Source organism: Erigeron canadensis, chromosome 3 (assembly GCF_010389155.1).
Source record: "Erigeron canadensis isolate Cc75 chromosome 3, C_canadensis_v1, whole genome shotgun sequence".
NCBI lineage: Eukaryota > Viridiplantae > Streptophyta > Magnoliopsida > Asterales > Asteraceae > Erigeron > Erigeron canadensis.
Window position 1 is genome coordinate 1,820,497 of NC_057763.1, and position 66,652 is coordinate 1,887,148.

The following is a 66,652-nucleotide window of genomic DNA, read 5'->3' on the forward strand; positions in this document are numbered from 1 at the left end:
CTTGAGCCTGCCAATGTGGGGTTAGCCCACTTGGTTGCACTCTTGCCTCTTGGGGTGGTTTAGGATTTGCCGGAAAATATATATATATATATATATATATATATATATATATATATAAACAAATTGAGCCTGAGCCTGAGCCATACTAATACTAGCCATTAATGGCTTCCACAGACCACTAATGAATATGCAAACTATAAACAAGATTATATATAAAGAGTAGAGAAAGACCTTCAGCTGGGTCTGTAGTATTTTGAGCTTGAGCCATACTAATACTAGCCATGATCATTAACAAAAAACACGAGCACCACAACGGTGATCCCATCGTGCACCCACCTGCTCTGCCAACGCCTCTGTTTTACACTATTAATTATTAACTGTTCCTTAACTTGTTTATAAGAAAAACACAAGAAAATGAATTTACTTAGTAAGATAGGATAGGATCTTGTTTGTCAAATTATATATATGTATGCATTAGTATGTAAAACTAGACTTTTTATCTTCCAATCGCAAGTTGACACTTACATATAATATACTCCTATCTTCTTCTGTGTTTACATTGACATAATGACATTAGTATTATCTGTATTATTATATGCATTAGGATCTGTTTAGCTAAAAACTATTATTTATTACATTTGAGCTTATATTTATATCAATCTGACAATTACATTTTTATAGCTGATCATTTTAACATTTCTTGGTATAAAATATTAAATCTCATACTACTACACCAGATGCATTTTTGATATCATTTTGTATATGTTTGGTAAAAATAGCTTAAAAAGGTGTTTGTAATACAGCTTTTTTAGATATCGATTTAACTAAGTCGCATTATAGGAGTACCATTTGACTTTTGTGGCAGAATCTAACTAATTACGTATGCATAAGTGGTTACTCAAACTCTATATACTTATCATTGTACTACAAATCATTATAATTAGGTATATCGAATATATAATCTATTATAATATAACTAGGTATACTCACTTTCAAAACACATTTCCCTATACCCCAATAATGTTACAATTGTGTAAGTGGGAGATGTTTATCTTATCTTAAAATATACGAGAGTAAGTACCTGTGCATTGTGGCGGTGTAATGGTGGGGTGATAGCTAGGTCATAGAGTATGATAGTCAAATGCCTTAGCTGTACGGCCTCCGTTCTCAGATTTAAAAATTCGTCGAAAGTATATCGAATGACATCTCTATTGAAAGAGCATAAAATTTTATGAACACTCATACAATTTTTATGACTTATTGATTTACGGTTTTTGAGATAAAAAATTTTGAATTTTAATTGGAGAAATAAATGATTTATGGATGAGAGAGAAAAATATGATTGGTTGAGATTTGAGGAGAGAAAAAATGTATTATCGCTATTTTAGGTAAATATAAAATAGATAAGAGGGGCATTTTAGGGAAATATAAAATAGATTAGAAGGGCATTTTAGGGAAATACTTAAAATTAATATTGAAAATTTATGTTCAATGTTGAAAATCTAGAGTAAAACTGCTTTATAATATAGTATAGAATTCATAAAAAAAAAAATCAAAAAGTAATCCAACTTGATCCTTTATCTAAGCCATGCTAATAAAAATTGATATCTTTTGACTACAACGCGCCTCTGAAGCACTACCAACATGAAAGATTGAAAGATATATAAATGCAAGTCAAAATCTTAAAAAGGCAAAAGGTTAAAGCTACCTATAATTGACCTAATGATTTGAATCCTTAGCCAATATATTTGAAGTCTTAAAAGAACAAAGTAGTGCACGTCTACATTTCTATACCTCTGTAACCTATGTTATCATTAGAATGGTACCCGTAAGATGCGGTGTAATGGTGGCGGCGGCCATAGCGGTGACGGGTGGTGGTGGCATGCGACAGTGGTGGCGATGTAATTATGGTGGTGGTGGTGACGGGTGGTGGTGGCGCGCGACGGCGACGACAGCGATTGGTAGTGGTAGCAATGGCGACGATTAGTTTTAGTTATGGATATAGTTGTTTAAATGAATTGTTGAAACTTAACTTTAAACAAAATGTAATTTGCTTTATCATATAACAAGAAAAATGTCTACACGATGCGGCGGTGTGGCGACGACGGCAACATGTGGTGATGGCGGTGACGGGTGGTGGTGGTGGTGGTGAAGGTAGCGGTGGGTATTAATGTAAAAGTAATTGATGTGAAATCGATTGATATAGTTATTTTAGATGTTGAATGATGTACGATGTAAATAATTTCATTAACATTATTATAGATATCTTATTGTGTAAGTGTAGATGTATAAAGTTAATGAATAAATGAAAGAGGAATTATAATTGAAAAAATTGTAAATTCCTAATAATATGAAGATGATGGCAAAGGTAACATATATGTCGTTAACATCATATAATATTTTCTCATAATAGTTATGTAGTAGAAATAATAAATACTAATAATAATTATAGATATAGATACAAAGCATTTATACGACATGTGGTTAAATCTTACCCTTTATAACCTAAAAATCTTTCTAATAAATTGGATGGTGACATGTGAAAATTCAATGAAACGGATGAAGTGGGAATAGAAGTGATTAATTCTCCTAACTAAATAGCCTAAAAATCCTCCTAATTATTGGATAATGTCATGTGGAAAAATCAGGGGGTAAGATTCGGAAAAATAATTAGTGGATACCACATGTCACCTTCTTAAAGTGTTAATAGGATTTTTAGGCTATTTAGTTAGAAGGATTTATCATTTTCCTAAGTGGAATCCTAATTTAATAGCCTAAAATCCTTCTAATTAACTGGATGGTGACATGTGGAAGTTCAAGGGAAGATTAGGAAAGAGATTAAGTGAAATTCCTTTGTCACATTTATAAAGTTTTAAGAAAATTTTTAAGCTAATGTTTAGGATGATCGATCATTTTCTTTTCTATAAATCTACAATAAGCATTATAACTAGATCTATACCCGGTCGTTGACCGAGTTATTAACAACAAATATATATATATATATATATATATATATATATTCTTAAAAGTACTCGAAACATGTTCACCTATATATATAAAGATACAACAAGTTAATAAAAATGCAAATATCTAACGTTTATTAGTAAGACGTAATATAAACATTGCAAACCTAAACATAAGGTAGTATCACTTTTGTTAACTCATTATATATATTATTTATAAAGTTAAACATGTTATATATATATATATATATATAATATTGTTTGTAACTCGATCAACGATCCGGTATAGATTTATTTCATTTGTGGGGAAGTTTATTTGTTGTGTACATTTAGCATATGCACGGGTCAAACCCTGACGCGACCCGTGCAGACCGTGACCCGACAAAGCAACAAAACAAACCCGTGACCCGGTTCTTTAAGCGTCGAACGAGTCAATTGGGTAAGGTTCGGTCGGGTTCAATTCAATTCTCGGGTTTAAGATACTTTTGTTCTTCATATTCATAAACCGTCCCGGCCTGACTAAAACCCGACATAGCAACACAATCAAACCCGTGAGCCGGCTCATTAACCTATCGGGCGGGTCGATTTGTGTCGGGTTTGGGTTGTATTGGGCCGAGTCGTGAATTTTCGGGTCATATGCTCATCTGGGGTGTACACTAATTTATTAGCTATATCTTTAGATTTTTTAGAATAATCTTTTAAAGATGTAGATATTGAATACATTTCTCAAAGCTAAGAGGCATTGATTTAATTAGCTACCGATTTTTCTATCTATCTATATCTATACTATATTATAAAAAAGCAGCATTTTAATTTTGGAAGTGCTTGAAAATATGTAATATCACTTAACACCCTTTACAATATTTTCACATACACTACCCCCTTAACATTGATGGTTAATTTTTTTTAACGACATTTTATTCTACTCCTACTCCTAAACTACATGTATGCCTGAAACCAGGACTCTCGAAAAATCCCGTGTTAATTAATCCACCCGCAAAAATGTGAGAAGTAAGACTCGAATCCATATGGATCCTCTCAAGATCAAAGACCTTATCAATGGGCCATCAACCCATTGACATTGATGATTAAATTATACTATCAACTATTTATCTTTTGAAATATCTCTATTAACCCTTTACATCATTTTTAATCACATTATTAAATGTTTTTTCTAACATCAAACGCTTGGTATATGGAATATCATTTGTTGCACTATTGCTTAATTGATCTCATCTTTAACTTTCTTTTGACATGTTACGATTTTTCTTTTTTTCTTGAATGTTCTCCTACTCATCGAACATATTATTACTACATAGTGACAATAGTAAAAGACTAAATCTAATTTTACTCTAAATGACAATAGTATTAAAATAAGTATATTAAATATCATAAAAAATTACCATAATTAAATATCAAAGTTTGACTTTTAATTTTGATGGTTGAGATTAATTTGTTGATTTATTTTCAATGGTGAAGATCAAAAGACAATTCATATTTTTTTCTCTTTGTAGTGGTAGCCATATATATATATATATATATATATATATATATATATATATATATATATAATTAACTAATATAGTCCTTACACTTAGATCAGTGGTAAACACCCTCGCCTCTAGAGACAGAGATCATGGGTTCGATCCCCATCCCATGCAAAGGTTGGAGGGCCTTTTCTACCATTTAGGTAGAAACTGGAAGCAGCCTCTCTACTTAGGTAGAAGTAAGGTTTGTCTACATCTTAACCTCCCCCATACACCGTCGAGGTATTGGGGCTCAAAACTCGCAGAAGGCGGCACTGAGCAGTTAAATACTTTTCTAGTCCTTACACTTGGAGCGTAGTGATTGGACACAAGGCAAAGTCTTCCTGTGATGGAATGGACACAAGTTCGAACAAGAAGAAGCAAGTGTTTTACTCTTAATTGATCTTGTGCATTCAGGCACTAAATTAGAGGGGTTTTTCTTTTTACCGAGTATTAAAAGGTAAAAAAGTATGTAAAAGTAGCGTATACTCAACCTTTACTGTGATGATTGCTCCACACATTTCAATATATATATATATATATAGATATTTTCTTATTCATTTAACCAAACTACTTTTCTTATACAATTACTTTTTTAATTTAGCAATTTAATTTATTATAAATTTATAATCTATAGTTATGAATACTAATTATAATACTTTTTTAATTCATCAAAACATCAAGGGGTGATGCTATCACTTTGTTACACACAAATGTTTGGGTTTTTCTATAAAAACAATAGAGATAATCATCGTACTGAAATTTGATCTTGTATGCATCTAAGTGAAAAAATAAATATACATGCTAGTAGTTCTTGTTAAATCCAGCAATATTTTTTAAGAATAAACCAGTAATCCCATATGTACTCATTGTGCAATCCATAAGTTCCATTGTGAAAATGCATGTTTGGTTTACATTCTTTTCTAGTTTTCTATACATTAATACATACACATATGGCCATATCCTAGGTCATATGTGACGATAATATTAAGCAGTCATTTTGGGCTTATGGGCTTATGACTCCGTCAAGTCGTAGTACAATTGTACAAATGTTAAAATGGTCAAAAGGCATCAGAAAAATTTACATATATTAGAAAATTTTAGTAGTGTTTACACAAGATTTTGTAATGAAAATTCTGTTAATGCAAAAGTCAACTACAATCAATATCGAAAGCTCAAATTTTGAAAATATCAAATCATATATCATGTTTTTCTATGCATATTAGAATAGTAAACTTTCGATAGCTAGTCTTGGATCATGTCGAAATTACTCTGGTATTGATATTATGAGAAAGATATTGTCAAAATAAATCTATTTGTTACAAAATCAAAGTATATATTAAAGAGTTTAGGAGAGCAAATTATATCTTTTTTTCTTCGAAATTTGAAATTTTAAGAAGTATAAAAAAGTAACTTTTTGGCTAAATAATCACGTATATGATAAGTTCATTAATTATTAATACATAATAAATCAACATTTTTGATTTATCAACATTAAAAACACAATAATAATTTTAGGGTGGTTTACACCTCCGCAACTACTAGCCAAACCCGGTGAGTTGGCAAAGTCAGAAGCCATTACTCTTAGCCTCATTTCTTCACTTAATATTTTAGATATATTTTAATTTTAAATATTCAGATTTACACATTGTGTGGTGACAATTTTTTTCTTAGAATTTGTGTGGACAATTTGTCTCTAAAATAAACATAAAATGTTCTACATACTCATTATTTGCTTCCTGATGATCGACCTTCTATTTTGAAACATGGTCCTTAAAAGTATGCTCGGATCCAATCATGACCCGTACATTGTCAAGTTTAGGAAGCATGGTGTGCCCAAACAATCAAATTTGACTCGTCTTATATTAAACTGATAAGAATATAAAACAATATTTATGAAAATGACATGAGTACCCTGCAAACCTCAACTTTGAATTCTTGAGCATATAATATGTCAAATTGTCTATTGGGCATGTTAGGCTATTGATATTTAAACTATATATATAAGTGATCTTCGATGTTAATTTATATGATAAACTAATGCAACCGCATCTAGAAATCATAAATAATCAAAGAATAATAATACAAATAGATGCGTCAAGTTGTGGGCACAATGGCTGGTGATAGATGATCCGTAATGTATCACACTCGCTTGCAATTTTTGATGACATTATTCAAATTCCAATAATGATATAAATAAATATAGCTTATACCTCGTGGGCTGAAGCCCATTGTCTCACGAGACCCAAAACGAAATAAGCCCATTAAGAATCGATACTTCCTTTAAACTGAAGTTGGGTTTAATTCTCGTTCACCCAGCATCCTTTTCATTTTCTCGAGCACATGCACATCTAGCTTCATTAACGTCAACCGAACCTCACCATCATTGACCGGTTCCTTTAAATAATTGCAAATGCACATCGATATGTTTTGTATGCCTATGCATCACCACGGGGTGTTTTAATAACATAATTGTTCAGAAACATACATGTAACCCTTGAAAAAAAAAAATTTAAAAGTTTGACCGGATTTTGTCCGAGTCACTGGAGATTTGAGCGATTCATCCGAGTTTTGACCGAGTCTCCTGGGTTTTGACCAATGTTGACCCGCGTCTAATCCGACCGAGTTTTAGGCCGAGTCGGCCTGACTCGATCCGTTTAACCCCCGATTCTGAGTTTTCGGCCGAGTTTTACAACTTTGATAACTATGATCACACTGATCTCCACTAACCCTAAAGCAGACATAACTTGATTTAGGATGTTACACTTACACACTTGCACCCATTCGACCCGTTGTAGCTTTAATAAAAAAAATAACACCAAACTTAGGCCCATACCAATCCATTGATAGGTAAATGGGTTGAAAGTTCCATTAATAACCTCAACTAATGCTCTATGTTTTTCGGGAAAGGATTTCCTCAAGTCAAGTTAGGTAAATTTTGACCTTTGATTTATAATCAAAGGTTAAGATTAAAAAATCGATTAAAAAGAATTGCTTTGAAGTTTATTTGTCAAACACGTTTGTCGAGAGATTCTATCTATAATACCTTATAAAGCAAACTGGATTCCTCCCTTAACTTAATTAAGAATCTGATAAGACAAAAATGCTGTTAAATAATCTTCCATGCTAAGCACCCTCTCACGTGATATACAAACTATGCCCTTCAACCATTTCGTCTCTAGCAAAGTAAAACCCTATCAACGCCACCACCAGATTGTCTTCCCACCACCGCCGCATTGCGCGGGTACTATGCTCGTATTTCTATACAAGTAGTTCATAAATAACCCAACATGTCAACACATAATTAATGCAGAATTAATGCTCATACAAATAATAATAAGTTTGCTAAACAACAACAATCTTTCACCGGGAAAGTTAACGAAAGATTTAGCTAGACATTATCATCTCCATATCACCAATATTTGATAAAGAACATCCTTGCATGGATCGACTGATGATATTTTTTTTAAGACAATAATTATGTTGTGCATTTATTCAATTGCAAATTACCAATATTTCAGTCACATAGGATGTTTTTAGCTTTGCAGAATAACAATTAAACACACACACAAAAAAAAGGAAAAATAAAAATAATCAAGCAGTAGCTGAAGCTCCTTGATCAGATGGCCAGAACTCGTTTTTCCTTCAAGGTCTTTGGGCTTCTTTCTTCTTACGGCCACAAGCCCACCACCTCTCTTGGACTTCTATTCTTTTCTTTGTTCGAATAGCTAGCTTACGTGAACTAATTTCATTCTTTGTAGCAAATGTAATTTTATATCGTTTGTTCTTAGAAGATCAGACTTGGTTGCAATATATTCATTAACTTGTACGTTGATGATCCACTTGATTCAATGATTTGTAATATTGCAATTCCATCTTGCATAAATTTTGATCCATTTCTCATCTTTGTTTGGTGTTTTCCTTCATGTCAACTATATATGAATTATTCTAAACCATTTTTCATCTATTTTGTTCCAGCTTAAAATGCGTAAGCCATACATTAAAATAGGTCTATTCATATAAAAAAATTAATCTATCTAATTATTTTTAGACCATTTAATTTATATACAATAATGACTTATCAGGCCTTGATAAAAACTATATAAAATGATTAGATGTGTCTTGGTTGGTATACTTTTTATTAAACATTATTACTTTTTTCTGAAAAAAATAAAAAAAGTTAAGATGAAATGAGTTGAAAACCTAGACTTTGAAAATTCAAAATACCACAACTCTAATGGGACGGATAGAGTATAACTATTTTGATAGTCAAAAATAAAGTGTGAGACTTCTAATACATCACCTACCGATCACACGCAGTCGGTGGATTCGAACATCGTCATCTTTAGTTTAATCTTCACGTTAAAACTGTACTACTAAGTATTGCGTGAGTATAATTCTAATATATATTAAAAAAACGGTAGATTGATAGGAACCATTTAATCCCATATATCGAATTGGTACCCACATAACCCCCAGCAGGGATAGTGTCAAGGTAATTCAACCACTTAAATTCAATTCTGTCACTGGCAAGATTCGAACCCAGGTTGCTCCTTATATATGGGTTTTCCTAGAGTTAAAATATATATATATATATATATATATATATATATATATATATATATATATAAGATATCTAATTATAGTTTACAACTAATTATTGTGTTCGTGCATTGCCGCGGAATACGTTTTTTACATGATAATATTTTAGACCCAATTTTATGTTAAATATTCTAACCCAAATTTTTTAAAAACTAAATAAATATGTAGTAATGATAATAATAATATAATAATAAAATATAAAAGAATAATAAGATGCAAACTAGTTAGATCAATACAAAAGTCCAAGACGAAATCAATGCAAAGAGCAACCAAACGAGGGGCATGATGTTGATAAAACTATCAAATATTCACCATCATTACAAAAACACTTCCATCATCAAAAGTTGTATGATAGGTTATGATCACCAATGTTGGTCCTAAATCGTTTAATGGTCACTAAGAACTAACACAGAAATATTTTGCGTAAACAAGACACAAAGTTAAATTTCAGTGCTAAATTCTTTATAATTTGTATTAACTCAATAACCCAACAAATCAATCGTCACTCGTCATTCTCTAGTTTCGACACAAACACCAGCAATAGACCATCAACTAAATAAGGGCATTTCCATCATTTGGAAGTATTTACAAATCTTAACAATTGCTTCTAACACAAGAAGAAGATATATTTCAACGCTAAATATTCATTTGCACATGCTTAACTTATATGTTATTAGGACTCATCATGAATTTCGAGATCATTTTTAAACTAGCATGCACATATACTAGTTGCATTAGTATACTTACACGAAAAATACTAATCAATATTTTATTAGATAAACAAGAATCTATTTTATTATTTATCTCACGTATAAATTTCAGATATGACATTCCCTAAGTATATATAACTTATAAGTACTACATAAAATGAATACAATTTATTAGATGATAGCATAAAGCGACAACGACAACGATACCCAATCCCGGCAAAAGCCGGGGTACGGGGGAGGTATGATGTAAACAGACCTTACCCCTATTCAAAGGTAGAAAGACTGCTTCCAGATCCACCGGATGGAAGGGACCTCCGACCCAAAAGTGAAAAATAGGGTTAGATCCACCGTAGTGGAAGCCTTAACCGGATCTCGATCTCAAACTCTCAATCTCAAACTCGATCCCACTCTCCGGATCATAGATTCAGATCTTAGATCTGAAAATTTGTTACCGTTAGGGAGAGGATAGAAAGAGAGAGAAGAGAGAGATAAAAATCTATACAGATTAACCTAAAGAGAGAGATGATGGTATAAAGCCTTAGAAATAAAAATCTATACAGATTAACCCAAAGACCTTTGAGTTTCGGCACTACCATCAAAGTACAACCCCACCAACAATGGATAAATAAATATTTTAAGAAAACTAAAATTAAAAATCCTTTATAACCCTTATAGTCCCCCATTACCCACTTCACCTCTCACATTTCACAAACAATCAAAGCAAACAGACAAAACACACCCTCTCTCTCCCCACTTGAAGATTTTGGCCGCCCCTCCTCCTGTCGCCGCCGGACTGCCATCGTCGGCCACCGTCAACCTCGCCGGAAAATCTCAAAAACACATCCTCATCATCCACAACTCATCCTAAACTCACCCAACTCCTCCTTTCACCCTCAAATCAACTCGCCACCACCCACCACCTTCTCACAGCCGCGCCACCACCACACCAAAGGTACTAGCCGCCGCCGGAGCTCCACCACTACACCACCTTGAATCAACAACATCACTTTTCATCATCTAAACTCAAGACCCACTTCTGTTTCTCCAATTTCAGGTAAATACAAAACCCACCAACAACAAAACACCACTTTCATTTAACAAGTTTTAATCATCTTTTGTTATTTGAGTGTTTAACCAATGGGTATTAAACACTTGGATCTTGATAAAGATGAACATGATTACATTTTGTACTTTTGTGTTTCTTTTCTTTGGAAGCACTTGTGTTATATCATTTTTTTCTATTACTTATTTATTTTACTTAATCTAATCTTGTTTAAGGTTCACCAGTCACCACCACCCAAAAAGCTTTTATAAAAATGTTGTTCAAAACACTAATGTGAGTTTTGATAGGTATTATAAAACAAGTATTAAAATAAAGAAATAAGACAAGATCTTGATCCTTGAATTATGATTAAATTGATGCGCGAACATTCACGAAACAATTGATTCACGATGATTTTCATGATGCACGTGGATCTTCAGTAAAGAGAAACCTATTGTTTTTATTTGTTTTACTTTAATATTTGTTTTATTTTACCTAAAACATATATATATATATATATATATATATATATATATATATAGGATGGGATACTTTGAGTACCAGAGGAAAAAGGTTATAAAAAGTATCGCCTTCTTCCTTCTTCTTCTGCGGCAACCGCTACACTCCTCCTTCTTCTTTCTTCTCCGGCGAACAACCACCACCACCACCACCGACGACATCTCCGACGACTTTCAGGCAAAAATCAGGTTCGTTTTCGGATGGATACGGTACGGGCCAGTGGCCCTCATCTGTTCTAAGCTGACCGTCAACGAACGCATATGAGAATTGTATGGATTTGATGGGCGGCGATCCAAGAGATGGTGACAGTTTGCTACGGTACGGGTGAAGCCCTTGCTGCCAACGTCGGCGCCGTGGTTGGGGTGGTAGGAGATGATGGTGGCTGGTGGTGGTTGTCTCGCCGAAGAAGAAGGTGGTGGCTGGCGGCGGCAGTCTCGCCAGAGAAGAAGAAAGTGCCGCAACAGTCGGAGTAGAAGGAAAGAGGAGAAAGACTTGATCTGATCCGTCCAAAGCTTTGATCAGATGGAGTCTACTTTTGTACTTTTTTCCTCCTTGTACTCAAATTAACTTTCCTTTATATATATATACGTGTATATATATATATATATGGGGACCCTTAATTTGAGAACCCATTTTTTTGTTAGAACCTTGAGAACTCTTAAATTATGTATTGGATCACATATATTTTTTGTTCATTTACATGTGAAAGTTTTTTTGTTCATATACACCCATTTGTTAACATGCGAACGAAAACGTGGACATATTCATTCACAAGTTCACAAAAGACAATTTTGAAGGTTTTTTGAAAAAGTTTTTTCTACAACATACCTTTTTTTATATCATTTCACATGTGAATGAACAAAAATAGCATGTGATCCTATACTTAATTTGAGATTTCTCATGGTTCTTAAAAAAAATGGTTCTCATAATAAGGAAAGTATATATATATATATAAGGGAAAGGTTAGGTAAAACATGCAATACCTATCTTAAATAAAGCAGGGGAAATTATGTAAAATTTAAGGGGGGATTATGTAAAATTTAGGGGGGGGGGGGTTATATGTTTATCAAATTCAAAGGTTTAATTTATAACTTTTTTTAACATGACAGTAGGTAAAACGATGCAGTATAAATTATTTTCTCATATATATATATATATATATATATATATACTTTTGGGTTAAATGGTATAGTACTCTAGTTACATTTGAAGAAGTCAACTTGACTCCCTGATGTCTATGAAATGGATATATGAAAGTCCATGACACTGATTTGTACCGTACCATCATTCATCAAGTTATTAATTTTATTCGTATATATATATATATATTTGAGTTAAATATTGATGAAGATTTTAGGTAAAATAAAACAAGTATTAAAATAAAACAAATAAAACAATATGTTTCCCTTCACTGAACATCACCGTGCATCATGAAAATCATCGTGAATCAATTGCTTTGTGAATGTTCGTGCATCAATTTAACCATGATCTAAAGGTCAAGATCTTGTCTTATTTATTTTACTTTAATACTTGTTTTACAATACTCAACCCCCATCGATGAAAGTAAGTTTGAAAAGTCAAATTTGTTTCTTTTTAAGTCACATGGTGGAAATGGAAAATGACACTAGTATAAGGGAAACCTTATCAGTTTATTTGTCTTCAAAAGTTGAGATTTTCACAAAGTACAACGGATTTCATAATGATTTTTTTTATGCTTTTTACTTGGAAAGTACCTCAACTTGTCATCTTTTACTTTATTGGGGTCTCAACAAAAAGTGTCCTATCTTGGGGGGAAAAACCCGGCTAAAACATCTTTGTTGGGTCTACCATCAGGTAACCAGTCATTTTTTTATTTTTTTTCATTTTAATTTATTTTAAAATTTATAAGTCTCTCTCCTGCTTCTCTCTCTCTCTCTCTTTGGCTCTTTGCAGAACACAACACGTCGTCTTCTTCATGTTGTTAAGATTTCGAACATATTCAATTTTCACCGGAAAACTTAAAATCAAGATTACACCTTCAATTCTTCGAACTAAGTCACGAAAATGGTACCAAAACACTCACAAAAGAATTCCGAACAAACCTTGAACAACAATTAAACCGATCTATGGTACCAAAACACTCGCCGTAAAATGTGAAACCCTCGACGGAAAAATTAAAATGCCGATAACTCACTTGTATCCTCGAATTAATGCATGAAACCACCACCAAACTGTTCAAAACATGATTCCGTACAAACCCTAAGTGAAAGAAATCTGAAATAAGTTTGCCGGAAAACAAGACACCTCGTCGGAAATTCAACTGTCAACAAAATCAATAAATCGGAAAACTGGATACATCAAACTGATCAGCTTTTCACCGTGAGTAAATTTCTGATTGATTCGATCAACAACAAAGAGGAATATGAAATTGTGGGGGGAAGGAATGGTACGACACAAATTGTGTATCTTAAATATATAAACTTCATATGATTCTGATACGATTTCTTGCTCTACCAGTGGTTCAAATCGATCTTGTTGCTCAACAACAGTAAGTTTTACTAACAATTTTTGGATTAGGGGTGCGTATATTATTTGGATATTAATATAATGTTTATGATGAATCATGTGTTTAGGCATGAGCAAGAGCTTGCACAAGCTACATACCAACCCCTTCCAGATGACGATGATGATGCTTTTGATTAGAGAAAAGATGTCGAGTCCCATTTGACATGGATGAAGGATTTGAAGTCTATTTGTGATGGTGTTCTATTTTACCTTTTTTTTTTTACTCATTTCCAAGATTTGTTTGAAATGGATCTGTTTTATTCTGAAAAAGTGGGGTTCACATGAATATTAAAATGTATAACCAGGTAAAAATGTCACTTAGTCGGTTAAAACCCAACAAAGATGTTTTAGTCGGGCTTTTCCCCCCAAGATAGGACACTTTTTGTTGAGACCCCAATAAAGTAAAAGGTGACAAGTTGAGGTACTTTCCAAGTTAAAATCCCTATTTTTTTGTTGCTATTTCATTACTATTAGAGGTGGGAAGTCATCACATTCAACCCTCTCATCTCCTTTCAACTATCCAATCAAATTACTTCACCTCATTTTAACCTTTCAACCTTTTTTTCAACCCTTTTTTAGTGGCAACCATCACTCTCAACCTTTTCTCCACATTTTAATAATTCATCCTTAACATTATAAAGTATACATAACTAACCCTTTTTTTAATTTATATGTTTTATTAATAACAAAACACATTACATAATACTTAAAACACATTACATTTTAAAAGTAAAAAACAATACATAGTTAAACTTCACCGTACATAATAAAAACACACAATGCATAACTTTAAATAACACACAATACATAACTACTGAGGACGATCCTCTAGTGACATACTTCCGATGCCATGGTGAATAACTTTAAATAACACACCAATGTTTCTAAATTATATTCTAATGTTTTTAAATTAAGTTTTAATGTTAAGTAATTTTAATTATGTTGTAATGCACTTTTTTAACCAATAAAATGGTATTTTAGGAATTAAGATGTTTTAATTGTGCTTTTGGAAGTTTAAATGAGTATATATATATATATATATATATATATATATATATATATATATATATATATATAGGGTGGCAATCAAATGAGAACCAACTTAAAATAAGAACAAATGAGAACACTTAAAAACTACATTTTGATGCATTAAAAGTTCATAAAACTAACATAGTGCATAACTAATTATCATTATTTAAGTGTTTAACAACACATTGATCCTTTAAAATCGAAAAAATCACGTTTTTTGTTTTCTGCATCCATCTTGGATGAATATTATCAAAATGATGCATCCAACAAAAAACGTGATTTTTTTCAATTTTGACGGATCTATGTGTTGTTAAACACTTAAATAATGATAATTAGTTATGCACTATGTTAGTTTTGTGGACTTTTAATGCATCAAAATGTAGTTTTTAAGTGTTCTCATTTGTTCTCATTTTAAGCTGATTCTCATTTGATTGCCACCCTATATATATATATGTGTGTGTGTGTGTGTGTGTGTGTGTGGGTAAGATAAAATGAGTTCACCAAAAAAAAGTCCAAAAAAAGTCCATTGATTTTCGTAACTTACACACCACCATCATCTACTATGATATACAAGACTTTTTTGTAAAAACACTAAGACTTTCCGGCGACGGGCTCACTAGAAAATCATGTGTAAGTAACTTACACATGATTTTCCAACGACGCGGTGGCCGGAAAATCATGGTGGTGGTCAGAGTTAACTTACACATGTGTAATTTACATGGACTTTTTTTAGGTGGACTCATTTTATCTTTCCCCTATATATATATATATATATATGGGAAAAGGGAATATAAGGTTGTCCGACACCTAATCTTAGATGTGGAACCCCTCACATACTAATATTTTATTATTTATTGTTTAATGAATAAATGTCTGGGCCCTCATGATTTTTATGGTTTAAAAAACTAATATGCAAGTGTCCGATATCTAAGCTTAGGTACCTAACAACCTTATATTCTCATCCCCCTATATATATATAAGAAAATAAAAAAATAAAAACTTTCACCACAATTACACCTTTGGTCTGTGGCGCCTCTTTTCTTCCACCTTTGGTCCCTGTAACGGTCACTTCAAGTTTCCAAAGATGTCACCTTTAGCACTTGTAGGCCCAACCTTTCTTCAACCTTGAAAGAGTTCAAAGCTCGCTCCGTCCATCTCGCACGCAGCTCGCTCAGCCGGCACTCGAATCTCACTCAGCATCCCCAGCTCGCACCCATCTCGCCCCCTCCCCCCTTCGACTCCCTCCACCCTTATTATTATTACTTTCTTTTTTTTATAAAAAGGAACAAATTATTTTGGTAACTCAAAGGATGGTTCATCAAAGGTTTGGATACTAACAGAGAAAAGTAGTGTCAAAAACTTTTTAATCATTACACTTTTTGGAAACACGGGATTTTAAGTTTTATGTCTACGTACATTAAATATTTTTGAGACATGAACCATCAGTTCATTTAAAACTATGGAGCATCTATTATTTGAGCTCCCGTATATATATATATAGATATATATATGGGCTTAGCATACGTACAACGGCTGTACTTATGCTTGGGTACAACATAGCTTAAAATCAAGGGGCATTTTTGAATATGTAAAAAGGTTAAGGTGCCAAAATGTAATTATTTTAATTTTTTTTGCCTTTGTTGTGCATATGCTTGGGTACAATTGAAATACCCATCATTTTCCCTATATATATATATATATATTATACATAGATATTTTTTATTAATAGAAATATTCACCATACAACGTTGAATTCTGATTTTGGGATATTAATATTTGTATATATATATATATATATCATAACAATACACTAATGCATTGGAGATATATCCGGCAAACCAGCTTTAAGCACTCGTTCAATTCCACGTGCATTAGAGTGTTTTTACAACAAAATACCTACTCCGTACGTGGCCATCAACATACGTCCATGTATGGTCTCATCGTTTTGAATACTTAGTTATGAATATGTATATGTGTACAAATGATAAACTCCTAAAAGTCTTATTTCATAAAGTTGTATAAGTTTAATTTTTCATCACTTTTGAAAAATGCAAATTTCTAATGAGAGTGTCTATTGTTATTATTATTATTATTATAAAAATTTACAAAACCCAACAAAGTATCATACATATAAAAGTAAATTTATTGGTGTATTTATTTATTCATTTTACATCTTTCTAGTTAACTTTATTTTTATTCTTATTTTGAAAAAGGAATATTTATTCTAATAATATTTCAAGAAAACTTTTATTAAATATAAGATACATTTACTAGCAAAAATATTTATTTATTTATATAATATTGAGGTGGTAAAAAACCTTAAAAATCTATTTAATATTTACTTAGTTATTTGTTTAAGTATTATCACTTAAGCACAATATTAAGAGAGCTATATATATTTCTTACACTAGGTTAATATCACAATCACTTGAAAATTATTTGCATCATTACCTTCATGAATCCACTACTAAGGTGAGTCTTCATAGCCCACTTTGTTTTATATATTTTTAGGGTGAGATACATGCCCTATGTTTTACGTGTGAACACAAGTACTTAAAAACTAGTATACATTATTTGTCTAAGTTATATTGCTCAACTATAAGCCCTCCTAATCGTGAAACGTTAGATATGGATTTAAGCGTAAGTATGTTGGATAGTACTATTTGGGTTGACACCCCCGTCCGGGTTGGTAGCGTCAACTTGACCCGTGGAGGTCGAACGGATGCATGCATACTTCATGCATACTTGTAAACTATTAAGTACTCTGAGCAAGACACTTGTTGAGGCAAACTATATTAACTTGTCGAGTTTCGTTTCATGAACTTAGTACAAATTGTATACATTATTTCTATAGCATTGTTGTAGGACAATGACTACTTAAATCTTGTGGTTCACAGATAACTATTTATTATTAAACCTGTGAAACTCACCAACTTTATGTTGACATTTTAACATGTAATCTCAAGTAACTAGATGCTCTGCTTTGGACAACTTGATGACATAAGCAACCTGATGGCCTTGCCCTACTACCATGATTTTAGGAATGACTCGTCAATTTACTATTATTTATGCCAATTGAATAAACGTTTTTACAACAATCCACTCTTTCACGTATTGTATTTGAATTTCGAAAACAATGTTATTTTTGATAAAGTTCTAAAACGACAACGTTTAGTAGTCGTTCATTATATTTTGTGTTATGATATTATTGAATTCACACCCATGTGCTAGTCCCTATTTTTGAGGGTGTGACAAAACAAAATACATACAAGACTCGGAGATTATCTTTAAAGAAAGTGCAAGAACAACAAAAATGTAATCATCATCTGTATCACCTACCTTCTCCGATGAGATCATGAAGCATCGGTCTGGAAACATTATCAGGTGTGTGTGGTGTACCACTGGAATAACTTGTGCTTGCAGTCGAGTCGGTACCTGAAACTGAAACTGGTAGAGCACTTTTGAAGGTAGTGACATCATTAAAATTAAAACCATTGAGATACTCAGGCCGAGTAATAACACCACTAGCTTCTATGTCTCCTGAAAGCATTGCCACCACTCGGGACATTAATGGTCGTTGCATTGGTGCAGTCTGCGTGCATAAGAGAGCTACTTTCATCATTCTTCTTACTTCATTTTCATCATATTCAGATAACTTTTCGTCTATTAACTCAAGTTCCCTATCAGCTTCATGCAAGTTCCAAGCCTAAAAGCATACAAAATAAATCAGAATTAACGAAATAGACGGGTTTTGCAACATGTGAAAATGGGATCGGGTCAAAAGAAAACAGGTTAGATTGACCCATCAATATATTATGTCCCCTTTTCTAAAATTTTTATTAAAAAAAAAATATTCAATGGGTTAAAGATGATAAGAAGAATACATATATGACAATGAAGCATACCAATTCCAGAAGATATATTTTCTCATCTTCTAAAGTTGTATCAGAATTAGGCCTTCCACTGATAATCTCTAAAGCTACAACTCCAAAACCGAACACATCAGCCTTTTCTGTAAGGTGTCCACGCATTGCATACTCTGGTGCGAGATAACCACTACATAGGGAATCATTAAGATCATGTCAACTTATTATTACTCATATCAAAACTAGTTTAAAGCTGTCACATAGGGACTAAAAAGTGGGCGGGCCAATCTGGTATGGTAATGGGTCCAAAAGTGGTAGCATATAATTCTAGTTGAAATGGGTCCGGTTGGGTTGACGTAGAAACATCTCCGTACTTTTTCTAATGGTTAGATAAAGAGATATATAAGATTTTAAAATCTATGTCATCATAAAGTTTGTATGCGTTTGAATATACACTTTGGCCATCTTTCTGACCCATCCGAATCGCTTCAGTTTCAGCTAAACGGTATACTTGAGCCATTTAAGATTTAATATAACCAAGATCAACCCAACAATAAGTAACTGGCCTGAAAGTTCCACTACTAAGATTAAATACTAATACTTTATGTTTTTACAAGTAAAAGTAATACAGATTTTATCTTACATTGTGCCAGCAACGCGTGTACTCATGTGTGTTTGTTTGTCATCATAGAGTTTGGCCAAACCAAAATCGGAGATCTTGGGGATCAGTTCAGAATCAAGTAGAACGTTGCTAGCTTTAACATCTCGGTGTACAACCCTAATTCGAGATTCCTCGTGCAGATATGCAAGACCACGTGCTACCCCGAGGCATATTTCAAACCGGGTGGACCAACTAAGAGACAAGCTATTTTTTCCTGCAGAAGAACCCATATTTGAGAGTAGTAATATAATCTACAGCTCATTTTAAAACCATACTTTTGAACGTACAATATAGATATAGCATTGTTGACCCATATACATACAAATGGGTCAATTTGGGTTTTATTTTCAATAGGTCAAATGGTTTATGTAAAAAAAAAAAGTAGAACGGGGCGAACTGGGAAAGGCAACCCGAAGTGTTTTTAAATGCATAAACCTTCCTATGTTTCTTTATTGCTAAAGAAGTGTAAAATGCCTAGATTATATAGTGTGTAATCATATCTACCACATCACATATGGATAATATTTTAATAATAGATAAATAAGAGTTTGCAGGCCAGCCTAACGCGTTGTGGCCTGTTACCCAACCTGCCCAATTTGCCAACTTTAGAATGCAAAATGCAACTCCTCACCAAATAATGCTTGATCAAGACTTTTGTTCTCAAGATACTCGTACACAAGAAGTCGTTTCACTCCATCAATGCAGCATCCGAACAACTTCACTAGGTTGCGGTGTTGGACAGCAGATATAGTTGCAATTTCAGCGATAAACTGACTCTTCCCCTGATGGGAAGCAATGGAGAGTTGCTTAACAGCTATTAGTCTCCCATCATCTAGTGTTCCCTATTCACCATCCACGAGAATTTAGGGGGTTTAAAATTAGGAAGCGAATATGTATTCTTGATATAATGCATGAACTACCTTATAAACAGGTCCAAAACCTCCCTCACCAAGCTTATTTTCAGGACTAAAATCACCTGTTGCATCTCTAAGTTCTCCATAACTAAAGGTATACGGTTTAGCATCAATCCCCAAAAAATCTGCAAATCGGTGAAGCATGTTAGTGCCTAAAACTTGCATTTATTCAAATAAGTAAAGATCCAGTAAACTACCTTCATAGTTGTCAGTGGTATCTTGCTTTTTCCTACGCTGACGAATAATATACGAGGCTAAAAATGACAGGAAGCACACAACCACAATCGGGATCAAAATCCCAACAATCAAACCAGTCTTATTCGTTTTCCTTGTGGAAGGTGGTTTGTTGCTCACTGTGGGGAAGAAATCTGTACATAAAATAAACAATAAAGAGCATTAGTTGAGTCAAGTGTCGAGAGCTCAATGTTAGCAACTACTATCAAAAACAAATTTTACTTGGGGTGGCACTAATTGCTGAGATAAGAGGTCCAAAAGTTCCTTGCTTAGGCACACAACAAGTTCCTTTCCCAGACCAGAACAAGTGTATCTCAAGGTAGTTATTTGAAACCAGGACATTTGCTTCCCTTGTAACAGGACTAAAAGAGGCTCCTCTTGCTTCCTGTTTTATGTTGAAATCTTGGAACACCAAGTTTCCCTGGAGGAAAGAAAATTGAAAATATCAAACAAGGCAAACAATACTAATACTAGATGCTCGGAACTAGTTAGTACATACTAAGGTGACGTAGGCTGCTGTGGCTAATTAGTTTCGTCCTCAAATATGATATGATAAATATTAAAACAAAGACCTGTAGATAAATGTCAAAGACACGCCTTCCACTGCTTTCCCAAATTTGGCCATCTTGTATTTGTAGTTCTGCAAACTGGAGGTTCACGGTGTAGTTTCCGTTCTCTAGGCCTAAACCATAGTATCTTAAAGATCCGGCCGATATTCGCGCTGTTTGAAACAATTCTGAATCTAAAGTGTTTGTAAATTGGCGTGAAGTGGAGGCGGTATATTCCGGGTTGTCCCTTGATCCAACATTACTGACACCCCACCTCCTTTCAGAAGTCAAATAGTATGTTGCTGATCCAAGAGGTTCATTTTCCCGCTCATGAACGATTTGACTAGAAGATGTAATTTGAGGACCACCACAGTTAATTCCAAAGCTACTATCTGTTAACAGAAAGAAAAGCACGGCGAATCAAATGGATTCTAGTAAGTGTTAGAACTTCTAAAATAACAAAGGAAACTTCAAGTCCTTGCGTACATCTTGGTGTATCACGATTACATGGAAAATCCCTTTGCAGACAATTCAATCCTGATGGAAGACCACTGAACCAGAAGTACATTATGATTAGAAAAGGCGTTAGCAGGGTATCAGTTTACATAAATATCAAATGTAATTAAAGGTATGTGGTGGCTAAATATCATTACCTGATTGCTGAGCCTTCTAACGTGAAGTTGTTTACAACTAAGTTACTGCACATTGCATAGATAAACATGATTTTTAGTTCCATATGCTATAATAAAAGCTGATAAAATATTTTCTTGTTTTTAAAGTCAGATGAGACTACTGCCTCTAAAAGATAAGTCACAAATCATAATTTAAACATAATATTTAAAATTATCTACATACAGTTGTAAGCTTGACTCATTGACCCAAGAAGGAAGTGTCCCGGATAGTTCATTGTATGATAAATCGCTGCATCAGGAAAAGAAGAGAATTTTCAAATATGAAATTAGAAGGAGAGACAAAGAGCACTTTCAAATATGAAACCATAAATGCAGCCATGCATTTAACTTACATATTGATGAGAGATCTGCTCTTTACATTGGGAAGGGTACCATTTAAGCTATTGTTTCCAAGAAACCTGAGAATGATGACATCTTAATTTAGCGTTAGGATATCAAAGGGAGTACCGATTAATTCATTTCAACTTTAAATTTTATTGTCCTTATTAGAAGGAAACTACAAATTTATTTACAAGAAAATGATTCGACTCATGTTGAACAAGTCTCTTGGAATCTGCCCCGTCAAATTGTTGAAACTCAAATCCCTGTGTATTAAACACATAAGTTAGTAAATGAGATGAGGCCAAATAGTAAGTTTGGCATTAGGAGTACATATGAACATCTAACATCTTTTCTTAAATAGTTACTCACAGGCGTGTCAAGTTTTGATATTCACCGATGTCAGTTGGAATAGAGCCAGTAATTTTGCTATTCCTTAAAACACTGCAAGGGAGGCATCTTGTTATAAGTAACCTAAGAAAGGAAAAGTTGGTTGGTTACCTTGACATATTTACAAAATATTTGCTCACAGAACAGTCAGGGACTTCATGTTTGCAATAAAATCCAAAGTACCATTAGTTAAACTAGTTATTCTCCTGTAACAATATTAAACAAGATCAGCTAGACATTTGTGGATTTAAAAACTAATTCCGGAAAAAAAGAAGAGAGGAAGACTTACAGATCCTGCAAAGAGGTCAGTTGAGAAAAAGATGGTGGTATTGAACCTTCAAAAGAGTTCCCCTCAAACCTCCTATAGAAAAACGAACTATGTAATTAAGTAATTATATAGTTTCATCTCATATATATTATAAAAGCCAATGGGTTGATGGCCCATTGGTAACGTCTTGACCTTGGGAGGATCCACTTGGATTCAAGTCCCACTTCCCACATTTGTGGGGTGGATTAATAAGGGGTTTTTCGAGAAAGTCCTGGGTTCCATCTCAGACATTCGTGTAACTTAGGAGTAGAGTAGGATAGTATGCCGTTCTACAAAAAAAAAAAAAAAAATTTAAGAAAAGAGGTTAACTTACAATGCCTGTAACTGTGTCCAATTTCCTATGAAGCTGGGTATTCTTCCGGTGAATTCATTATCGGAAGCCCATCTGAGATGCCGACAAATTAGTTTTTATGATAAATGATGCAGATGAAAAAGTGCTAATGTAGAAGCATAAACATATGATTCTCATCCAGTCCAACAAAACTTAATGTTTAAATCAGGTCCTAGGGTAATCGATTGAGTGATCTATGAAAAAACCTAGAATGATCATTGTAAAATAAAATGTTCCTATAAAAGGAAATTTCACAGTTTTGGCATTCAGAACAGAAGTGTTTAAACCTGAGACCTATTGTGAGGACATTATGATGTCTGACCAGTAGACCAGCTTTGTTGGTCAAATAATGCAAATTATGAAATGCTAAATTTAAAGAAAGTGTTGCAATATTACTTGGATGGATGGGGTGGTACTTTGAAATGTCGATAAGAGTTAATGTGCTTACACTGTGACCAGGTTCTGCAAATTTGCAAATGAAGAAGGTATTTCGCCACTAACTCCAGCACTATCAATGTAACTGGAAAAACGAACATAAATAAAGATAATATTGGATGATTTGATTGAGAAAACATGAAGATTATTAACCAACAAAAGTTTAAAGTCCTATAAGTTGTTACAGCTGTTGTAATTTACGCAGATTTCCAAGTTCAGATGGCAGGGAACCACTGAAGTTGTTTGTGCCAAATCCCCTGCAAAATTTATTAATAAATTAAATCAATAAAAAAATCAAAAAGAAGTTTCTGCTTCATAACAGAAAGGCGAACAAAGAGGAAAAAAAACACACAATGATCTAAGATCAGTAAGGAGCCCCAGCTCTGGAGGAATTTCCCCTGATAATGCATTGATGCCGATAGTCCTATAGAAACGTTAAAGTTAAGCATCATAAATTTGAGATGTATTCTTAAAGATGTAAAGTTTGAAAAGGTATACTCAGTATAGCCAAATCCAGAGTAACAAAAAAGGATGGCTTACATCCACTGCATCTGAACTAAATTTCCAACCAAAGGTGACAAAGGGCCAGTCAAGTAATTCTGGTCCACCTTACTGTAACAAAAACTAGATCGTTTAGCAGAATACAAGCGTACAGATGTATATATACATAAAGACATTGGTACTCATACATACAGATTAGTGAGGTAAGTCAAATTCCAGAGTCCTTCTGGGATCGGGCCAACAGCATTCAAAGCATAAACTTTTCTGAAGATTTGCAGTAAAGCAATGGTTATTAAAAGATACATAGCATACAAATAGTTACGGACGAAATGTCCAAAAAATTATATATTTATAGGATTGAAGACTTTTACAAGTATGTCGCATAAATATATAAAACAGAACAGTTGTAAAAGTATTTTAGTTATCATCATCATTATTCCTTAATAAAGCAAACTCACCACATTCTCTTTCAACTTTTTACCTTTGAAATACCCAACATACTCTTACCAATATATTACTCCCTCCGTCCCATATTAAGCGTCCAATATTGATTTGGAAGTCTTATTCTTTCAACTTTGACCATAAATATCTTTGTTTGTGTTATATAATAGTCGATGAAAGTTAGACCAATGAAAAGTATATTTAAAACTCAATCCGTCCATATATTTTATATGAAGTGTTAAATGTTACAAACAAAAACTTTTACGGTCAAAGTTGAAAACAGGAGACTTGTCAACAAGTCAAAACTGGATAATTAATATTGGACGGAGGGGAGTAATACTATCTATTAGTCTATTTAATACTCAATATACCTTTAATAAAATTAATGTATAATATCCATCTCTTAATTCCTAAAATAACTATCCTTTTTTACATCATAACCTAACTACTCGCGAGGTCGCCACCACCACTAACCCTTGCTGCCACCATCACATTGACGCTACCATTGCCGTTGATCGCACGGGCATTCATCTAGCATATTTATATGTCGCTATGTCTGTAGTCCTATCCCTATAACATTCATTCATGCATCACAAAGTTCCATAGGGAATATGAATATAACGGGAACTAAATTTTTTTTAGAAAAGGAACTTACAATCGAGTAATGTGACAAATAGAATCAGGGAATTTACAGTCACATTTGATGGCAGGATTATAAGCGTTTGAATCAAAGTCTGTTGAGTCGACTGCAGCGCCGCTGCATACTTCTCCACTTATGTTCCATCTCATGTCTCTTACAAGACTCGGTGCTATCCCCCATCCACTGAACATTGCATTTATAATACGAGCTGCAACAACCAATTTTCTTCAGTAAAATAAAATTTAACATCATTAATTCATAATCATACTGTTCACATATTCTTATGCAGTTTGTAAATAATTGTAAATCAAAAATTTTATAACACTATATATTAAACTCGCTTACACCTTTTCAATTACTTTACTAACCATATCTAGAACATACAAGACAAATTACAAAATAAACATTTTATACCTTTGCATTTAATACCTTTGGGTTTCTTGCACTAGAGGTAGTCAAGCTATTTGGAAGGGTACAAGAGGTCATGCATTGTAATGTTATAACGTCACGATTGATAATTGTAGTTTTGCTATACAAATGTTTTTTTTTTTCTATGTAAATTACTATATCTATTTTAATAAAAACACTTTATATGATTGTGTTCATAATAAATAATAAAATATCACTTCAAAATTTTTTTTAATTATTAGCATTACACATTTACTCTTAAAACCATGATTAATTAGTCATAATATGCAACACCGACCATCATCTACCATTGTGCAGTTAAAATGTTGTTAATATCATAAGCCCAAGATCAAAAGGATGGCAGGCCCCTTCTTAAAATAAAAATTGTAAATAATGAAAATGTTAAAGGTAAAATACAACTAAACTAAATGGATCAACAAAATATAGTGTATATGAACCAACGTTACTAAAAACCAATCAATTAGTGTTGAAAACATAAAATCAAAAATGTTACTTGTGAGCAAAAAATTTCCATTCAAAGTGTAAATTGAAAGACATTGATATTATATGTTGACATGTTGTCATGAAAGATTCTCAAATATACAAGTCAATATAAATGAAAAAAAATATAAATGATGGTCTGACTTCTCCGAAGAGATATTTGGTGGCGGGGCTGAAGAAAGTGAGTTGATTGACCTCGCACTCATTTTTTATATTTGGTGGTGGGGCTAAAGAGTTTTATTAGATCGTCTTCCTTACTTTTTTATATTATTTTCTTTCTTTTTTTTTTTCAAAGTATTTATGTTTGTTTTAGTCGAATATATAAAGTAGAAAATAGAAAGCCCACTCACTTAATATTTAAATAAAATTTTAAAGTTAATAGAAAAATTCCACTAATAAAACAAGGTTGATTATGATGACCAGCGACAAGCAAAGCCAGGAATTTACGTTAAGGGAGCTCAATTGTATTTTTTTTCCGGCCATTGTATACAATATAATGTGAAAGATATAACTATTTAATAAATGTTAGTAAAATAGAGTTTTATTACGATGATTTACTTTTATGGGCTCAATGTAAATGCTTTGCTTGCACTGTCATGGCTAAAAATCAAACATATATAGATTGGGACTTGGGAGTGGCTCGGTTCGAAAAAACTTTTGTACTAGTCAGTTATGAGCTAGCCTTGCAATAGAAAACATGGATGATTGGTAGAGATTAAACACTCGCCAGTCCCCCTACTAGCTCCGCCCCTGTGACCACCATCATAGTATTGTAGATCCGCTAATGACTCCACCACTTGATCCAAACTGCTTAATTTTCCTTCATTTATCTAATAGAGATATTAATATATAGTCTACACATTACATATAATTAGACACATGTCCATGCGAGTGGGGGTGTGACGACGGCGGCGACGGCTAAAGGCGGACCAATAAGCAATTTGGGTTAAGCAGTTATTTTAGGCCCTAAAGTTTATTTAAGTTGTGCGCTATTTTATTTTATATTGTTGGGCTTTATATAATGGGCTTTTTGTTTTTAGTTTCTAACATTGGGTAGTTTGTGTATGTGTGACGATTTCCCATTCCTTCCCTGGCGAGCCGCCTCTCTTCGCCATTAGATGTTGAGCCTGAAACGTTGGGATGAAGTCAATGTGGTCTTCCCAAAACTAGGATTCCAAACCTTTAGCTAATGGGACCTCTTGCTTAGGGCTTTAGAAGCAAGCATTTAACTTAGGGCAGCCAGTCTCACTTCAGACAATATAGGATTTACCAATTGGATCAGAGTCGAAGCTTTGAGGGCCGACCGATTTGACCGACTTTTGCTTTTGGTGCCTTTGTGTGCGTCTGTGTGGTGTACAGGAAAGTGGAAACAAGTTCACGCCAAAAATCTTCCTATATTTTATATCTTTCTCTTTAAACATGTACTTTTTTCCTTATACATATATACACACTACTTTATGATTCTGTTTTTACATATAAATTAACATAGCTTTTAATTACTTATTTATTTACCATAGAAAAGGCCTCCAAATTTAGGTCGCATAAAGCGGAAAAAAAATGGGTCGCACAAAGCTAAAAAAAAAAAGTTAAGCTGGCACTGGCGATGACAATGGTGGCGGAGACGTATGGTGGTGGCGGTAGTAATGGCGGTGGTGACGACGTGATTAGTAATGTAAAAGTAATTAATGTAAAAAGGGGTAATGTATTTATTATAAAAGTTGAAAAAGAAGAGTATTTTGGGTTTAAAATTTTTAAGAAACTTAGAGGGGGTAAATGGCTTATAAGGTTGTATAGATAGTAAAAATTCATATAGATATCGATGAATTATGTTAAGTTTTAAAATCCAAAGACATTTCTATTTATAAAAATAAACACGAACCATTGTGACTCTTCATGAAAAGTTACGACTTTCTGTAAATAACTATCATTAATGTGACTTTTTTTCAAAAATCACGACTCTTCATAACTAAATTCCTATAACCATTATTCGGTTATTAACTTTAATATTGTTAACACATAAAACCCCTCAACTTATATACTTTATCTAAACACTCTAAATATACAAGTAATTAATTGCATAACAACCCTTCAACATGGATTAATGAATTAACATCCAAATACCTCTACCATTTAAACATTAATGATTAGGTAATCGAACATAAACAACAACAATATACCTCCTACAGGGTGGATACATGATTTCATGACATGTGAACTAACTCCATGAGCTTGACCCGAGTTCATACTAAATTTTCTTTGGGTAAAAAAGTTTTCGGAAAAAATAAGCTAACTCATTAGCAAGTGAACTCGTTTGCATAAATCAATAGCCACAAATGATTAAATGAATATAGCAAAATATTACGTATATATATGCAGAGAGAGAGAAAGAGAGAGATAGACACCTTCAGCTGGGTCTGTAATGTTTTGAGCATAAGCCACAGTAGCCATGATCATGAATATAAACAACAACAAACACAAGTACCAAAACAACCGAGACACCATTGCGCAAGTCCTTAACAACTTTGCTTCTGTTTTAGAATATCAACTAGTGTTCCTGAGATATTATAGAAATAAAAAAACAATAAAATGAAGTATGTATATAGGATTCCTTAATTTTGCCAAATGATAAATATATACATGCATTTTATATATGCATTTAGGATGTAGTACGGATGGAAGAGTAGACTTTTATCTTCTAGTCTTGCTTCCTATTGCAAGTTGATGACACTTGACACATCTCCATCTCACAAGTCACAAACCCTTTTAATTATAGCTTTATATTATTAGTATTACCATTATATACTACATTTAGATCTGTTTAGCTAACAAATTACTGCATTAGGGTGCAAAGCCCATGCTTGGTTCTTTAGCTTGGTTTTAGCTCTTTTTCGACCAATTATAGGCTACCACGTGTTTTTACCAAAAAGTAGCCAAAAGTTGCCAAAATCGAGTCAAAGGTAATGGTGTAGTGCAAAAAAGTTAGCCAAAACTCGCCGAAATACCAATGCCGAAAAAATTAAAGGTTGCCGGAAAATATATAAAAGTGACCTTCTTTTATAAAATATATGCTTGGGCTCAGAAATTGGGGGTCGGGCATTCGGAAGTCGAAGAAGCCATGGTTGCCAACCCGAAGTTTTACCCTGCCAATATACGCCCCGGATCATCAAGTCCCATTTTTACCATTTTGTATCATCATCGCCCATATAAACTTAACACCGGAAACCTAATTGTTCAACGATATCATCACCGGCATAATACTACTTTTCCGGCTACCTATTGCTTTAATGGAACAAAAGACGACAACTAACACTACCAAGGAAAAATTTTTGAAACGCTACCGTTAAGTTAATACTACCAAGCTAATCATAAACATGCAATTAATGACAATCTAAATAAGATAAATATACATATAATCAAGCATAAGGAACAGTTAAGGAAAACCCAAAAAGGGCTCACCGAAAAACCGATTAAACAGAAACCCCAAAAAGGAGTCACTGGAACACATGCAACAACCGATTAAACCAGAATCCCCAAAAAGGGGTCATCGAAAAAACGTGTACCAACCAGGAAACCTCAAAAAAGGGGGTCACCAGAAAAGTAGCCAAGGAGCCAATGAAGAACCAGTGAAAACTGTTAACTGCACCCTTGCCAAACAACTATTTGGCTGTAAAAAGTGAACGTTTTTGACCGGCGACCACCGAAAATCCCAAAAAAGGGTTTCAAATCTCACCGGAAAAAGGTATTGTACGTTAGGAGCATGAACAAGTCGTTTCCAGCATATATTCCAGCAATAGAAGCTGAAAAAAACATAATGCCTTAAAATCAAAAACCCCCAAATAAAAAAATTAGGTTTTCGGTGGGATTGGTTTGGCACAATAACTAAAAAAATAAACAGTCACATATCACTCTCCCAACGTTCACAAGGATCGGCCAAATGTGACCGATTTATATAGCCGATAGAACATGCCGAATTTTGCCAATACATATGCATGGTACAATGTTGCCAAAGAGTCGATGCAATCCAAAGAAAAGAACCGATGTTTTTTACCGACTGCACTCTTGCCCCTTAGTTTTACATTTTGTATATGATATACGATATCTTTTTATCAATTTCTAATCAATTACTCAGTATATTTTTATAGCTCAAGAGATAAATATTTGAATCTCATACAGGATGTATGGTTGTGATATCACTTGGTACGGACTACGGAGTATTGTTTGGGAACCGGTAGCTATGCCTATTAGTTGAAACTTGAAAGCTGTTGCCCGAAACTGAAACTAAGGTGCATGTGCAGAATTACATAAATAGACATAAATAAAATATGTTCACAAAAGAATGCAATTATTTTTAAATTTTTTATTTCCAGTTATAGAGAACGTTGTTACTTTTACACGCATAAACTCGTACGTTGTCTTAGAAAGCATGCATGATGTCCCCAAATCATCGATATCGACTCGTCTTATATTAAACTCGTAACAATACAAAAGGTATGTATGAAAATGATACGAGTATATATCCAACTAAACAAACCTCAACCTTGAATTCTTAAGCATACAATATATCAGATTTCTATTGAGCTTGTTAGGTGAGATTAAAACTAATAAGTAATCTTCCATGTTAATTTATAAAAATTAAGGAACGCAACTGTATCTAAAAATCTAAATAGTTGACCTAGAAATTTTAAATAGTCAAGAATAATAATGCAAATAGATGCATCAAGTTGTGGGCACGAATGAAATGGCTGGTGAGTGGTAGTGATAAATAATAGGCCGGTGAATGCTTTCACAACTTGCATATATGTGGACTATATGTCTATATGTCCCTACACACATCAATTTAATTTGGTAAATTTGGTAATAAATCAATTGATCAAGTGTTCTGATCAATATATAAAAAAAGACACACAAGCTTTGAGCGGTTTTTAATGTAAAGATAGGCTAGTGATTTTCCCTTTTATTTTGTGTTTGATCCTTGCAATGACCTATTGACCGCAGTGTCCATAGGCGGCTTAATTTACTCGCTACTACGTACATATCTTCAAATTATCTCTCCATCGATCACCATATAAATATCCGGCTCTACTAGTCTACGTAATAGGCTCAACATCGATCATATCACGACCAAATAAAGATCCAAGTGTTTGATATTTTACGGCCAACCGATAAGACCAAGTAAAACACAAATTATTGAAATTGAAAAAGATATTGATGACGTACTCGAAGAGTTCAAGTGATGACGGATGAAAGGAAATACGACTTGGACTTTTTTCCGCCTAACAAAATTCTTCATCGTTGTTGTTTACTAATTAACTAGCTTATTACCCAAGTAATACGCGAGATTTATAAATTGTTTTTACATTAAAAAACTTTTGATATATGAAAACGATAACATCTAAATAAATATTTACAAAGTTTTGAACCACAATATTAGTATCATGTTCTTTGTCATTAAAAAATGTTAACAAATAATGTTTTCAGCCATAAAAATTAAAAGATATGCGTGAAAGATGTATATTCCAATAAGTGTGTAAAAAAATGGTAAATGCCCAAACACTCTTTAGTCCCGTAGGGGAATTTTTCCTCTCAAGTTAGCAACCCTGCAACGCTGTCTGACGGTGAGACCCTAAGTTCACCATTATGTTAGTTATGAGATATTAAATACATATCATTATTAACATTAAGTTATAACTACATAACTTTTACTTATTATTAGGGGTACCAAAAAGTGTTATTTTAATTTATGCAATCACATAAAAAAAAGGTCATGTAATATTTGTATTAACCTATTCTAAGTGGAAGTTTTGTAGAATATTCGTATCATTTACACCATATTAAAAATACAAATATATAAAACTTTGTATACATGAAATATAATATACTGTATAAATGATTTTATTTATTTATAAGTTATACACATTAAAGACTATAAAGTACCATTATTGTACTAAAATAAATAAATATAAAAGACTTTATAAGACACATTTATTTATATAAACTATGAAGACTAAAAGTATTATTGATTAATTCTTTAGTCAATGATGATCTAATGATGGAGAATAAGAGATAAAATTTAATCAATGATCCTTACTTTTTCAATTTAGAATTAAAGGTTTTATTTTAATATATACTAGATTATAATTCCACGTAATACGAGGAAGAACATTGTTAGGTCCAGTTTTGGTTAAACTGGCCTAGCTCCAGTTGCATCTGAAGACCAGAAGATTTGTCCATAAATATATTGAAGTCTAGTTGTAGCGTACAGTTAATGCAACTGAAGACTTTCTCCAGTTGAGATCTGATCAGAACTGAAGACATTCCAATTGACGTCGAAGACAACAAGTGGAAGATAGAGAATGATGATGGCAGCGAAGCCCAGTTGGCATTCTACTCAGATAGAAACTGGAGAGCATCAGTTTAAAGCCTTTACAATGCTTTACACTATTTACGAGGAAAACCTTTTTGCTTTTTGCAGCTTTATACAAACAATATCACTTGTCTATGATTAAAGTACAAAAGTGCATAAAGCAGGTTAGATAAAGTAACATCTTGACTTACCTTATCAAGCATTTCAAAGGAACTCATCTAGTTTCCTTAAATGATGTCAACCATATCTATACGACAAAGTTGGAATCACAATGCCAACTTTGTCTATAAATAGAGGTCTTTGCACAATAAGAATATAACTTTGCATATTCAAACTTTTGCAATATTCTTGGTGTACTTGTGCAATATTCTCTCAATCGTAAAAGGGAACACTTCACAACTTTAAGTGTTTCGATTGTGAAAGAGAATTTCCAATTATAGATCATTTGTATTTCATAGGTTGTTAGGATATTTACATTTATGTATTATCTTGGTTCCGCAACAACCTTGTATTTTATTTAACATCAATAAATAAAATACATTTGAAAATTACAACTTGGTCTCACCATTTTTACTATATTGTATTTACTTATTGCATTGTCATTTACTTATTGTCACCTGTTAAGTAATCTAACTAAGGACTTGGTATACATTCACTGTAACTGGTCGTCTCCTATTCAGTGTTTATATTGCAAAGAAATCTCACCATCGACATAGAGGTGTCTTCAGTTAGTACCATCTCTTGACTTAGGACTTATAAACATAATAAAAAATATATTTAAAGTTTGATAAATGTTAAGACATATAATTTATAATTGATTTTTATTATATAAAGTTGTTTTGTGTGTATATTTGTTTAATTTTTTTTGTAAAGTTAGTTTTGATTCAGACGTACGACCTCCAACCTCCTCCTCTTGAAAAATACATTGGGATGAGAAAACCAAGACTCGAACCTGAGACCTTGGGAAAAACTCACATCCGGACTCACAAATTAGATTTAAAAGATACTCATGATCAACTCACCTAAGTGAAGTTGGTTGATTGATAATATCAAGATATATTTAATTATTTGAAATTGTTTAATAAAATCTACAAATTAAAAATGGAAGTCAATATGATATATGGTGTCATTTTATGACCCGATCTTAGAACTTTTGTTAACATATTGTATGTTGCATAATAAAAATGAAAATGAAAAAGACATAGATACAAATTTATATATATATATATATATATATATATATATATATATATATATATGGTTTAGTGCGCCAGAATGAAACAAACTATGCCCAAAAAGTTATCGTGTGCACGAACTAACGTTTTTTTTATTGTATGCAAAAACTTAGTAAAAATGTTCAAATAATGTAATGTGTATATGTGGCAGCCCATATGAGCTACGACGTGCAAAAAAAATATTTTTTAACAGGTCACGTGTAAGGTTTTGATTGGTCGGTCACAAAAACTTATATGATTTAAACTTTTTTATTAAGTTTATTTATTCATACAATAAAAAAACGTTAGTTCGTACACACTATAACTTTTAGGTATAGTTGGTTGCATTTCGACGCACTAAACCCATATATATATATATATATATATATATATATATATATATATATATATATATATATATATATATATAGGGGGACAATCAAATAAGAACAATTTTAAAATAAGAACGGTGAGAACACTTAAAAAACATCATTTTGATGCATTAAAAGTCTATAAACTAACATAGTGCTTAACTAATTATCATTATTTAAGTGTTTAACAACACATTGATCCGTCAAAATAAAAAAAATCACGTTTTTGGTGGATGCATCATTTTGAAGAATATGCATCCAAGATGGATGCACAAAACAAAAAACATGATTTTCTTGATTTTGACAGGCCAATGTGTTGTTATACACTTAAATAATGATAATTAGTTAAGCAATATGTTAGTTTTATGGACTTTTAATGCATCAAAATGATTTTTTTAAGTGTTTTCACCATTCTTATTTTAAGACTATTCTCACTGGAATGTTACCCTATATAGTTGCTCTAACAGTTTATTAACCAATCAAATCGCTCGATTTCACAAAAATTTTAATTTTGACTTTCTTTGACTTTTTATTAATTAAATACCTATAAATATTAATATTATAAAATATAAATGTCGCCCTTCTTTTTTAAGATAACTACCTTAGGAGTAATTATAAATCTCTTATATTAATAAAACAAAATTGTTTTCAAAAACTATTTTTAGAAAAAGAATGACATGGCAAACCCTCATATTTTGCTAACACAATATTTAAATAGATATGACATCATAATCTTTGTATTTTTATTTTCTTATTGTTTTTTTTTTACCTTAAACATGTTTAATTTTTTTAGCTATCTTAAACTTTCATCTATTTTTCTATCCTCATAAAAATAATTTTTAAAACATATATATAATGATAAATGAATAGTAATCAACATTAACATTAAACCTTTTACGGGTTTTTTTCAAAAAAATTGAACTTTTCAACTTTTTTCTTTTAATATTGTTCTAATATTGATCTGAACGGAAAATAGAACCGATTTAACTTCAAAAACCCGGGTTGAACCCGGGTTTAATTAGCTAGTGTCATGATATTATTGGATACTTTCATTTCTTATTAAAAAAAAATAATAATAAGAAATGATTGATCATATATCTATATCTATATGTATAACTCCTTATAAAACATATTGAAATCTCTACTTTAGGAAATTTCAGCACCTTTTTATACCCAAAATACCCCCATTTCTTAATCTTAATTCTCCTATACACCTAATCTATACTTTTATACTATCTAATACAAAAAAAAACTATCTCTTTAAATGTTACATGAGGAAATTATTTAAAATTGTTTTCAAAAACTATTTTTAGAAAAAGAATGACATGGCAAACCCTCATATTTTGCTAACACAATATTTAAATAGATATGACATCATAATCTTTGTATTTTTATTTTTTTATTGTTTTTTTTTACCTTAAACATGTTTAATTTCTTTAGCTATCTTAAACTTTCATCTATTTTTCTATCCTCATAAAAATAATTTTTAAAACATATATACAATGATAAATGAATAGTAATCAACATTAACATTAAACCTTTTACGGAATTTTTTCAAAAAAATTGAACTTTTCAACTTTTTTCTTTTAATATTGTTCTAATATTGATCTGAACAGAAAATAGAACCGATTTAACTTCAAAAACCCGGGTTGAACCCGGGTTTAATTAGCTAGTTAATATAAATATTCCTTAAGATAAATGTCGACCACCATCTACCTTAAGATAACCACCTTAAGATTAATTATAAATTTTTTGTTCTATCAATATATCCAATTGAATAATAACTAATATATATCTAATAGTATGTTTTGTCATATAAATAATATCCAATTAAATAATAACTAATATATATCTAATAGTATGTTGTATCATAAAAATATGGAATCAATTAATTAAAAATAAATAAAATTTGATGTGAATATATTAACATTTAAGAACTAATTTGATAAACATATTTTTAAAAAATATTTAAATATAAAACTCAAAGTGTTGATATATAGATCAACTTTATACTACTCAAAATAGTATATTAAGTTTTAAACTATAATAAATTAACATTTAATATTGATAACGCAGTAAGCCCGTGCATTAAACACAGGTCTAAAAACAGTTGAACTAATAACTTATTCATCAATCACATCGCTGAATTTCGTCAAATTGGTTCTCACTTATGTCATCCTAATCCTAATAATCATTATTAATGTTTGTATAAAAATTCTCACTAATTTACACATAATTTATACCCACTAAACTTGCACACTTTTATATTTTTAAAGTCAAACTTTATGAAATTTGACCATAAGTTTTTTTATTTGTGTTATGTATTAGTCGATAAAAGTTATACCAATGAAACACACATCTAAAACACAATCAATTCATATAACTTTTCTCAAATATTATATAACACAAATAAAAATATTTATGGTCAAAGTTCATAAAGTTTGACTTTGAAACTATAAAAGTGAACAAGTTTAGTGGGACGGAGGGCGTACTTTTTAGCCCTAAATACTTAATTTATACCTTTTACATAATTTAGTCCCATCAAGTTGAGAAGGTTTTTTTAATCTTTCATCATTTAATTAATTAAATTGCTTATTGACCAATCACAACTCTCAATTTTTTTTATATTTTTAACTTTAACTAATCTTTGACTTTTATTGTAAAAATAAATATAATTACACGACTAATTCTATACCTAACGATTATATTATATTTTAAAAAACTATTAAAATTTTATAGCACTAAATGTCGACTACACTTTTATCCATATGTATAAATATTAAATTAAAATTCGTTAATTATAATACAATAATTACATATCAACTTAAAGATAAATATTAAGTCTTTAAAAAACTATTATCTTTAATATGTTTATATTTTAATTCTCAATTATCCTTCATAATAATATTACATTATGAGTATATCTGGTTTCAAAAAAATCTATAATAGAGAAATTATTGTAGCATGTGCTTTATGAAATGACTACGACAAACAATTTCATTAATATGTCTTAGCTAATAATGACAATGACGAACCTGTGATTATTATACTACAACTTGCAAAGTATAACACCTAAAACTGTATATCTTCAAAGTTATAAGCTTTTATGAATTTAATGTATGAAGATCTAACATTGATAATATCATAAACCCTGTGTCCAGTGTTGGACACGGGTCAAAAAGCTAGTATATAACTAAAAGGAATTATGAAAATTTTTATATGGCACCTCTCTCTAAATAATATAGATATAAATAATGAATGAATTTGAAAGAATTATAGAACGTAATATAATTTGTATAAGTATAATAAATATCTTTTATTATATGAAATCACAGTTGCTTTAATAACTTATCGATCAATCATAACTCTCGATTTTTTAAAATTGACTTTCGTTTTGAATTTTGATTTTAATTTACACCTTTTTGTTTTATATCACAAATTTATACTTTTTATCCAATAATTTTAAAGTAATAAATAAATAATCATAGCTAATATTTATCCATATCCAATAATATGTCTTATCATATAAGTATAAAGTTATTATTTAAAAATAGATAAAATTTAATGTAAATATATTAAGATATTAAGAGTAATTGTATTATTTTCTTATTAAAGTGTTTAGTAATTGTTATGACACGTAAGAAAAATAAAGCATATGAAAATATAATTTATTATAGGAAATACATATAACATTGTCATGTTCCATTTGAAATATTTAAGATATCTTTCATCTAAGGATAATATTTTTTTTTAATCGTGTAAAATAAGAATGTAATACAATATGTATAACAATAAATCAAATAAAATGATAGTGACCTATTGTGAATTTTAAATGGTCAAATATCGCTAAGTATGTCACGATTTATAACTCTGATGAACATATTATATTTATGCAAATATTGTTAAGCATGTTAACATATTTTTATAAGATATTTCAATATAAAATTTAAAGTGTTGGTATATAGATCAGTTTTGTATTACTCAATAGTATATTAATTTTTAAACTTTAATAAACTAACATTTAATACTGATAACACCATAAGCCTCATGTATCAGACAAGAGCCTAAAATCTAGTAATAAATATAAGTAGTAAGTAATAATTAATTAAATAATAAATTGAAATAAATGAAATGAAGGGAAATAGTTAGAAACGTAAATGTAGCTAAAAAAAAGGGGAAAAAAAAGTCTAACAACTAATCCAATGGTGTTAGAATTTAAGTTTCTTATCATCCAACGGTTGCCTTTTAATCAAAATGAATTTAGGATACTGGTTTAGTATTATTGGGAGATTAAAGCTTGTTTTTGTTATTTTTATTGTCTTGTTGTTTTATCCGTCCCATTAATCATGTTGTATTTTAAATTATTAAAGTACATATCTTTTAAGTTTGACCTTAAATAATTACTTTACTTAATTTCTTGTTCTCTTTATTACTCTATTTGTTTTTTTTTTATATTAAGTTTTATAAAACACAAAAAGAAAAGAAATATTTAAGGTGAGTTTATGAAAAAAAAACTTTATTAATTAAAAGTTGACATATTTAATGAGAAAAAAGGGCATTTAATTAGTTTCACATTAAATAACATATTTTTTCCAACTATCAGTAAATGGTATTTGGTTGATTTTAAATTTTAATATGAGCAAAATGTTTTTAAAAATATAGATTAGGGGTTTTCCATGGTTTTCTCCACAATTAGAATTAGACACATGAAGAGTCATGCCGATAATTAAGTCTAAATTTACCGTATGACATATTCAATGATTAAAAGTTATCATCATATTTTAAAGATTTATAAAACAGAACACAAATCAATAAATGTTACAACAAAGTTTTCATCACCAAATTTAAGGTCAGTTTCTTAATATTTATATTCATTTATAAAAAAAAAAACTTTTTATTTTAGGTCATTCTACCTTTGAATTACTAGAATTGCTCTTAACTTTTTATGTTTATCCCTTAATGAATTAATTTACACTTTAAACCTTTATTTTAATAATTAACATTTTAAGCCCTTATCTTCTAAAAATTTCTACTATCACAATTACATCAACCTACACCATTAGACACCGCCACCACCACGAATAGTACCATCACCGACACCATTAGACAGCCTTCTCCATTCTTGCCGCCGCATTGCGCGAATACCATGCTCGTATTATGAAAACAGAGTTTGTATTTTTCAAGAAGCACTCGGGGTATAATAAAATCGATCTTAAATCTTTGAGATCATTGAAATATTATTGGCCAAAAAATGTCAAATATTAAAAGAAAATGTTAAATATAAGGGTCAAGTATCAAGGGGTTTAAATAACTTTTACGCTTTTTTTATTGTGTGAATGTAACTTTCGTTGGGTTCATTGTATGTAACTAACACGCTAAATTAAACGTTTAATGTAAAATTTTAGGTTGACCAATCAAAAACTTCTACGTGGCAGCTCATACAGTTTGCCACGTATTCACTTTTACATTGATTGTTCAATTTAGCGGTTTAGTTACATATAATAAATCAAATAAAAGTTACATTCACAAAATAAAAAAAGAGTAAAAGTTACTTATACTCCCGGACACTAAACCCTACATATAACTACAAGGGCTGTAGTTAACATTACCATTTCATAATAAAAAATTCACTGCTAAAATTTATAATAAAAGTATAACACAGTTAGAGACTTAGAGTTAGCAAGATCCAATACTAAAATATAAGCCTTGCTATCAACTTGGGCTTAAATAAACAAATTGGATCAAACATTCAAAGTTGAATATTGCTACTTCTTAATGGGCTAAATAAGGCAGGTTGCAGAATTATACCCCAGGAGTTTACATTCAACATATCACAATAGAAAATTTTATCTTCTATGAGTAAACAACAGTACCGAATCTCCATATAAGCGGGTACGTAAAGATAAGATGTAGACAATCTTACCATACTTTAGGGTAGATAGACCGCTTCGGTGAGATACGGAGTACGTAATCTTTATATTGTATAAATGACATATACATATATAATTTTTAAATCTTCTAAGTAAATTAACAAATTACAATTAATCAAAAATTCTCAATCAAGTTGAATCTCTTGTCATGTAATTGTACAATATAAGATTCGGAAATGATATACAAAGGGACAAGATCGTGCAATCACATCAATCTATGATCACCTACCATCTCCGATAAGATCATGAAGCATCGGTTTGGAATCATTATAAGGTGAGATGGGCGAAGCAGTGGAGAGACTTGTACTTGCAGCCAACTCGGTTGGTAGACCACCTCCAAAGGTAGTGGCATCATTAAACTCAAAACCAGTGAGGTACCCAGGCCGAGTGATGGTACCACTAGCTTCTATGTCTCCTGAAAGCATTGCAACTACTCGTGACATTGAGGGTCGTTGCGATGGTGAGGTTTGCGTGCATAAAAGGGCTACTCGCATCAACCTTCTTACTTCATTTTCATCATATTCAGACAATCTTTCGTCCACCAACTCAAGTTCGGTATCAGCTGCATGCAAGTTCAATGCCTAAAAGGACACCCAATGAATCAGAATATCAGATACATAGACTTGTACAATACGTAATTAATGAAATAAACGGATTACACAACAAGTGATAATAGGATCGGGTCAAAACATGTCATGTCTAAATGCAGGACAGAATGGGTTATAGATTGACCTATCATTATACATATATGAAGATGAGAAGCATACCCACTCCAGAAGGTATATTTTCTCATCTTCTAAAGTTGAATCAGAATTAGGCCTTCCACTGATAATCGCCAAAGCTACAACTCCAAAGCCAAACACATCAGCCTTTTCTGTAAGTTGTCCACGCATTGCATACTCTGGTGCGAGATACCCACTACATAGTAAATTATTAAGACCATGTCACATGATAACTAATATCAGAACTAGCTCAAAATTTTCACATAAGGATTGACAATGTGGAAGCATAACGAATCAAAAGCGGTAGCATACAATGTTGGATATAATGTTTAGGTTGACGCACAAAAAACTTTTGTCCCTTCTTAATAGCTAGTTAATTTACGAGATATATATGATTTCAAAAACTATATCATTACAAAATTTAAACTTTGTTTGACCCATTGTACCCGCTTCAGTTGTTATAATAAATACTTCCCGTTTAAGATGCTATGTAAGTCATATCAACCCATTTATAAGTCATTCCATTCAAAGTTCACTGCACAAATTAAATAGTACTCTATATTTTTCACAATTAAATGTAATACAGATTGCATCTTACATTGTGCCAGCAACGCGTGTACTCATATGTGTTTGCTTGTCATCATATAGTTTGGCCAAACCAAAATCTGAGATCTTCGGGATCAGATCAGAATCAAGTAGAATGTTGCTAGCTTTAACATCTCGGTGTACAACCCTAATTCGAGATTCCTCATGCAGATATGCAAGACCGCGTGCTACCCCGAGGCATATTTTAAAACGGATGGACCAACTAAGAGACAAACTATTGTTTCCTGCACAGAAGAACCCATACTTGAGATTAGTATTTTACTTTGCAGTTCACTTTTAAAGCTGTTTTAGCACAGAATGTCAAGCTCAATCACAACGAGATTTAACTGTGTTATCCTCTTAATCTCCTCAATATGAGAGTGCAAACCTACTAAGTTCATGACGAACCTAAGATGATAAGAAGATAACGTAGAGTGAGTATACTGATATGATCTCACATCGGCCAAGTATGGGATTGGTGGGTGGTTTATGAGCCTAGGTGTCCCCTCCTCCTTTGAGCTAGCTTTTGGGAGTAAGTTCTGCACCTAGCTTAGGGCATGATGCGAGCCTATTATGGGATGGGTTCGTATCATATACTCTTTGTTTATCTCTCTAGAAGGAATGTGTGTTTTTGAGTGATCCTGAATTGTCCTCTTGATCCATTTGTGAGGAAGGAATTTATAGCCTAAAGGGTAAGTGGATAGCTGTCTAACAACAAGTGTCACTCACTTCCTTGAAACGATATAATATATATAAAAATAAGTAGAATGGGCCAACGGAGTTATCTTTCCATGTCCTTGGGCCATGTTAACAAGTATATAACTACATACGTGATCAAAACTGTACTTATGAAGGTATTATGTAGAGATAGCATTGTCGACCCATGTACGTGCAAATGGGTCAATATTAATAGGCCAAATGTTTTATGCTAAAGATTAAACTGAAACGGGTCAAATGGGAACAATTTAAAGTTAAAAGATTTAACAAAAAGAGAAATAAACCAAATGGGTCAAACTGGTCAAAAGTCACCCGAAATGTATTTAAATGCATAAAACTTCCTATGTTTTTTTATTTCTAAAAATGCGTAGGTAATATAGTTTGTAATCATATTTACCACATCAAATATGTACAATACTTCGATAATGCATAAAGAGATTGCAGGCAAGCCTAACCCATTGTGGCCTGTTACCCAACCTGCCCGCTTTGTCATCTTTAGATTGGATTGCAGTGTGCTATTCTCACCAAATAACGCTTGATCAAGACTCTTGTTCTCGAGATACTCATACACAAGAAGCCGTTTCACTCCATCAATGCAGCATCCGTACAACTTCACAAGGTTGCCGTGTTGGACAGCAGATATAGTTGCAATTTCAGCAACAAACTGACTTTTTCCTTGGTGGGAAGCAACGGAGAGCTGCTTAACAGCTATTAGTCTCCCATCATCTAGTGTTCCCTGTACACCATCCAAGAGAATTTAGGGGGTTTGACTTAAGGAAGCAAATATGCATTCTTGATATAATGATAAACTACCTTATAAACAGGTCCAAAACCTCCCTCACCAAGCTTATTTTCAGGACTAAAATCACCTGTTGCATCTCTGAGTTCTCCATAACTAAAGGTATATGGTTTAGCATCAATACCCGAAAACTCTGCAAATCAGTGAAGCATGTTAGTGCCTAAAACTTGCATTAATTCTAACTTCTGTTTTGTTATTTGACGATGCCATAAGGAAAGATCCAGAAAACTACCTTCACAATTGTCAGAGGTATCGAGTTTTTTCCTACGCTGATGAATGATATATAAAGCTAATAACGACAGAAAGCATAGAACCGCAATCGGGACCAAATCCCTACAGTCAAACCGATCCTATTTGTCATCCTTGTGGAAGGTGGTTTGTTGCTCACTGTGGGGATGAAATCTGTGCATAAATAAATCATAGAGAGCATTGGTTGTCGAGTGTCAAGAGCTCAAAGTTAGGCAACTATATTCAAGATATAAACTTTACCTGGGGTGGCACTGATTGCCGAGATAAGAGGTCCAAAACTACCTGGATTAGGCACACAACAAGTTCCTTTCCCAGTCCATAACAAGTGTATCTCAAGGTAGTTATTTGAAACCTGGACCATTGCTTCCCTTATAACCGGACTCAAGGTAGTTCCTTTCACAAGTTGGGATAATTCCATATTAGACATAGGTTAGTTTCTATACATTAGGTTTCCATAATATTAGTTTCTATGTATTAGGTTAGGCTACTCTAAATATAGCCCCTTGTAATCCCTTTCAATAACAAAACAATTATAATACAATTACAATAACCTACAAGGTTTATCATTCCATAAAGGCATTAGGCATGTAACAACAATTCCAATAACATTCCATTTTATGCAACATAATTATTTGTACTCTTCTAATCATAGAACTTGTGAAATGTGTTTCGTCTTTTGTAAAACACTTACCAAGGTTGATGACTTAATACGTTAAATAAAACTATCATACAGAACATTTGTAAGAGTGTGTTAGTTATTATACGTCATTATGTCTATATCGTTACTTCATACATGACAAGATTTCCTATGGAATATCATTATAATGGAAAATAACTAACCCTAAGAATACACTTACAATCTTGTAATGTGACAAATGGAATCAGGGAAGTTACAGTCACATTTGATGGCAGGATTATAAGCAATCGAATCAAAGTCTGTTGAGTCGACTGCAGCGCCGCTGCATAGTTCTCCACTTATATTCCACTTCATATCTGTTACCACACTTGGTTCTATCCCCCATTCGCTAACCATTGCATTTATAATACGAGCTGCAACAACCAGTTTTCTTCAGTTCATTCAAATTCAATATCATAAATTCATAATTATAGTCTTCACATGTATCAACTTAAAAAAGTAAGCATGTCAAAATGTTTGACCATGTACGTCAAATGTTTTACTGTTTTTTATCAGCTGTACTTTAATACAAGCTTATAGAATATCTAAAGAAGTTTCATTATTACCTATTTACCTTGTAATGAGTACATAGTTTTGACCTCTCTTTACATAGTCATCTATGTCTCCTCCACATGAAATTTCACATTAAAAATTCAAATTACACCCTTCGAATCTTCAATCAAGTGGTTTAGGTTCAAGTCCATCTAAGTTTAGGTTGATCTACTGGTGCATATCTTGGAGATTGCCTTAGTGTGATTAGGTTTAGTTTTGGTTAACCTGGGTGTCTGAACTGCTTTGCAAAGCCAGCCAACTGATTCAAGGGCGACCACCCGTTTTTCTGGTAGCCCATAGTCATCGCCGCACATGAAACTTAGTGGCCACAGAGTTTTTTTTTTCTTTAAGGATCTAACTTGGGACCTTTGGCTATTTTCACCATTATAGACCTATCAACAGCAACAAACACACGTACCATAACAACCGTGATACCATTGCGCAAATCTGTAACTATTGTGCCATTGCAGCCATTGCTTCTGTTTTACGATAGCAACTACTGTCCCTGAAATATATATTGCTTATAAAATAAAATATATTGTATGCATTAGTATGTAATACAGTAATAGTAACACTTATATCTTCTTCTGTCTTGCTTACTATTGCAATTTGCAAGTTGACACTGGACACATCTCTCCATATCACAAATTAACCTTTCATTTCCTTACACTATTAATTTTACACACATTAGGTTATATATAGTTAAGAATTTACTGTATTATTTATTACATCATCTTATATACAGTATAGCATATCTTTCTTATGTCAAACCGACAAATATTACATTTATATAGATCAGCAATTATATGGTATAAATTTTAAATCTCATATATACTACTATCTAGATGCATGGCTCTTTGTATATGTTTCAAAACTATGAAAACCTATAACTGAAGTTGGTAACTGTTACCATATTGTTATTGTTAATCATGAAAAATGGCAAGGCAGTAATATTATTAAAGGTTTGCTACTCCAAATAAAATTTTGGTTTTTGTATTATATAGTTGGTGGAAGTATATATAATATTTACTATTTAGTGTTTATTTCACAAGAATGAAGTTGTCAAACCGTACGTATTGGTAGGCTCAAGTAGCTACTGCATATCTTCGAATTATCTCTCCATATATATCATCACCAAATTAATATCCGGCTCCACTAGTCTAACTACTACCCATCTACTACTACTTATAACGTCCCACCATCACAAAATTAATTATCCGGCTCCAGTCGATGTACGTATAATTAATGTCTCACAGTAGTTGAAATTGGCGAAAATCTTTTAAAGCCATGCACTGATTGAGGTACTGATAATACACAAGGTTAAAGTAAAACACTGTTGAAATTTGTGATTAATTCTTCAATTATGGTGTTCATACTCAAGTTTGGTCCCGTGCATACACATGTCAAAGTAAAACAAAACTACAATGTTGTTTACTTTACACAAATGATAGTATTTATCTAGATAAACACTTTATCTGAACAACACTTTATGAGTATATTAAACAAACAGGCCGTTAGCTATAGAATTTCATGCAACTAATATATATATATATATATATATATATATATATATATATATATATATATATATATTGCTTGATTTGTTTCTTTCTTGATTGTTGTTAGTCAATAGATAAGGGCCTGTTTGTTTGTTTGTTTTAAGATATCTTCTTCATAGTGAACTAGCAAATTACTGTCAAAAATTTAGTTTCCTCCATCAAGATGGATGTCTTGACATGTTCTCGTAAGATGTAGGACTCGGAAATGACATACAAAAGGACAAGATCATGCGATCACAATGTATCACCTACCATCTCCGATGAGATCATGAAGCATCGGTTTGGAAACATTATAAGGTGAGATTGGTGAAGCAGTGGAGCGACTTGTACTTGCAGCCAAATCGGTTGGTAGACCACTTACGAAGTTAGTGGCATCATTAAACTCAAAACCAGTGAGGTATCCAGGCCGAGTGATGGTACCACTTGCTTCTATGTCTCCTGAAAGCATTGCCACTACTCGAGTCATTGATGGTCGTTGCAATGGTGAGGTTTGCGTGCATAAAAGGGCTACTCGCATCACCCTTCTTACTTCATTTTCATCATACTCAGACAATCTTTCATCCACCAACTCAAGTTCGGTATCAGCTGCATGTAAGTTCCATGCCTAAAAGCATACCAAATGAATAAGATAGATGGAGTTGTGCCTTGCATAACTAATGAAATAGGCGGGTTAGGCAATATGTGAAAATGGGATCGGATCAAAACAGGTCAACGCAGGACAAAACGGGTTAGGTTGACCAGTCAACATATTATGACCCCTTTCATAATAAGAAAAGTGTTACATATTCAATATCATTATATACATTAGCATGGTGCAGGCACAATGCAGTCGTGGCAAATTGTTTTTGGTGGTCCATCTGTTTCTTGAACAACCCGCTCAATGGCCCATGTTATTTATGCCGATGGGAGCATGGGAGGGAAAAGATTTAACAGATTCGAGGGGAAACCAAATTTGTAAATGATGTAGTGGTTAGATGAAAGGGTAAAATAGTACGGGTAATATTCATTCTTCCACTATATATACTATAGATAGATATAGATATGAAGAAGATTACGAAGCATACCCATTCTAGAAGATATATTTTCTCATGTTCCAAAGTCGAATCGGAATTAGGCCTTCCGCTGATAATCTCCAAAGCTACAACTCCAAAGCCGAACACATCAGCCTTTTCTGTTAGGTGTCCACGCATTGCGTACTCTGGTGCGAGATACCCACTACATAATGAATCATAAAGACCATGTCAACTTATCATTACTCACCTTAAACCTAGTTTAAATTGTCACAGAGGGATTGAAAACTGGGTGGGCCAAGCTGGGTATGGTAATGGGTCAAAAGATAGCATATAGTTATGGTTGAAATGGGTCCAGTCGGGTTGACATGGAAACATATCTTATTATAAAGACCTTGTGACCGTATTATTACTAAAATCAAAATTAGTAAAAATTGTAACATAAGGATTGACAAGCGGGTAGGGTAATGGGTCAAAATAGGTAGCATATGGTATTGGTTGAAATGGGTGGTCGACACACAAACAAATTTTGTCCTTTTTTATAGTTAACTAATGAGATACATATGATTGCAAAACTATCAGTACAAAATTTAGAATTTTCAGCAAAATAATTTACCAGGTTATACTAACCGGGGTATCAATTTATACCCTCTTTACCCAAAAATTTTTTTACCAGGTTGTCTGCATTTAAAAATACACTTTAGCCAACTTCTAGCCTCTTTAACTCATTCGACCCGGTTCAGTTTTAGCTATATAATATACTCCCCATTTAAGATGTAATATAAATCATATCAACCCATTAATAAGTAATTCTGTTGAATGTTCACTACTAAAATTAAACAGTTCTTTATGTCTATACCATTAAATGTGACACATATTTTATCTTACATTGTGCCAGCAACACGTGTACTCATGTGTGTTTGCTTGTCATCGTAAAGTTTTGCCAAACCAAAATCTGAGATCTTGGGAATCAGATCAGAATCAAGTAGAACATTGCTAGCTTTAACATCTCGGTGTACAACCCTAATTCGAGATTCCTCGTGCAAATATGCAAGACCACGTGCTACCCCGAGGCATATTTCAAACCGGGTGGACCAATTAAGAGACAAGCTACTGTTTCCTGCATGGAAGACCCCATACTTGAGATTAGTACTTTACTCTACATTTCATTTATAAACCAGTATTATCAAGGTAACATGTAGACGTGGCATTGCCGAACCATTTACATACAAATGGGTCAATTTGGGTTATGCTTTATCCCCAATAGATCAAATATTATGCAAGAGATTAAGCTTAACGGGTCAAAAAGGGAACAGTTGATATATTTTAGCAAAGAGGGAAATGGACCAAATAGGTGATCACCCTGAATTTATTTAAATGCATAAAAACCTCCAACATTGCTGTATTGCTAAAAATGCTAAGACTTATTGTAAATATATAGCTTGTAATCATGTGGGGTGGGTTATTTTAGGACCAATCTTAGATTAGGACCATTAGGACCAAATCTCATCCATTCATTTTTCATTATCTCCTCAAATCTCAAATCCCGTTTTCCATATTCCGGCGATGGCCGATATCTCCGGCGACGACGGCTACATTTCTGGCGAGAATCAGTTTCGTTTTCCGGTGGATACAGTGCGGGCATTGCCCTCATCCGTTCTAAAGAGGTTGTCACCGGACGCATATGGGAATTGTATGGATTTGATGGGCGGTGATCCAAGAGATGGCGGCGGTTTGATACGGTACGGGCTCCGCCCTTGCTGCCGGCGCCGTGACTGGGGTGGTCGGAGATGATGGTGGTGGCGGTGGTTCGCCGGAGAAGAAGGAAGGAAGGAGGTGGTGGCCGGACATGATGGTGGTGGCCGGAGAGGAAGGAGGGAAAAATGAGTGGTTGAGATTTGAGGAGAGGGAGAAAAATGAATGGTTGAGATTTGGTCATAATGATCCTAATTTAACTTTCCCCGTAATCATATTTATAACATAAAATATGTATAATTAATAATTCATAAATAAGAGTTTACTAGCCAACTAACCCATTTTGACTAGTTACCCAACCCGCTCGATTTGCCATCTCTAGAATGCAGTATGTTACTACTCACCGAATAATGCTTGATCAAGACTCTTGTTCTCGAGATACTCGTAGACAAGAAGTCGTTTCTCTCCATCAATGCAGCATCCATACAACTTCACAAGGTTGCGATGTTGGACAGCAGAAATCGTTTGTATTTCAGCCACAAACTGACTCTTTCCCTGATGAGAAGCAATCGAGAGCTGCTTAACAGCTATCAGTCTCCCATCATCTAGTGTTCCCTGTTTACCATCCAAGAGATTTTATGGGGTTTGACTTAAGGAAGCAAAAAAATATTCTTGATAAAATGTAGAAACTACCTTATAAACAGGTCCAAAACCTCCCTCACCAAGCTTATTTTCGGGACTAAATTCACCTGTTGCTTCTCTCAGGACTCCATAACTAAAAGTGTAGAGTTTAGCATCCATTCCAAGAAACTCTGCAAATCATGAAAGCATGTTAGATATGTGAGGCAGTTGTTTATTTTCAACTATATTACACGCACAATACTAATTATGTAAACATAAAAAGAGAAAAGTGTGTCCAGAAAAAAAGTTGCAAATGGAATAATGAAAGATATCTTACATCTATATCATATAGAAAGTTCTAAACAAAAATACCTTCATAATTGTCAGAGTCATTTTGCTTTTTCCTTCGCTGGCGAACAATATATAAAGCTAATAATGACAGAAAGCACACAACCGCAACTGGAACCAAAATGCCTACAATCAAACCGGCCCTGTTCTTCTTTTTTGCGGAAGGTGGATTGTTGCTCACATTTGGGATAAAATCTGTACAAGAAACAGATAATAAAGAGCATTAGTTGTCAAGTGTCAAGAGCTCGAAGTTAAGCAACTAATCCCAAGAAAGAATGTTTACTTGGGGTGGCACTGATTGCTGAGATAAGTGGTCCAAAACTTCCTTGATCAGGTATACAACAAGTCCCTTTTCCAGACCAGAACAAGTGTATCTCAAGGTAGTTATTTGAAACCTGGACCGTTGCTGTCCTTGTAACAGGACTAAACGAGGCACCCCCTGCTGCCCGTTTTATGTCAAAATCTTGAAACACTAAGTTTCCCTGAAAGAAACAAAAATTGGGAAATATCAAACAAGGCAAACAATACCCACAATAGATAAAATTTACAATTCTTTCAATTTTAAACATGTTACAAATTTTATTTGATACTGACTTGCAGATAAATGTCAAAGACACGCCTTCCAGTGCTTTGCCAAACTTGGCCATCTTGTATTAGTAGTTCTGCAAACTGGAGGTTCACGGTGTAGTTACCGTTCTCTAGGCCTAAACCATAGTATCTTAGAGATCCTGCAGAGATTCGAGCTGTTTGGAACAGTTCTGTATCTAACGTGTTTGCGAACTGGCGTGAAGTGGTGGCGGTATAAGCTGGGTTGGTCCTTTCTCCAACATTGCTGACACCCCATTTCCTTTCAGAATTCAAATAGTATGTTGCCGGTCCAAGAGGTTCATTTTCCTGCTCATAAACTATTTGACGAGATGATGTTCTTTGAGGACCTCCGCAGTTGATTGCAAAGGAACTATCTGTAAACCAACAAGAATTGGAACTCTACCCAATCACATGTATGCTAATAAGCATTTTATGTTTACTATAACATGAAAAAATTCTTCATGTCCTTGCTTACATCTTGGTGATCCACGATTACACGGAAAATCCCTTTGCAGACAGTCCAATCCTGACGGAAGACCACTGGAAATAGAAAGCGTTACATTCAAATTAGAAAAGGCGGTACCACTTTCTACAATGGGTTATAGAAATATCAAATGTAGTTATAGCAGGTTGCGGCTAAAAATAATACCTGAAATCTGAACCTTCTAAAGTGAAGTTGTTCACAACTAAGTTTCTGCACATTGCATACATGAAGATGATATTAGTTCCAAACGCTATTGTAGAAGCTAATGTATGTTTGTCATTTGTTTATAAGTAACACCAAGCAAATTTCAAAGTCAGATTGTATATGGCTAATTATGTATTTAGTGCTGCCTAAGTTGTAAATTGTAATGATGTATAAATTTCCTATTTGTAGTTCATTTGTCAATCAATGAAAATGGAAATTTCCCCAAATTTACATTATATTGTTACATATACCAACAACTGCTTCTTAAAGACAAGGCATAAACTAGGACTTAAATGTAAAACGTCGTATCCAAAATCATGCACGTACAGTTGTAAGCTTGAGTCATTGACCCAAAATGGAAGTGTCCCAGATAGATCATTGTATGACAAATCGCTGCATCAGGAAGATCGTAAAAGAATTAGAAGAAAAAATTATTTTTACTCGAGTAGACCGCCAATAATCACTCTTTGCATATATGAAACACTAAACGAGCCATTCATTTCACTTACATATTCCGGAGGGTTGCACTCTTTACATTAGGAAGAATGCCATTTAACCTATTGTTTCCAAGAATCCTGACAATGACAACATCAAAACTTAGCTTTAGGATGACAAAATGGAGCACCATATATATATATATATGTCATGTGCAAAATTTATTTATCGAGAAACAGAGTATGAGTAGTACAAGAATGAGATTTGACTCAAGTTGAACAACTCTCCTGGAATACGTCCAGTCAAATTGTTGAAACTCAGATCCCTGCAAAGTAAAAAGGCTTAAGTTAGATAATAATTGCGGTCAAAAAGTAATATCGGCAGTAGCAGTACAAATGAGCATCCAAGATGCACATACTTCATAGTCTAATGCAAGTTACTCACAATAGGGTCAAATTTTGAAATTCACCAATGCTAGCTGGAATAGAGCCAGTAATTTTGTTATTCTTCAAAACTCTGCAAGAGATGCATTTCGTTATTAATTACATAAGAATAGAAACATTGGTATACTTAAGAAATTTACAAACTATTTGCTTACAGAATAGTCAGGGACTTCAAGTTTGCAATAAAATCCAGAGTGACATTATTTAAACCAGTTATCCTCCTGCAACATTTATATAGCCAAATCAGCTAAATTTTTAGCAGCCTTGACTTACAAGATCAGAATAGAATAACCAATGATAAAATCAGATTCTTAATGAAAAGAAAAAGACTTACAGCTGCTGCAAAGAGGTCAATTGAGAAAACGAAGGTGGAATTGAACCTTCAAAAGAGTTCCCTTCAAACCTTCTGTAGGAACATCAAGAATGTAAGTAATTAAATAGTTTCGTCATCTCATATACCTTGAATATTTCATAGAGGTTAACTTACAATGTCTGTAACTGTGACCAATTTCCTATGAAGCTGGGTATTCTTCCGGTAAATTCATTATCGGAAGCCCATCTGAGATGCCAATAGTTAGTGTGTTTATATATTCTAACGTAGAAGAACAAACATAAATATAGCTCATTCCATCCAAAGTAAATGTTCTTACACAGTGACCAGGCTCCGTAAATTAGCAAATGTAGAAGGTATTTCGCCACTAACTCCAGAACTATCAATGTAACTGGAAATATGACAGCAAGAAAGACGATTGATCAAATGACGTGAAGATTGCTAAACAAAAGTTGAAAGTCTTGTAACTTCGTACATCTGTTCTAATTTTTGCAAATTTCCAAGTTCAGGTGGAAGGGAACCATTGAAATTGTTTCCACTAAATGACCTGCAAAACATTATGAAAAATAATATTATTAAATCAACAAAAAGTCAGAAAGAAGTTTCTGCTTGATTACATAATTGAAGACTAACAACGTAAGAAAAAGACATACAACAATCTAAGGTCAGAAAGCCGTCCTAGCTCTTTAGGAATCTCCCCTGATAACGCATTGATACTTATAGTCCTATACAAAAGAATTTAAGTTAATCATGATAAATCTCAAATGTAGATTTTGAAAGCATAACTAATTTAAAAGTATCAAAAAAAGATGGCTTACATCCACTGCAACCGAGTTAAATTTCCAATAGAAGGTGACAAGGGACCTGTCAAATAATTCTGGGCCAGAACACTGTAACACAGCCTTGATTATTTAGCAGACCAAAAAACGGTCAAATGTACATACGTATAAATGCATATAGAGAATGGTGGCATACATACAGATTGGTGAGGTAAGTCAGAGTCCAGAGCCCTTCTGGGATCGGGCCGACAGCATTCAAAGCATAAACATATCTGAAGATTTGCAAGAAGCAATGATTGTCAAAAGATATATTGTCCACTCATGAGTATGGTACTTCCACAAGTGTTCCGTTCTATTCAACATACTCCTCTTTAAAATGTGGTTCGACGCATTAAGTTGACTTATGCAGATTAGTTATGGTTTACGTTGTTATACATTTGTCTTATACTTTGGATGAGTATTATTTTCAAGTATGGTGTCAATATTGTGAAGTTTCAAAATTTGAAAGGCTCGTTTTACTCTTTGGGGATAAAGTAAGAAGAAGAGGACTTCACGGACTAAAACTGGATATTTTGAAAGTTTTAGAAATAAATCATACTGAAAATTTTACCAAGTACGTTGCATAAAACAGAATCTTAAAAAGGGGCTCCTTCTCTTTTAGTCGTAGTGTCGTACGTCATCAAACGTGTTTTGCATTATTGTACAAATCAACATTTTAAAATATTATGGTATATACAACTAAAAAAAACCAATTGAGTTATATAAAGTGGTTGGAGCCCTTACCTTTGTAGAACGAGGTAAAAGGTTCGATTTCATGCTCAACAAGGTTAGAGGTCCTAATTTACCTTTGATATAAAGTTGTCTACATGACAAGTTCCCCATACACTATCGAAAACGGTATTAAGACCCAAAACCCATAAAAACGGCATTAGAGTTACTTACTTTTTTATCCTGCTTGGTATTTAAAGCTAATATAAATGATGTACAAATCATCAACCTTTTGTAAAAATACGTTACTATTATATGTCATATCCTCCTAAATTCATTCATACATGACAAAGTTATAGATGGAATATAAACATAATAATAAAATCAAAAACCAAAAGATCGAATGCACTCACAATTGAGTAATGTGGCAATAAGTAGAATTCGGAAGTGCACAATCACATTTGATCCCGGGATTATAAGACTGGGGATCGAAGCTGGTAGAGTCCACTGCAGCACCGCTGCATAGTTCTCCACTTATGTTCCATCTCAAATTTGTAAATCTTTGTGATATCCCCCATTCACTAAACATAGCATTTATGATACGAGCTGCAACGACCAATTTTCATCGGTTCGTTCAAATTCAAACATCATAACCCTACTTTATACCGATCTTACTTTAAATGAAAAATACAATACATCACATTAAGTGAAAACCAAAATACCCTATCACTTCTTCATAATATTCTTTAAATAAATCTCAAACCATTTTTTTTTCCTCCGCTCAACTCTCAACCAAACCACTCATTTTTCTTTCTTATCCATAAATCACTTTATTTATCTAATTTATTCAAAATCTTTTATCTCAAAAACCACACATCGATAAATTATAAAAATTATAAGAAATGATCAATCCTCCTAACTTATTAGCCTAAAAATCTTCCTAATTCATAAAATAGTGACATGTGAAAAATCACGGAGTGAGATTAGAAAAAGAGAATTAATGAAATCCACATGTCACAATTATATAGTTTTAGAATGATTTTTAGGCTAATATTTGGGAGGATTAATCATTTTTCAAAAATTATATATATAGGTGTTCTTAAAATTTCATGCTCTTTCATTATAGATGTCATTCGATATACTTTCGACGAATTTTCAAATCCGGGGCGGAGCTCGTAAAGCTAAGGCATTTGGCTATTACACTCTATGGCCTATCACCTCCTCTGACTTATCATGCGCTATGCCCTATCACCCCATCATCTCACCGCCGCAATACATGGATACTAAATTTGTCTCGTATTAAATAAAAAGTAAACACGACAAAATGGTTGAACATGTCAAAAGTTATAAAGTTATAATGATATAGATTTTGTAATTATGTTTAGTGATTATTGCCTCAAAAATGTAAGAAATTTGTGTAAACTACTTCGATTTTGTTATTGTAAGTATATAATTCATCTTTTGTCCAATTCATGTAAACCGGTTGAATCCGATGCTGCTAGATACGAGTACAAATGAACATTGTGCATATTTAATTTGTTACACACACTCCATGTTTTGTGCATAGTTTACATTTTAAAACACTAATTACAAGGGTTTAAATTTAATAAAAATCCATTAATTGGTAACTGGTTAAATATCTAATCATTAATCATTAAAACGTTAACAAAAAAAAAAAAAGTTACATAACACAAAAGGAGAGAAAGAGACCTTCGGCTGGGTCCGTAATCTTTTGAGTTTGAGCCACACTAGCCATGATCGCCAACAAAAACAAATACACGTACCACAATTGCGACACCATTGCACAAATTCTCAACTACTTATTGCCTTTACTGCCACTGCTTCTGTTTTACACTTTCACAACAACTTTTTCAATTCCAGAACTTGTTTATAAACAAAAAAAATAAAGATCAAATATATATAATGAACAAGCTACCTAGCTCGAAGCGTCGGATATCAAGTCAAATGATATATATGCATGTATGCACTAGCTAGTATGTGAAAATAGACTTTTTCTATCTTAGCTTCGTCATTGTTGCTTCCTATCGCTACTACTAAAAATTATAATAACTAAGTATACTCACTACTAAATTGTAAGTGGGAATATTAAAACACTTCATATAGTTATCGTGATAAAGATGTAATTATATAATATTACATGCAAAAGCTAGGTGATTCAACTTGGTAAATAAGAGAGAAAATTGGAGTACATATCTTGACCAAAATGCCCTTGAGGTATCACTTAGTGTGTAAATTAAATAAAATAAAAAAAGATACAAAAGTCAAAAACTCAAAGAGGGGAAAGATCAATAGATTAAAATTGCGTTGGATTAACCGAATGATTGATAATATGGTTGGATCAGTAGTAAATACCCTTGTCTCTGGAGATAAAGGTCATGGGTTCGATCCTCATCCCATGCAAAGGTTAAAGGGTTTTTTCTACCATTTAAGTAGAAACTGGAAGCAGCCTCTTGTGGAACGTCTTCTGGCGAGGCTTTGAGATTAAACCAATATCTTTCTATTTGAAGCATAGATACTGAAAGCAGCCTCTCTACTTAGGTAAAGATAAAGTTTGCCTTTACTTACTTACTTTCTATTTAAATATTCAGCCACCGAATGATATAAATATTGGAAAATATTTATCCAAAATTTTTGAGACGCGGACCCAATCTTTATTCTTGACCCGTACCGGCCTTGTCAAGTTATGAAAGTATGATTTGCCCCAACCATCACAAGAGTCAGGACTGACTTCGTCTTATATAACTAAAAAATTCATTAAAAAAACCTCATGCAATAAGGGTACCCAACTAGTACAAATGTTCAATTGCATCTAAGATAAATAATCTAGGTTTAAGTGAATCAAAATGGAGCTAAATTAAACACGAAAAGTTATAATATGAACGAATTATCATTCTATTGTCTACACGAACCTAATAAAATGTTCAACTCATGAAACAAAACAAGTTTCTGACCACCAAAATCATATACCGGCCGGCATATACTATTTAACTAAATTAAATTGATAATCAATGTGTTTTCATTCACTTGATTTTCCTATGACCTTAACGTTCCTCTCCCCCGAGTTCTTTCACATAAAATTTTATTCATGAATCTTAAAAAGCTATTCTTAGTTTACAGATAGGGATGAATTCGATCTATCTTCAGCAAATCAATTCGTAATGTATAAGTTTCTTTGAATGTCATTATTTGTTTTTTGTAGTTTCTTTTCTACTGGATACTCTCAAATAGATAGATATTAAAAGTGTCTATATCAATGCCTAACTCAAGTGATGCATATGTTTTTGGTTTTTCTTGGTTGTGGATTAAAATTAAATTGATATACCTTACTCAGGAGACTCTATTACATTGTTTAACAGAAAGTGACACATTGGCAGCTTATAATGATGTTGTGATGTGATCGCATACGGACATACGGTACATTGTATAAAGTTCATGGACATAGGGTATAATGTAGAAATTTTACTAGGTTTAAATACAGAAAAGAATGTTTCTTTTTCTTCTTTGGACATTTCAAGCGTGTTGGGATCTTTCTGAACAAAAAGAAGGGCCCTTAAATTTCGTGACTCGGAAGATCTATTGGGTTTAGTTTTTCGTTAACCCACAAGGAAAAGCCCATCAAATAATCTCAAACCTAATGTCAATGGTGTTTGTTGAGTTTGCATGGAAGTAGCATCAATTTATAAGGTTTTGGTGCTGTTCAAAAAAAAAATTTATAAGGTTTTGGTACAGCCACTCTTCACCTAGACAAATAATAGAAAGTGAGAAAAAGAAAAGGAAGATTCGTTTTTCACTTATAGTAGCCCAGTAAATCTTCAATCCTCAGAGATTGAACCGTTGGATCCTTTGGGTTTTGGATAGCATCCGGGCCAACTCTTCTTTTGTCTTTAGTTTGTTTCCATACTTCTTGATGTTTTATATATTCCAAGTGTATGATGATTGTTGAATGCCTCTAGTATATCTAGGGAATGTCTGATTGTATTGCTCTATTATTGGTGGTAGTGGATTTTAAGCGGTCTATGGGTTCTGTGGTTTTTACTCTGTTTTTAAGAGGCTTTCCATGCTAAAAGTATTTTGTTTGTGTGTGTGCTTGTTAGCTGATTTTGCCATTGTTAAGGGTTGTTTGGATTGCATTTAGTGTACCCTATCTATTAGTTTATTCATATGTTCACACTGGTTGGGAAAGTGTTGCGAAACAAAGGGGTTATTAGGCATTTGTGTTTACCATTGTGGTGTTTGATTCCCATCAAAGTGCTGTCAGTGCCAGGTTACGATCCTCGGACCCGTGGGTTATGTTTTCTTAAATTGCTAAACTAGCCGTAATACAATTTTTTTTTTCTTTTTAAGTTTTATCTTTGTAAAAATATTAAACTTATTACACTCTACAACCACAAAATCAATAAGGTTGAATCAATTGGATAACAGACAGAGATCAAGGATTTTATTCTCATGTGTTGTAAGGCTGATGGTCATTCTTTATCTTAGATTTAACCTCGAAGGGGTTTCTCTACCTTAGTTAGCGATCCTATATCTCAACGTTTCGCATACATTGTCGTGATATCGAGACTCAAAACCTGTGAAATACAACATTTTACTTACTTTTTTTATACATTCTGCAACCACAAACCGACTTCGTTAAAAATGTTAATTAGTACAATATCTTTCGTCAAACGAAAATTCTAGCTCCGCCCCTAGTTATGTTATCCATAATCGTTAGTGTTGCATTGGTACTAAGTTTTAAACTTTAAAGGTGAATTTTCATTAATATGCACAAATTTACAAATGTACAAACAAATACAAGATAACATGGATAGACCATGCCTTACAATATTCCTATCAAATAGAATTCAACTAAACGAAGAACATTCCAAATCAAATCCTGCAATAATCATTAGCCAACTCCATTCCCATTTAACTTCTGCATGCTATCCAGCCAGCTCCAATTAAGTGTAAGAATGAGACCATAAAGCGTCATCTTTTACCGCTCTCAATTCTCATTCGCAAACACTTAACCAAAGCATTCATCAACTCAAACTTCCTACCACATCCTTAATCTGTTACAACAACCAGAAAGCTATTCTCTCATTTTAAATTCCAAATTCCACTCACAGTATTAACATTCTTAGAGTTTTTAACTCTTAAAGAGATCATCTTATATCTCACATTTTCTACAACTAATCTGCACAGACTTTCCTCATTCCTTTCCTTTTTCTTGAAAATTCTGTAATTCCTTTCTTGCCACACAAAATACACAGTAGCAGCTAGGACAAGTTTACCAACCACTACTGCAATATTATTTTGAGTTTTCTTGGCAGCAATTCTTTCAACTAACTCAAGCATATTAGAACTACCACTTAACAGTGGTGCTAATTCAACCATCCCTTTCCAAATCTTCACAACATAATCACATTGAAAAAACAGGTGCTCATGACTATCTTCAACCCCTTTACACAAAGCACATTTGAACACTACATTAGGCTGTTATCTCATAATTCTGTCCTGTGTCATGAGTTTCTTCTGCACAGCTAACCAAAGAATATAGGCATGCCTTGGTATCATATGGTTGAACCATATAACATTCTTCCATTCCACCTTGTTCCACTCTTTCCTTAAATCCATCCAAGCTTGAACTAAAATTGACTAAAACATTTTGTTTAGTCACCCACTATACACAATCCTTTCTATTCTCTTGTAATTTTGGGACCTCAATCTCCTTCAGAAACTCAAATTTATCCAACCAACCTATAGGCCACTTCCAACTACCCTTATTAATCATATCAACAGCTTTCATATCATCACCAAATCTTTCATCATATAAAGATCTTCTTGATATCTTATCACATAAAGGCCCACTCTCACACCAATTATCATATCAAAGAGAAATCCTTCTTCCATTACCAATTACATATCTAACATGATTCTAAATTTTGTCCCTTATTTCCAGCATAACTTTCCACCCCCAGCTGTCCTGTTTATCTACTGACACAACCCAAATGCTAGTGTTTTTTTAACTTTAACATTTACCCATTTAGCCCACAGTGAATCATTATCTTCCAAAATTTTCCAAAATTGTCGCACTAAAAGAGTTTCATTCCACTGTTTCATATCTTTCCAAGCTACTTTAGCTTTTCCTTTAACAGAATCTCCAGAATTCCACAAGAAACTTTTGAACAAATCTTCTAATTCCCTTATCACAGTGCTAGGCAACATGTAAACAGAAGCCCAGTAATTTTGCATTGATGTCAAAACAGAGGAAATCAGTAATTTTGCGTTGGTACTAAGTTGAAAACTGTACAAATGTGACAAGGTGATTACAATTGCTTATCCCTCGAACTCAGAGATCAGTCATATGTAGGTCAGAAGATGTAGAAGAAACAAACACCAAAACGTCAAATGGTCTATGAAAAGTAAGTTATATATCTACTGTTTCATGGAGATAACATAAAGCAATTAAATCACCTACGTTTTGTTAAATTGATAACATAGCTTTAAGTTTTTGCCAACGTTGAAACTCATACTTTGGTTTTCATCCGTCAAATTTATACAAAATATTATAGACATACGGAGGGATAGTTGTTCGATTTGGGACGACGATAGGGAATACATGGATTAGTGTTTAAGGAAAGTTGTATAAACTGATAACTCCAATCATGCTTTGATTTTCATTTTAATTTAGTGATTATGTAAATAGAATCTTTATCTTTATATATAATAAAAAATGATTGTTTTTTTAAACTATTTTTAGAAACAATTATGATGTGTCATGTTAACAAATTTTTTCAAAATATTTTTATTCTATTTATGATGTCATATTTAGTTAATAATCTTTTTAAAGATAAATAGCCCATTAAATATCTTCAAAATGTTTTATTTTATTTATGATGTCTACAATTTATTCTTTTATTAAAAACAAAGTAAATTATTTTTAATATAATATCATGAAATGTCTTTTTATGTTTTGTTAATGCAATATGCATTACAAACAATACTGCATTTGTTCAATGAGTATGAATAAATTAAAAATTTTGTCACGCTTTTTTGTGTGTAAAAATTTATAGCAATAAAAGTGTGTATAAATTTTTTCACACAAAAAAGTAAATATCCCATTAAATATTTTTAAATATTATGATGTCTACAAATTTATTCTTTTATTAGAAACAAAGTAAATTCTTTTTAATATAATATCATGAAATGTCTTTTTATGTTTTGTTAATGCAACAGACACTACAAACAATATTGTATTTGTTCACACTTTTAATGAGTATGAACAAATTAAAAATTTTGTCATGTTTTTTTGTGTGTAAAAATATATAGAAATAAAAGTGTGTATAAATTTCTACACACAAAAAAGTGTGTAAAACTAAAAGTTCACACTTTTTAGTATGAACTTTGATAATTATTTTGTAACACCTCATTTGTCCACGCTTTTATAGCGAGGTACTAATATTTATAAATTATTGTGTTAATCAATTTAATATTTCCAAGCCGAGTTATAATATATCAATAACAACAATTATATACACTTTTTAAGATTTTTTTTGCTTTTAAATTTTAGTTAAAATGTCCGGGTTAAACCCGGGTTGATTAGCTAGTTATTAGAAATTTAGCGATAGCTAAATTGTATGGTATCTAATATGAAAATGTGTAGTCTTTGGTTAATTACCTAAAAATATATAAATTTTCTGTCTTGTCTATCATGGCAGGCAGGGCAATTTATAATCTGGAATTGAGGTATGTATCGATTGATTTTAGATTGATATTGTTTCCATTTAACACGAACCAAACAAGTCAGTGAGTTACTGAGTTTTAGTTTTTTCGAACATGTAAAAGACCAGTATAGGAATTGGAAGACTCGAATAGTAACTTGGGTTTTTGCTAAAACCCCAGAAGCTTTCATGAATATGAAAGAAGATTAAAAGATTGGTTTGGGCCTCTAGACCGTAAACCCTCTATTTGCTTGAGATAGGCCAATACTAAATCCGTCAAAGGTTTGGCTCAATTGTGAGTTGAAAAAAAGTTCAAGTGATTACAAAAGTTTTTAATATGTGAATATTACAATTTTACGTCATTCAAAATTCAACATTTGGTTTAACATATCCTTTGAATATAACCAAAAAAAAGCACGTTACTTGCTATACATTGTGAGGGTATATTTTTTTCTGATTTTTCTTGCTATACATTGTTAGTACATTAAAAGTTTTGATTCTATTTACAAGACCTCATCCTTTTCATGTTAATAAATATGTGAAAAAATAATGGTGGATGTGAGAGGGGAACCCACTCTCTCATCTATGGCTCATTAGGTAAGTGACGAAAACAATCGATAGTGATTCTGTAAAGTGACAAAACGCTGCCTATAGTGTCATTTCTTAGATAAGAGACAATGAGCAAACCGGTAAGCACGTTACTACTCATAATCACCGGAAACTATTTTCTTAGAAGTATTTAATAAATAGCTAATATGCTGTTAACAGTATTTAGTTGACTGTTGTTGTCCTCACATTCAGGAGAGATGATTATTTATTTATCTAGTAGAAAATTCAAAGAAAGGTGTTTTGTGAGAGTAGAATGGCATTTTATATTTTTCCTTATAACTATTTATCATCACACGTGAAAGATGCTAGTTTTAAGACAACTAATTATTTCTAATTTTAGTCAAGGAAAAGTCAGGAATCTAAAATCGAAATATTCCACTAACCCCTCATGTAAAAATAATAGCCGATAACTTTAAATTATGATTAAATTGCATCTGCATGATCAAGAAAAGTTTACTCTTAACAATATATCTAAATTGGAACCTTATTCTTAATTAGATTTTATTCAACGAATACAAAGAAAATTTTCAGTTTAGCATGCGCAGAAAGTAGATATAGTTTTTGAAAAATGATTAATCAACCTAACTCATATACCTAAAAATCAACCTAAAACCTTTAAAAATTTGAAACGTAGATTCCACTAATTATTTTTCCCAATTTTTATCCCTTAGAATTACACATGTCATCATACTATAATTAGGTTGCTTTTTAGGTATACCAATTAGGTTAATCTATACAAAGATGTAATATAAATGTTAAATTTATTTGAATTTTTTTTCTTTTATTGAGACTTATCATTTAGTATCGTTCAGTGATGTGGGGAATTTTCAGAAATATTTGGCCCACGACAAACCCTTAAGTCGTTGCATCTTGTCCGATTCTCCACATAGACTTTAAGCAAACTTTGTATATAGGGAACAACGACTCGTGACCTCTTTTAGACTTTCAAATATTGGCCCTTCCTTCAAGTTTGTTTGTATCTATACTATTCCATATCTATCAAAATCCTATCACACTATTCTTTGACTTGGATGCCTCTTATTTATTATTAAAAGTGTTTTTGCTAATAATGTTAATAAATAATGATGATGAGGTAGATTTTTGTCAGTATATCTATATCATAGCGGGTGCAAACATATTTCATCTAGTATATGTTAAAATTTAATCATTATATATTTGATATCATATATATTGGACACCATTGAAAAAACAAAATAAAATGTGTTTCTTAACATGAAAAATCGTATTTTCATTTTGATTCATGTTGTAATACTTCTTAGCCGCTGATTAGCAGTTTCTATAAACTGAATTAAAAATAACAAATAAAAAGTGTCCACGAGTTATCTAAAAACTGGCCAAGCTCGCACAAGAATTAATGATATCCGCTAAGATAAAAAGGAATTATTTTATAAAAACTTTTAAACCTGTGAGCGGAGATGGATGTTTTTATTGAAACCGTCAATCACGCTCCCAAAGTTTAGTTGGTTTTTGTCTGTTTGGGTCACATGGGCCACAATCCGTCAAAAGTGTTTACTACAGGCCCCTGACAATTTGCCTTTATTTGACATGGTTTTTTATGTATATATTTTTTTCCGTATACATCCGTACTTATAGTCCATATATATTTATCCGTACTCACTCCACTTTCTAAGTCAACAAAGCCCAATGAATACGATGACTTATGTAGCACCAACTTTGACTCACCTTCAACACTACTCCATACTTATTTTTACTTTTACTTTTACTTCTCAATTTTCATGGATACTTTGAGTTTTTTTTATTTTTTTTTTATAAAAGGTATGGATTACTTATAGTGGAGGGTCCAACATATGTTAACTTAACTAAGTCCACGTTAAAGAGTTTCTCACCTCCAATACCTTATAGGAGAAGAAACCCTAACTAAATCGCCCGAAAGAACGAAAATTTAATTAAGATAAAACCTTACACCCTCAGCAAAACTCGAATTTGGATCTTGCATCACTGGAAGACTTTGTGAGATTCCTTATACCACTGAATTATTTGCTCGTTAGTTCATAGATACTTTGATAATCATATATTTATATACATAAAGTTTATATTGATTAAATAAAAACTTAAAAAAGGTAAAAATTTAAGAAACAATATATACATAAATTTATATTAATTAAATAAAAACTTAAAAAGATAAAAATTTAAGAAACAATAATAAGTGACACATTTTTCTCCTTTTCATTTCACTTGCTTTCCTTGCCACTATGGCTGTAAACGAATCGGACGAACATGAACGATATCTTGCTCATGTTCGTTCACTTAACTTAACGAACGGTTCACGAACAGATAAACAAACATAATGTTGTGTTCACGAACAGATAAACGCACATAATGGCTTATTCATCTTCGTTCGTTTGTGTTCATAAACGAATGTTCACGAATAGAAACAAACAAACACTAATAAACGAACATAAACGAACACAAACGAACAAAATATTATAAAAAAAAGAAGTATTTTATATTTCAAATTTTTTCATAAAATATAGATAACTAGGTATTATTTATATATATATATACATATTTTTTATATGATATAAAAGAAATATTTATATTAAAACTATTTTTTAAAATATAGTTAATTAGGTATTGATATTTAATATATGTAAACGAACATAAACGAACAAAAGTTCACGAACGACGGTTTATGTTCATTCATTTAAATAATCAAACGGATTTTTATGTTTATGTTCATTCATTTACATAAACAAACGAACACGAACGGACGGTTCATAAACTGTTCATGAATTGTTGAGTTCGTTTACAACTCCACTTGCCACCACCACCACTACAACCATTCTACAACATTTGTTACCACCACTATTGTTCTTCCTTATCACTACCACCACCGACTTTTTTCCCCATATTCGTTATCACCTCCATAAGTACCACGATACTGTTATAAAAAACGAGTTTCACTCTTAATGGTATTAATAAATGGTAGCTGGTATGGGTGATAAGTCATTGGGTGAACGATGATGGGGTGATCTATTTGACATGTTCTGCTCTTAGCCGTTATGATTTCGCCATAAGATGACCGGCATATGGTAGTGATTTTGGTGGCGGCGGCGATGGTGAATAATGATAATGGTGATAATGAGAAAGAAGATTACTTGTAAATCATGTAGTTATGTTCTTCAATTCTTTCATTTATGAAAATATTCTCTGAATACAAATAAAACCGTTTACGTACTTCTCATATTTTTTATATCTTGCTTAATTGTTATAAGATTCAATATTAAAGTTAAATATTAACTTTTTCTTTTTACATTTTTGCCATGTTTATATATATATATATATATGGGGATGGTAATATAAGGCTGTCGGGTATCTAAGCTTAGGTGTTGAACACTCACATACTAATTTTTTAAACCATGGCAGCCCAAACATTTATTCATTAAACAACAAATAATATAATATTGGTATGTGAAAGGTTCCACACCTAATCTTAAATGTCGGACCCCTGTATATATATCGAAACAGGTAACCCCACCATCGAATAAAGTGTAATCCGACCATCACTTTCCCCGGCGATGTCGCCGCGGAAAGTCGAATAGGACAAAGCTGTGGGCCAACAACCCGCATTAATGACGCTGACTTTTGACCAAAGTATCCGCGGCGACATCGCCGGGGAAACTAACCTCGGAAACCGGGATTTGAATTAGACCGTCCGTTCCCTTATCTCTTCACCTCTTTCTTTCTTCCTTCCTTTATCCTCCTTTTTGTCGACTTCCACCCAAAAACACCCCAAAACCCTCTCAAAAATCAAAAAATCACCCCATTTTCTTCATTAATTCCGGCCAACTTTCCGCGGCGACATCTCCGACCACCATCCCCACCTCTCTTTTAAATACCAAACAAATCTCAATCCAAAACCCTATCTTCAAAAATCTAAACCGGTCGAGATTCCGGCCATCGTCAAATATTTCGGTGACTTTTTCCGGCGTACGGCAATTTTTGGTATGTATTTTCTGATCATTACCCTTTTTTGTTTGTTTTAATTTGTTTTTTTATAGTTTTGGTATATGTTTATGTTTGAATTTTTATAGATTTGTTAGGATTATTAGTATTGTAAATTGTTCTCCCTAAGATTTGTGGTTTGTAATTGTTGTTATTCTTGTCTTATTGGTACAAATTGTTAGTGTTAATATGTTAGTGTTGTCAAAAATCCCCAATAGTTTAAGAAAAACTATATTAGAAAAAAATTTGTACAAAAAATAAAGTCTTATGTAGAAAAAAGTTATAAAAGATAGGTAGAAAAGATTATATAGAAATAAAAATTTTGTATGAAAATAAGTATAAAAGTTGATTATATAAGTATAAAAATCAAGTTTTGACAAACTTAAAAAAAATATATAAAAAACAAGGTATAAAAAAATAAAAATAAATAAATAAAATATATATAACTAGAGTAATTTATATAAAATATATATTAAAAATGAAGTATAAAAAGTATATATAAAAAATAACTATAAGTATAAAAGTTGATTATATAAGTATAAAAATCAAGTTTTGACAAACTTAAAAAGAAAAAATATAAAAAACAAGGTATAAAAAAATAAAAATAAATAAATAAAATATATATAACTAGAGTAATTTATATAAAATATATATTAAAAATGAAGTATAAAAAGTATATATAAAAAATAACTATAAAAAGATATATATAAAACTAAGTATAAAAAGGTATTAAAAAATTAATATAAAATACTTGTAGAATATATAACAAAATATAAGTACGGAAAAAAAAATATAAAACAAGTTT

General features: G+C 32.4%; 3 protein-coding genes across 3 annotated transcripts in view; all 3 read right to left on the reverse strand.

Moving 5' to 3' along the window:
* LOC122592808 (probable LRR receptor-like serine/threonine-protein kinase At1g56140) overlaps positions 1–380 on the reverse strand; it is a 7,064-nt gene extending 6,684 nt beyond the window's left edge. The window contains exon 1 of the mRNA XM_043765122.1: positions 232–380. Within this exon, the coding sequence (XP_043621057.1) occupies positions 232–325 (94 nt within the window). The 5' untranslated portion in view covers positions 326–380. The remainder of the gene's footprint in view (positions 1–231) is intronic.
* A 17,672-nt stretch (positions 381–18,052) lies between these two features.
* LOC122592807 (probable LRR receptor-like serine/threonine-protein kinase At1g56140) lies at positions 18,053–28,743 on the reverse strand. Its single transcript, XM_043765121.1, has 24 exons — positions 28,546–28,743; positions 25,250–25,442; positions 24,346–24,417; positions 24,193–24,264; positions 24,005–24,076; positions 23,838–23,909; positions 23,666–23,737; positions 23,200–23,271; positions 22,848–22,919; positions 22,699–22,764; positions 22,541–22,612; positions 22,363–22,434; positions 22,183–22,248; positions 22,014–22,079; positions 21,812–21,856; positions 21,645–21,709; positions 21,183–21,550; positions 20,833–21,031; positions 20,574–20,744; positions 20,383–20,501; positions 20,094–20,304; positions 19,445–19,676; positions 18,841–18,991; positions 18,053–18,641 (listed from the first exon to the last, which is right to left on the reverse strand). Exons 1-24 carry the CDS (start codon positions 28,643–28,645, stop codon positions 18,267–18,269), a joined length of 3,075 nt encoding a protein of 1,024 aa, XP_043621056.1. The 5' UTR covers positions 28,646–28,743; the 3' UTR covers positions 18,053–18,266.
* Positions 28,744–40,056: 11,313 nt separating this feature from the next.
* LOC122590790 (probable LRR receptor-like serine/threonine-protein kinase At1g56130) lies at positions 40,057–59,782 on the reverse strand. Its single transcript, XM_043762961.1, has 25 exons — positions 59,570–59,782; positions 58,735–58,936; positions 53,941–54,133; positions 53,020–53,091; positions 52,859–52,930; positions 52,694–52,765; positions 52,516–52,587; positions 52,360–52,431; positions 52,197–52,268; positions 52,044–52,115; positions 51,865–51,930; positions 51,711–51,782; positions 51,520–51,591; positions 51,341–51,406; positions 51,159–51,224; positions 50,793–50,837; positions 50,619–50,683; positions 50,150–50,517; positions 49,839–50,037; positions 49,580–49,750; positions 42,860–42,978; positions 42,572–42,782; positions 41,343–41,574; positions 40,790–40,940; positions 40,057–40,603 (listed from the first exon to the last, which is right to left on the reverse strand). The coding sequence occupies exons 1-25, from the start codon at positions 59,780–59,782 to the stop codon at positions 40,244–40,246; spliced, it is 3,375 nt and encodes a 1,124-aa protein (XP_043618896.1). The 3' UTR covers positions 40,057–40,243.
* Positions 59,783–66,652: the final 6,870 nt, after the last annotated feature.

Excerpts from the sequence above, each read along its gene's own strand:
- LOC122590790 (XM_043762961.1), bottom strand. The coding sequence starts at position 59,782 with ATGCAAAATTACTGGGCTTCTGTTTACATGTTGCCTAGCACTGTGATA. Across the intron at positions 52,588-52,693 it reads CTTTCTGACCTTAGATTGTT|GTCATTTAGTGGAAACAATT; the intron begins GTATGTCTTTTT and ends AATGTTTTGCAG. Across the intron at positions 42,783-42,859 it reads GTTTTGGACCTGTTTATAAG|GGAACACTAGATGATGGGAG; the intron begins GTAGTTTATCAT and ends GATGGTGTACAG.
- LOC122592807 (XM_043765121.1), bottom strand. The coding sequence starts at position 28,645 with ATGGTGTCTCGGTTGTTTTGGTACTTGTGTTTGTTGTTGTTTATATTC. Across the intron at positions 24,077-24,192 it reads TTAGTTCAGATGCAGTGGAT|GACTATCGGCATCAATGCAT; the intron begins GTAAGCCATCCT and ends ACGTTTCTATAG. Across the intron at positions 19,677-20,093 it reads TCTTGATCAAGCATTATTTG|GAAAAAATAGCTTGTCTCTT; the intron begins GTGAGGAGTTGC and ends GTTCTTCTGCAG.